Source organism: Zingiber officinale, chromosome 4A (genome assembly GCF_018446385.1).
Source record: "Zingiber officinale cultivar Zhangliang chromosome 4A, Zo_v1.1, whole genome shotgun sequence".
In the NCBI taxonomy this organism is placed as follows: Eukaryota; Viridiplantae; Streptophyta; class Magnoliopsida; order Zingiberales; family Zingiberaceae; genus Zingiber; species Zingiber officinale.
In genome coordinates this window covers 109,405,321-109,477,409 of record NC_055992.1, presented here as the reverse complement: position 1 = coordinate 109,477,409, position 72,089 = coordinate 109,405,321, and the positions used below count along the sequence as shown (strand labels likewise).

Below are 72,089 nucleotides of genomic sequence, written 5' to 3'. Positions count from 1 at the left end.
ATACATGGCAAATAACATATAAAGGTATAGAAAATACCTAATTCTAGCCTTAGTTGCCATTTTTGATAATTTTGATCATTTCGTCATAAAATCCATATTCCTAAGTGTATTAGACCTAAAATCACATACCAAGGATGTTTAGATCACTATGTGCCAATTAAATTGACCTAAGAGAACTCCTCAAATTTGATTGGCACATTCTAATCACCTTAGGAATAATTCTTAATTTCATTTTCAAGGCTTGATTATACCTTGAAAATTCCTAAGGTGTCACCTTTTGCCATGATTAGGTTAACTACCTATTCAAGTAAGGTTGGCACACTCTAACTCATCTAGCGTGATGAGATCACGCTCCTAGGAACCCAATACCTATTGGAGCTCATTGGGTTCACTAAGTATTCACTAGGGATGACTTCCCTAGCAACCCTTCTAATGACCCTCCTAGGCTTTAAAGCCTTAGTCATTTGGGACTCATCAAGATCCACTCTAGGGGTGACTCCCCTTGTGACCTTGGTGATGGTCTTCCTAGCCCTAGATTTTGTTCCATAATCGAATGGAACATTGTGATAAATGGGCTTGACCACTTGGGACTTAGGTTTGTGACCCAAACCTTTCTTGTCCTTGGACTTGGGTTTTTGACCCCTAGACCCTAGAGTCAAATCCTCAAGAGCCTTTTCTAGAGAGTCAAGTCTTGACCTCAAGACTTGATTTTCTTTCTCTAATACCTCAAGCTTTTGTTTATCATTTTTCTTTGAGGCATTCCTAGGCATGTGTCTAGTTGATTTGGGATTCCTATCTAAGTTCTCCTTAGCCTTAGATGGGTTAATTCTAGGGTTGGCTTTCCTAGTGTTATCCTTATCTAGGCTCACATGTTTGGCACCTAAGCATGTGTATCGATTTCTATAATTAACATGCTTATCATTCTTGACAATAGCAATAAGGCTACTAGCATGCATCCTACTAGAATTGCAAGAATGTGCCTTAGAGATTACCTTAGGGTTTGCCCTAGCTCCCCCTATACATGTGCTCGATCTCTTGTCCTTGTGAGATTGCCTCCCCCTCGGACATTGGCTCCGATAATGTCCCCTTCGCTTGCATTGGAAGCACACCACGTGCTCCTTGCCCTTGCGTGTTGAGACTCCGGCTTCCTTGACCTTTGGCACCAGTGGAGTCTTTCTAACCCTCTTTGGACATTTACTCTTGTAATGTCCAAATTCCCTACACTCAAAGCACATTATGTGTAATTTGCTAGAAATTAAAATGCTTGAGTTACCTAGGTTTGAGGATGGATGAAAGCTCTCTTCTTCATCCCTTCCGGAGGTAGAAGCTTCTTCTTCTTCTTGCTCCGAACTTGAAAAGGAGCTCTCCTCCACTTCATCCTTAGATGTTGAGTGGCCCTCAACTTCTAATTCGACACTTCCATGAAGTGAGCTACTTGGCTCACTTGACTCCTCCTCATGGCTTGAATTGGAGCTCTCCTCATGGAACTTCGCCAAGTTGTTCCACAACTCCTTGGCATCATTGTATCCACCTATCCTACACAAAACATCATTAGGTAAAGAAAATTCAAAAATTTTCAATACCTCATCGTTGACTAGGGATTGGTGGACTTGTTCCTTGGTCCACTCCTTCTTCTCTAGGGTTTCTCCTTTCTTGTTCATCGGAGGCTTGAAACCTAGTTGAACACAACTCCAATTTTCAAGGTTAGTCATAAGAAAGTACTTCATTCTTACCTTCCAAAACGTGAAGTCGTCGCGATCGTAGAAGGGTGGAATCGTGACATCTTCTCCGAGTTGATCCATCTCTAGCTTGTGCTCCCTCGGGTGTTAATCCGGCGAAGAGCGACCTTGCTCTGATACCACTTGTTAGGATCGATGGTCGCGGCTAGAGAGGGGGGGTGTGAATAGCCGACCCCAAATCTCGTTCGTTTCGTTCTACAAATCAAGGTTAGCGCAGCGGAAATAAAAACAACGAAACAAAGACAAGAAATCAAACCTCAATACGCGTCGACGTAACAAGGTTCGGAGATGAAACTCCTACTCCTCGGCGTGTCCGTAAGGTGGACGAAGCCTATCAATCCGTCGGTGGATGAGTCCCCGGAAACCCGGCTAATAATCACTCCTTCTGGGTGGAGAAACCTCGCCACAATGTCTTGCAACAGCAAGATGAACAGGAGTACAAGAATACAGCAAGAAACTAAGTACAATACACAAATGTAATAACCCTAGCTTGCCTTCTTGTCGACTGGTTGAAGCAGCAACTTCACGAGACGCCTACAACAGCAGGAACCCAGTCAAAGAAGCTCACACGAAGCTTCGGAACTCAGCAAAGCTCAAGAGCACACCAGCAGCTCAGTAGAAAGAAGAGGAAGAAGAGAGAAGAACAGTAGCTCCTCAATCCCTTTTATAACCTGTGAAGAAGACACAGAAGAAACTAGTCGTTGCTACGCAATGGCTAGGATGTGGACCGATCAGGCTTCATCCTGATCAGTCCACAAGGGTCCTGATCGGTCACAAGACCGATCAGGCCCTTCCCTGATCGGTCATGGACCGATCAGGTCCTTCCCTGATCGGTCCTATGACTGATCAGGCCCTTTCCCTCCTTCTGATCGTCTCCTTCTGATCGATCACTGATCGGTCTGCTGACCGATCAGATAAGCAACAGAATGCTTCTGTTTGGTTACTGATCGGTCACCAGACCGATCAGATAACCCAACGTATCACTGGATCGGTCACCAGACCGATCCAGGTTTAGAGCTCCCAGCCCTAAACCCTACTTGGTCCTGAAAACGAGCTCACAGGCCTCTCCACGTCCGGTCCAGAGAACGAGCTACCGAGCCCTCTCTGACCACAGTCCGGAGAACGAGCTACCGAGCCCTCTCCGACTTTCCGTGCCAAGTCTCCATCTTGGTCTTCTCCGTGCCAAGTCTCCATACTTGGACTTCTCCGTGCCAATTCTCCATACTTGGACTTTTCCCGTGCCAAGCTCCCTACTTGGACTTTTCACCAGATGTCTGGTCAACCTTGGCCCATTTGGATTTCCCTTGCCTGGCTTCACTCACCAGGACTTCCAAACTGCCTAGCTTCACTCACTAGGTCTTTTACCTGGCTTCACTCACCATGGTTTCCCATCTGCCTGGCTTCACTCACCAGGACTTTCTCCAACTGCCTGGCTTCACTCACCAGGACTTTCACTTTCACCTAGCTTCACTCACTAGGATTTTCACCTGGCTTCACTCACCAGGATTTCCCATCTGCATGACTTCACTCACCAGGACTTTCTCCAACTGCCTGGCTTCACTCACCAGGACTTTCACTTTCACCTAGCTTCACTCACTAGGATTTTCACCTGGCTTCACTCACCAGGATTTCCCGAACTGCCTAACATCCCAGTTAGGACTTCCCAGTCAAGTATCCGGTCAACCTTGACCTACTTGACTTTTCTTCATCCAACCTGATCAGACCCTGATCAGTATCTCTCCGCATGGACAACTGCACCTGCATTGTCCATGTCTACATGTCTTTCTGTATTGTCAAACATCGAAACCATGACCAAGGTTTATGCTTGGTCAACTAGGTCAACCTTGACCTAGTGGAAATTGCACCAACATGATGTACTGGATTTTTGGTTAAATTTATTGAACTTATATAATCAATAAAGATTTTTGTATGTTTATAGTTTAAGTTAAAGTCTTGTAGTATGTGCATCATCCATAATAATTGTGCTACATACTCACCCATAGCTATATATTCTGCCTTAGTTGTAGATAAAGTAACATAATGCTATTTTCTATTAAACCAGTTAACAAGTGATGATCTAAGTAATTGACATCCACCATTTGTACTTTTTTTAATCTAATTTAGAGTCAGCATAGTTTGAGTCAGAATATCCTAAAAGGTCAAAGTTAGTTGTCCTAGGATACCACATTCTTATATTTTGTGTATCTTTTAGATATCTAAAAATTCTTTTAACAAGTTTTAAATGGAATTTCTTAGCACAGGTTTGATATCTAGCACGCATACTAATTGCAAATAATATGTTAGGTCAGCTTGCATTTAGGTATAATGGACTACCTATGATACTTCTATAATATTTTAGGTCTACTGGTGTTTCATTAGGATCACTATCGATATTTTCATTTATTACCATGGATGTTTTTATTTCTTTAGCATTATCCATTCTAAATTTTCTAAGTAATTTCTTTGTATATTTTCTTGATAGACATAATTATCTTCATTAGTTTGTTTAATTTGTAAGCCCAAAAAGAAAGTTAACTTACCTACTAGACTCATTTCAAATTCTTATTCCATTAGGTTTATAAATTCTTATAGAAAGTTTGAGTTTGTAGATCTAAAGATTATGTCATCGACATAAACTTGGGCGATAAAAATATCAGATTTAAAGGTTTTTCCAAATAAGTTTGGATCAATTTGACCTTGTTCGAATTCTTTTGAAATCAGATGAGTAGATAATCATTCATACCAAGCTCTAGGTGCTTATTTTTTTCCATATAAGACCCTTTTTAATTTGAAAACATAATCAGGGTGTTTTAAGTTTTCAAATCTAGGTGGTTGACCTACATATACTTTTTATTTTATTAGTCCATTTAAGAAGGTTGATTTGATGTCTATTTGGTAGAGCTTAAATCTTTTATAAGCTACATAGCTTAGTAGCATTTTAATCAACTCAAATTTGGATACTAGGGCATAGGTTTATCATAGTCAAGTCTCTCTACTTGACTAAAACCTTTAGCTACTAGTCTAACTTTATTCCTGACAATTATCCCCTTTTCATTTAACTTATTCCTAAATACTCACTTAGTCTCAATGAATTTCTTATTCTTGGGTAGAGGAACTAAGTCCTAGACTTGTTTTCTTTCAAATTGGGCTAGTTCTTCCCGCATGACAATAACCCAGTCTGGATCAAAAAGGGATTCTTCTAATGTTTTGGGTTCAACCTTAGAAATTAAGGATATTTGACTTAGGTTTCTAAATGATGATCTAGTTTGAACCCTAGTTTCAAGTCACCTATTATTTGGTCAATTTGGTGGTCTGAGTTTACCCTTATTATTTTAGGCTCAATTTGTGTTTGTTCATTTTCTTATGGTTGATTTTGTTTATTTTCATATTCGTCTATTAGATTTTCACTTGCTCCCGCTAGATCAATACTAGCTCTAACGAAATCAATTGGTTGATATTGAGGTTGAGTTAAATTAGATTCTTTAGTAATTTTATCGAATTTTACATTGGTTGTTTTCTCAATTCTTAGAGTAGTTTTATTATAAACTGTAGGGATCTAGCGCGCTAAACACGTTTAAGCGCAACGAAAAATTAACTAGATCCTCTCCAGAAGATCCATGCGAAGGAGAAAACAATCATATACTAAGTTTTACATGAGAGGTATACCTTTGTTGCGTGCCCTTTGCAATCCCGACAACAACTTTTCTTTAGATGCAGATCTCAGCGCGATAAAGTGTCCGCACCTCTACGGTATCCACACGAACACATCCTTTGTTCATCACACGAACGAAACCTTCGAAGAAGAACCACCTTCATGGTGCTAGCCACTCATGGAGGTTCGACCAAGAGAAAAAATCGCCCAAGGAGGAAGAAGGAGGACGAAGAGGGTCGATTAAGAGTCACACTTTTCATCTCTTTCTCAACTAATTCTCATCTAATGAAAAATTTATTCCAAAAACCTATTTATATTCATCCCATGAATACCAAGGGTTTTTGTCTCTTTGTATTCCTCTTAATGGGTTGGATTATTATATTAGATTAACCGTTAATCCAATAACCCAATAAATCTAACCCAATGAGTCTAACCTATTGATCAAATGTGTCTAATTCGGATTGGACTCAATCTAATGAGTGGGTTCATTTGAGTCTAACTCAATGAGTAACTCAAAACGTCTAATCATCTCATGATTGACTCTTAGGAATTACTAACAATCTCTCATTAGCACTAGTGTCAATCACCACTAAGATGACACCAACAATTTAGATTTACCCATTATTCTTAATATCCTTAGTATTTAGTCAAACTAAAATACCCATCTCCAAACTAATATGTTCTTTGTGTGTGACCCAATAGACTCTCATAACATTGGCAATGTATCCAAATCAACATTTACGATACATAAGCAATGAGTGACATCTAGCAATACATCATTGCTACCCAAGTGACGAGAAAGTCGAGATCCGACCTAACCTTTCTGTGGCTATTATCTTATAAGACTCAATCATTCTATCCTTGATATCTAGATTAATCAATGAGGCATAGACCATGTCATCCTCTTATCAATCTTTGTGTTTCTTGATCTCTAAGCAGACACACTAAACAAATAAGCTCAATATCTCATATTGACTCATCTAAATATGATCATACATTCTTGTGTCCTACTAATCAAGGGACCCATAGATATCACTTCCATCATATGGAAGGAATAGATCTCATCTACATCACTCACATCCCTCCGCATAATTTATTGCATACCCAGTGACGTTTGATGATACCAAAGTGCACAACTCTTTATGTAGGGAACTGTAGTGACTTCAGGTCTAAGAACTATTCATACCAATAGTCACATGAGAATGTTTATGACACTCATATAATGATCCATGATGTTAGAGTGTATACTAAAAGCTTAGCTTTTGTAAACATTTATTTTGAAATAAAGAATCACATTGGTAAAAAATGTCTACATTTATATGCTAAGTGTAGTTGTTCAATTAATTTATATTATAGATAACATGATGTATGGTGTCACACACAGAAGATCATTTATCGGTTCTTTATATATTATAAACAGTAGCTCGCGACTAAGATAGAAAGGAACAACCCATTGGAATAGTCGTAGTGTAATTAAGTATAAGTTTATCTTGACTGATAATTACACTAGTACACTCTAAGTGTATTGAGCAAGACCATTTACGGTAAGTTCTTTTTATACTGACTTAATAAAAGAACGAGACCTTAGTTATTATGGAAGTGTGTGCTCTTAATCCTAATATAATAACAAACACATATATTTAGTATTTATTTTTTTGACTTATCAAAGGGTGAGATTTAGCTTGATAAATCAAAAGGCCCGATAAGTTGGGAAATGATATTACTTATAGTGTGTGTTGTTGATTATAGAAGGAAATTGTATCCTAGTAATCTAGGTTGATAATGTCCCCAAGAGGAGTTCATAAGGATTGTCATGTTAAACCCTGCAGGTGGACTTAGTCCGACATGACAATGAGATTGGGTGGTACTACTCTTGGACTAAGATATTAATTAAAGAGAGTTGTCAGTAATTCATTTAATTAGTGGACATTCGACATCTTAAACACAGGGAGACTAACACACTCATAATAAGAAGGAGCCCAAAATATAATTTGGGATTGGTACGGTAGTTCAATAATAATTCTTTAGTGGTATGAATTATTATTGATGAAATTAAGTTGGGTGTTCGGGGCGAACACGGGAAGCTTAATTTCATCGGGAGACCAAAACCAATTCCTCCTCTCGGTCCCTATCGTAGCCTCTTGTATATAGAGAATTATACCCACTTATACCCACCTTCCTATCCACCCTTAGGTGGTCGGCCAAGTTAGCTTGGAGCCCAAGCTAGGGTCGGCCAAGACCAAAAGGTTGAGTCAAGTAGGTGGTCGGCCAATGCTTGAAGCCCAAGCATGGTGTGGCCGGCCCTAATCAAATTAAAAGGATTTTTATTTTAATATCTTTTCTTATGTGGAATAATGGTTTTAAAAGAGAGTTTAAAATTTAAATCTTTCCTTTTATAGTTTTATACAAAAGATTAAGTGAAAGATTTGATATCTTTCCTTATTTGTAGTTGAAAGGAAGATTTTAATTTTTTGCTAAAACTTTCCTTTTTTTGTAACCATGTTCATGATTTAAAAAGAGAGTTTTAAAATTAAATATTTCCTTTTATAAATCTCTACAAAAGATTACAAAAAGATTTGATATCTTTCCTTATTTGTAGATTGAAAGAGAGATTTTAATTTTAGAGAAAACTTTTCTTTTTGGAAATCATCCACATATTTTAAAAAAGAGATTTTAATTTATAAAATATCCTTTTATAACCAACCATTAAGGGAAAAATTATTAGAGAAATTTTTATTAAAAATTTCGGAAGCAAATTAGGAAGTTTTAATTCTTGTGTTATTAAAACTTTCTTTGCTTGGATCTATGAGATGGCCGACCATGTTGTTTAAGAAAAGGAAATTGTTTTTTAATCAATTAAATTTTCCTTTTCATGGCAAAGAAAATAAGGAAGTTTTTATTCAAATTTTCCTTATTTGTCAAGACCAAAGATTATAAAAGAGAGGGAGGGGTGCCTTCATGAAATACAACTCTATTCTATTCTCCTCTCCTCTCTTCCTTGGTGGTGGCCGACCCTTTGTCCCTTGCTCTTCTCCTTTTCTCTTCCTCCTTGGTGGCCGGCGACATCAACATAAGAGGATTCCTTGGTAGCCGGTTCTAGCTTGGAGAAGAAGGAGAGAAAGGAGGCTTTGCTCTTGCATCTCTTTGAGGTCATTGGTTGGTGGCTGAATCTTGCTAGAAGAAAGGAGGCTTGGTGGTTCTCATCTCAGTAGATCGTTGCCCACACAATGTCCGGGATAAGAAGAGGAATATGGTAGAAGATCAAGAGGTTATTGCTTACAAAGAAAGGTATAACTGTTGGAACCCCAAGGTTATTTTGGTGTGATCAACAAGTTAAGTTAGGTCCTATGTGTTTCTAACCTTGTGTCTAAGTGTGCAGGAGCTTAGGAGCACAGGTAGTCGAGCGAAAGACGTAGCTAGTGAGAAGGATGGCACGCGGTGCGTCCGAGGGGCGAGGCGCTGCAGAAGAGTACACCGGCGGACGAGAAGGAAGCGTGTGGTGGTTCCGAGGGACGAAAACCGGAGTGGAAGATTGCTCGGGGAGCAAGAGACACAGCTAATGAGAAGGTCGGCACGGGGTGTGACCGAGGGATGAAGACTGCGGACGAGAAGGAAGCACGCAACGATTCCGAGCGACGAGAAGCTGGAGCGGAAGCTTGCTCGAGAAGACCGGAAGTTGGGTTCGGGTGAGCCCTTTTCTGGATGTCCGAGATCACCCAAGCAAGCGGATCCGGAGTTGAAAACCCAGACCGAGGCGACCAGAGTTGGAGCAGAGGACCCGGACCGAAAAAGTCAACTAAAGTTGACTTTTGGGTCCGGGGCGCCCGAAGCTGACCGGGGCGCCCGGAACGTACCGAGGCGCCCGGAGTTGACTTTTTCACAAGATCGAGCTTTGACTCGATCTGAACATTGGGGATAAAGTTTTATCCCCCTCCTAGGGTGCCCGGAATCCTTCCAGGCGCCCCGACCAAGGCTATAAATATAGCCTTGGTCCAGAAGTTTTACAACGAACTCACGAATTGTAATTCCAACACTTGTGTGCTTTAGTTTAGAATTAAGCTTCTGTTTCTGCGCTTCATTATTGTACGAGGCTTCTCCGCCTGAAGGAGTATTTAGTGCTTCAACTTCCTTGGATTAACAACCACATCAGTTGTAACTAAGTAAATACTTGTGCCTCTTCTTTTAATGTTCTATTTACTTTCTGCTTATTCTTTATACAAGTATTAGTTTAAGAGTTCGAGAAGGGTTGGTTTTGTTTTTGTGTTTGCAGGCTATCCAACCCCCCTTCTAACCGGCCACCAACGGTCTAACAATAACTAGTAATTGTTTTACGCGTCATACTAGTTTTTTTGGTATGAATTCCAAACACAAGAGGCTAGTGATTCTAGATTTTCGGATTAGATATTCGAAGTTGTGTTTCTTTTGTTTTTTTTTTTCAAATTTGTGATTCGATTATTCTTTTAGTTAAACCTTGAGTTATATAAAGAAATTAAATATTATATTTCATTGAAAGACTTTGTCTAGGAAGTGGTGGTTGCTCCCATATCCAAGAAGGCCTAGTGTCTCGCCATGTTTAACCTGGAAGTCGATTTCAGAAATTAATATTTAATTGAATTTATAACATAGGTGGATTTGGATCAATAATGTTAAGCATCGTTTGTGATCCAAATCTAAACCACTAAGAACAGCTAAGTTAAATTTGGAATCAATAATGTTAAGTTCCGTTTGCGATTCTGAATTTAATTTCTAAAGAACACAGTAGGTTGTTAGGAAAGGTTCAACACTTGTACAAAATTTTTGTACAGTGGAATCGGTACGATCTTCCTAAGACCAACCAACAATTAGTATCAGAGCTAGGGTTTGCCTTTATGTGTTTGGTTTTTAGTTTAATTATGCACATGTCATACATAATTTAGGCAGGATAATAGTAGGATATGCTAACTATGTGGTTGCAGGCTCCAACTGTTATGACTTATGATTATTGTGTGTGATTGGACCCTTGGACATGTCAAGGGTATTTTATTGTGTGTGCATGATTATATTTAACTAATATAGCAGGAGCTGTATTAGCCCTAGGATTTTACATTTATGTTCGATCTAGACTTGATGTACATTCTCTTGTGGAATATAGGATCGATGTATGTAAAATTTTATTTTTCTGTCGCAGATCGTATCCTTGCGAGGCGTGGTGCTATTGAAGGACCAGAGGCACAGCGGAAAAGGAACCTCGATTGACCCGACGACATGAACCTTAGGGCTGGCAGCATGCGAAGGACAGTGATGGAAAAAGCCATAATAATTGGAAAATTAATTTCCATATTTATTGCTTTTATTTACTGTGATGTGTGTGATGTGTGCTTGCTAGGTTAAAATTCCTCACCTTAAATAACTAAGTGAGAGAGGGATTTTTAAATAAATTCCACGGTCTCCATTACTGGTTTGTAAGTGATGCAACAAGGTGTTGGCTCTGAGTGCCTCCCTCAACAACGGATGAATTTGTTGCGGATCACTAGATCAAACTTCCTTTATGGATGGTTATAGAAAATTATTTAGGAGCATGTGATCTTCTCCAACTGAAGGGGCACAATCCTATTTAATGGACTAAGTATCAAGTAATGATATACACTTAGACGTATTCAATAGTATCCTCCCCAACGGAGTCACTGCTATTGTTTTGCGTGACCAAAGAAAAACTAACTATTAATTTTATTTGTCATAAAGTTAGGATGACAAGATAATGAAATTAATGGATAAGACCCTCCTCTTACAAATGTTGAATTTGTATACGTCCACACTAACATAGCATGCAAAATTCACGGTGTTTTGAGGTGTTGGCAAATTTAAATAGTATTGTTTGAGGAATCAATATTATTCTAAATTTAGAATCTTGACCACAGTTTATTTTGTGATTCTCAGGATGTCTTTCAACTCACTGGCCATTATACTGAAAGAGAACAAACTTACTGGTCCCAATTACATAGATTGGAAAAGAAATCTGGACATTGTCCCAACTGCTGGAGGCTATAAGTTTGTATTGTTAGAGGTCTTCCCTAATATGCCTAATAGTGATTCTAGTCAAGAGGAGATTGAGGCTCATAATAAATGGGTAAAGGCAGATGAGATGACGCGGTGTTACATTTTGGCTTCAATGTCAAATGTGCTGCAACATTAGCATCAGGATTTATCAACTGCTTATGACATAGTAAACAATCTCAAAGAACTCTTCGGATATCAGAGTCGAGCTGCTAGGCAAGAGACAATGAGAAAGTTAATGACAACCACCATGTCAGAGGGGACACTCGTAACGGATCATATCCTCAAGATGATGGCTTATCTTAACGAAATACAGATCCTTGGAGGTGAAATCGATGGAGAAACCCAGGTCGATATTATTCTCCAAACGCTACCCAAAAGTTTTGAGCAGTTCCGCCTGAACTATAACATGAACAAAAGGGAGTATACATTGGCAGAACTTCTGACAGAACTACAGGCAGCAGAAGGTATATTTCGTCACAGTTCTCAGATTCACTATGCTGAAAATGGTTCTACTTCTAAGTCGAAAGGCAAGAAGAAGAAGAAACAGGCTGTCTCAGCAAAGAAGATGAATAAACCTCTAGGTACAAGACCAAAAGCTGAATGAAAAAATCGAAGGGCAAGTGCTTCATCTACAAGCAGTCAGGACATTGGAAGCCAGACTGTCCTCGTAGGAAAGAGAACAATAAAAGTATATCTCATTCTCTAGTAGTTGAAACATGTTTAGCGGTGTTATCTACCAGCAACTGGTGTGTAGATACGGGAGCCACTGATCATGTCTGCAACTCTTTGCAGGAGTTCCAGGAAACCCGATGACTATTTGAAGGAGAAATAATAGTCTACATGGGCAATGCTACTAAGGTGGTGGCTGTTGCAGTGGGAGACGTCTACTTATCAGACAACGTTGGTCCGACGCCTGGAGCTACTCCAGACACTCAGACAACGTTGGTGCGGAAAGGGTGCCTCGACGCATCGACGTTGCAAATCAGTGTCGACAACGGTCCGAGCACCCAGAGAAGGATAAAACTTTATCCCGTACTCATTGTGTAGCAGTTTGCAGGAAGATGAGATTTGCTACACTGAGGGTGCACGGAGATGGTCCGGGCACCCAGACCGTGTCGCGTTAGCAAACGATCAGTTTTGACTAGTGGACTGTAAATAGAGCCCTAGTTTTCTCGATTCATACAACACTTTCTGTACTTTGAATTACATTTCTATTTTCAAGTTCTGTGCTTCCAACTCTTGTAAGAGGCTTCTCCGCCTATGACGAAAGAAGAATTTAATTGGTGATTTCAATATCTTAGATTAACAACCTCCTCGGTTATAACTAAGTAAAGATCAGTAACTTCTTTTAATTTATGCATTTTAGTTTATTTTAGTAAAGTATTTGTCTTAATCAAGCTGTAAGTTTCGAGAAAGGTATTTGTTTTATTGTGTTGGGCAATTCCACCCTCTCTTGCTGGGCGCAAGGAACCTACAATTAGTATCAGAGTCCAACCATTTTAGAAGGACTAACATTCGAATGAATCACAACAGACAATGGCTAGAACAAGTATCCACCCGCCAAAGTTCGAGGGAGACTTCGCCCACTAGAAAAAAAAAATGAAGGTATATTTCAATACTGATTTTGATATCTTTCTAATCTTAAACAATGGTTTTACAGTACCTACCGACAGCAATGGTGAGTTAAAGAAAGAAGAAAACTAGACAAAGAAAGAACAAGCCAAATTCGTGGCCAACAGAAAAGTAAAATTCCATTTGCTAAGTGCACTGCCACCACAAGAGGTTAACATAAACGGAGTCTACAAATTCGTAAAAGATCTATGGAAAAAATTCTTGGAGCTTCATGAAGGATCCTCCAAAGCCAAGCTCGCAAGAAGAGATCTACTTCGGAACCAACTGATGAATCTTGGATTCAACGAAGGTGAAACAGTCCCTCTACTGCACACCAAGCTAAAGGAATTGATCACCAAATTCATGAATCTCAGAGAAAAGGTAACCAACCGAGATTCGTTAAAATATGCGCTTAACGCTTTTCCTAGAACACCTGAATGGTGAACTCTAGTAGATGCATATTACATCTCTAGAGACTTAGAAGTAATTAATTTAGAAGAATTATTTTTTACTTTTGAAATTCATGAGTCTAGATGTGCAAATCTAAAGAAAGAGTCGAAGCAGAACATTTCCTTAAAGGCAAAAATGGACGAACCAGATTCTGAAACATCTCTTGATGATGACGAAATGACATTTTTGGTAAGAAAGTTTGAAAAGTTTTTTAGAACTAATAAATTCAATCTAGTGCATGCCAAAAGAAAAAAAAGGAGAGTGAATGCTATCATTGCAATGAAGAAGGGGCACATCAAAGGAAACTACCCAAAACTAAAGAACAAGGAAAAGGATAAAAAGCTGACTCAGACAAAGTACAAAAACCTAAAAGTGACGTGGGACGAAACATTGTCAGAGTCGGAGATTAAAGTCCACACTAGATGCACTGATGGCAAGTCATCAAGAAGAAGATGAAGTAAACACATCTGAAATGAGCATTGAAAGCATCTATAGAGCAATGTCAGAGGAAAGCAGCATTACAAGGGGAGCTTCATATAATGAAATCGACAAACTAAGTTAGGTACGATCTCTACCTCTTGACTAGTTATACAAATTTATTAAAATATTATCTAAAAATTGCTGACAACTAGAAAATGATAATAAAAAATTATTAATGGAAAACAAAGAGGTAAAAGGAACTTTAGTAAAATCTTATTGACTAAAAGATTTTGAAAAAATAAAAATAGAAAATTAAAACAGTAAAAGAACAAATAGAAAATTTGAAGAATTCTGCATGTTCGAATATTACTACATTAAATTTTAAAAATTATGAAGGACTAAATTGATATTTTATATATTATAAGGGTCAAATTAGAAAAATTATCATAAAAATATATTTCTAGAAAGTTTTTGATTAATCTAATAGGAAGAAACATATATTGGGTTTCAAAATCATACTTAGATTAAATTTTTATGCATGTCTTACTTTTAATATTTTTTTTAATTGTCTAACATTTTCAAATAAATTGTTTCATATAATTTATATTCGAAATTAATTATATCTTAATTTTTTAGAGAAAGAGGATTTCATTACTTTTCTGTAGAAAAAATTTTAAATTTTTTTGATCGTCGTATTACTTTTTATAGATTTTTTAACAAAAATAAGTATTTTTAATTTAAAATTATTTCACAAAGTTATTCTTGAAAATTTTATTTTTTTTGTGATAAAATATATTGTGATCTATCAAATAAAATATTTTTGAAATTTTTTTAATGTTATTAAATTTTCTATGATTTTTTATAAAAAATACTAATTTTTAATATTAAAATTTCTCAAATGTTTAATTTTTGAAAATTATTTTTTTTCTGTAAAAACACTTGCTATATTACATTCTCAAAATTTTTTTAAAGATTTTCTGAATAAAAACTATTTTTAAGTATTTTTAAAGAAACTATATCTTACTGTGGAAAATAATTTATCACTGCTTAACTTGTTTTTATTTTTTAAGTAAAAATTTTATCACTGCTTTGGATATGTCTATTTAGCCCATATTTTTTTTTTAGAATTTTTTAGTAATTAAAATTATTTTTCCAAAACTACATTATAAATCGTAAAAGTTCATATTTTCAAAATTTAAACTTCATTATTTTTTTCTGAATGTTACTCCTTTTTTCCCCTTAGATAATATTTCATATTTATTTCAAAGATGTTCCCAATTTTCAATGTGATCAAAAAGGGAGAATTAGAGATTAAGTATAGGGGAGGGTATATTTAAATTTTCAAATTATGTACCTGTCATTTAACTGTTGTTTATTTTAGTTTACTCTAACTTAACTTGGGATACTCATATCAAAAAGAGGGAGATTGTAAGTACCCCATGATAGTTTTGATGTGATCAACTAAGTCAAGTTAGGTTCTGTTGTGTTTTGATCCTTGTCTCTAAGTATGCAAGAACTTAGGAACACAAAAAGTTGATCAAAAGATGTAGCTAGCGAGAATGATGATATGGTAAGGAGTCGACAGACTCGGTGCGTCCAAGGGACGAGGTGCCATGGAAGAGTACGATGGCGCACGAGAAGGAAGCTCGTGACGTTTTCGAGGGACAAGAAACCAGAGCAGAAGATTGCTTAAGAAGATTGGAAGATGAGTTCGGTTGAGCCCAATTCTGGATGGCCGAAATTACCCAAGCAAATGGAGCCGGAGTAGAAAGTCGAGCAAAAAGTCAACTCATAGTTGACTCTTGTCTAGGCGCCTGGAGCTATTCCGGGCGCTTGGAGTCCAGGCACCCAGAGTTGCTCCGGGTGTCCAGACCACCTTGGTGCAGAAAGGGCGCTTCAACGTCGTGGATCAGCGTCGGCAACAGTCCGAGCGCCCGAAGAAGGATACAACTTTATCCCTTGCCCGTTGTGTAGCCGTTTGTGAGAAGATGATATTTGCCACTCTAGGGACACTTGGAGAGGGTCAAGGTGCTTGGATCGTGCTATGTCAACAAATTATCAATTTCGACTAGTGAACTATAAATAGAGCTCTGGTCTTCTCCATTTTGTACAACACTTTCTGTCCTTTGAATTACATTTCTGTTTTCAAGTTATGTGCTTCCAAAGCTTATAAGAGGCTTCTCCGCCATAAAAAGAGAATTTGATTAGTGCTTTCAACATCTTGGATTAACAACCTTCCTAGTTATAACTAAGTAAAGATCGGTAATCTCTTTTAATTTATGCATTTTAGTTATTTTAGTAAAGTGTTTGTCTTAATCAAGCTGTAAGTTTCGAAAAAGGTATTTATTTTATTGTGCTGGCAATTCCCCCCCCCCCCCCCCCTCCTCTTGTCGATTGCATGGGACCTACAATATGTTCTTCTATAAATTAATTTACGTCCTTTAGAACTTCTTATTTCTCAATAACATATTGTATCTTAAGGTGCCATATTTTATAATTATCCCTATATAATTTTTCTCTTTTATTGAGTTCAACTATGATGTTTTTAGTTGTCATGATCTAATATAAATAAATATATTATTTAGTAATTCAGTGTAATTCATATATAGATATAATTTATGATTAGCTTAAAGTTAATTTGAGTTAGTTTACAAAATTAAGTGACAACTGTATTTCCAGTCATCATTTGTATAATCTAATATAACAAATATTGATCAATTATGTTACACACATCTCATTGAATGAACTAATCATTAAGTAAACAAATTATGAAATGAACTCATCATTTAAATGAACTAATTATTCTTTTAAGATTGTTTACACATAATATTTTTTTTTTCATAAAATATAGCACTGTTTGTATATAGCAATAGTTTCTACTATATTATTTTCTTAAATTAAATGAGCTAATATTATTCATACATAATGACAGTAACAACAACAAAACTCTAATAAGCTAGATAAGCTAACGCCATTCCCACTAGAAAAAATATTAGTGTAGTGGGTAGTACTATCTCATTCATCCTGGACTCGATTAGGGCAATCTCATGTAAATCAGCTTTAGAATTCTTTATTTGATCCACATTTGAATTCTATTCTGGATCCTTCTCAAAATCTTCAAGATCCTCTTCTAGATCCTGTTGATGCAGGTTGCATTAATAATCTGATTTTGATGTATGACAATAAGTCAAAATTAGATGTGGTGTGTGTCTAACCTTTCTACCAAATGTGCAGAAGTTGACTAGTTTGAAAAACCTGACATCAGGCTGAAATCCAGCTAGGTCCATTGGACCTAATATTTGGCGAGAAGTTTGGTTAGGTTCGCCAGACCTGACAACCGGTTGAAGTCCAGTTGGGTCCGCGAGACCTGACAACTAATGGGAAAACCTGGTGGGTCAAAGGCAAGTCAAACGACTGTAAGTGGTAAGTGAAGATAAGCAACTGAAGGAGAGATCTTGACTAGATCTTGATTTCGGGGAGACAAGATCTAATTACTACTACTATTTTATTGTGTTGTGCTAACTCTATTTTGAAGGGTAAATATATTTTCTGTAACCTGAACTAACCCTTTTCTGCAAGGAAGAAGCTGCTGAAGAAAAGGAGAGTTCGAGTGCCCAGACCAGCTCTCCCAGGTCAGTGCTGTAGGCACCCTGGTGGTCCAGGCACTCGAAGTTAGTCCAGGTGCCCGGACCAGAAAACTTATCCAGGAGTTGAGTTGGAGCACGTCGACTGGTCGAGTCATGTCAGCATGGTCTAGGAGCTTAGAGGGATTCTAGGCGCCCGGAATGGGCTTATATAAGGGCTTTCGACCAACAACTTCAAATCATCAACTGCTACGACTTTCACTTTTGCACAGTGCTCCTTAAAAGCTCCTACGATGCTGTAAAGCTCCTTTGACAACCAGCAATCAAGATCTTCTTATTTTCACTGTTGTCGGTAACATTTTTTTTTATTCTTGTACTTAAATTTTATAATCATTCGAACTGTTAGTGGATTGCTCAATGAAAGCACTCGAGGAGTGCGAGCCTTAGAATAGGAGTCGTCGGAGGCTCCGAACCAAGTAAAACTACTTGTGTTATTGTGTGATTGTCTTTCTTCTTCTAGCTTCTTTCTTTTATTCTTCAGCTGCGTACTTCGCTTTAATTCGCTCTCGATTTTTGAAAAATGTTATTCACCCCCTTCTAGCGTATTCACGGTCCTAGAGATCCTCCTCAGAATTTTGAGAGTTTCCAGAACAATCGATCGAGCCATCCAATATGTCCTTGGAGTCCATAAACCGAGTTATACTCGATCCCCTGAATCTCCTCTCATAGCTCATTCTGTCACACGTCGCGATGAGTCATCATGTATATCATTTTTGGCATCTGGAATTGAAAAATAATATTGTCAGTACAAAATCGGCAAACTAATAACAAAATAGGTTCAGTTCAATTTACACATATGCATAGAACAACCACACATAATCCATAAGCAAATAAGAAAAATAAATTTTCTTCATTTGAAGAGTTTCAGTTGACTGACATACTGGACCAGTTGATTGGAAAATTAGATCCTCAACATTAGCTTAGTCTCTTAACCTCATTAGAATTAATCTAATTGAGATGTCCAATTGTTATTATTTATCCTAAGCCCATTTAATTCAAACATATACCCATTGATTAAACCAATCAGACCGATTCTAGTTTAGATTAAATTGGTTTGGTTAAATAATTAATGGTTTGAATTTGATCAAGGTCTAATTAGACTAAACTTTTTTAGTTAAACTAATTAATGTTTATTTATTTGATTTATTAATACCAATTTTTTCCCCTTAATTTACTGTGTTGATTAAACTCTCAAGTGCTTTTCCGCGGGAAGAAACACGATTGTCAGCCAATCGTTGACGTTGGTCGCCAGCCACCTAGCCGATGCTTGCATCAGTCCCAGCAATGAAGAAAATGCAATACAATCGCTTTTTTCCTGCACTACTACGCGGCCTCTTCCACGATGTGATTGCCGGAGGGATTTCTCCTCTCTCGAGCAATACGCTATGATACCATTGTTGATAGTAAGAAACAATTTGTATGAAACGAAGACTTACAATGATTGTAGAGAAGGAACAATTTGTCATTGAAAGAATGGTCATGAACGGATCAAAAAATTCTTTGAAATTTCACAAATCAAGATTTTCTGTTTGCTCATTATGTTCTCTCTTGATCGCACCTTCAATGAATTGATCATCTTTCGCCGATTGACTTGGACAGCTTTTATACAAAAGACAAGCAACAGTAAAGCAGAGAAAGAGAAAGAGAAAAGGGCATCCTTTCTTTTTTTTTGCAATGAAGGGATACTTTTCACCTATTCCAACATACTCAATAAGTCAGCAAGCAACTGTTTGGATCGTCTTTCACAGCAAGCAACTTTCCGTCTTCTTCCTTCTATGTAGCAAACTAACAAAACAACTTTCTCCATTTCCTTGCTTTTCTAAAGCAAGCAACACTTTCTGCAAAACACATCCTCCTTACGGCAAACAAGAAATTCTATTCGAAGATAGTCCTAATATTTTTTTTATTTAACAAAAAAAGATGCAATGACACAATGTGGCTGTTTGCGCTTCTAGGGATTGCTGCCGCGCCAGGTAATGAATAATAGAGGCATAGTTTGTAGAATTATGATGTTACGTAAAATTAATTTAGGATCAAAATCGGATCATAGAATCTTAAGATTCTATCAAAAATTTTTAAAATCTTATCCTATATAATTAATAATTAGAAAATGTTAGAAATGGAGAGAGTGAGGATGTGGGAACATGACTCATGTTCCCCACTACTCATAATGGAAAATTCCATTATGCCCCTGGTTTATTTCCCTATATAAAGGGGGTGCGTCCAAGGATCTGTATGTGTGAAATTGCTAGTGTGCAATGACGAGAATAAGAGGAGAACATCAAAGGCGGCGGGATTTGGTTTGTGGAATTGCGGAGGGCTTTCCGATCCTGTGATCGCTCTTCCGACAGCGAGTTTTGCCATTGCCGATTACGGATCTGCGGGAGATCGCTGTAAGGTTTTACCGCTTTTATTTTATTCGTCTATCATGCATTTAGAATATAGATCTACATTGGTATCAGAGCTGTGTTAGTTCTAAATGCTTAGAGACGAATTATGAAATCTCTGTTTGGAAATTTTCTGTATCGCTTCGTCATTTCCCGTCACTGTTTTGCACGACTAATGTGTCGTAGCATACACGCTGTGCCAAAATTGTAAAATCGCAACGCTGCATGGATTTGCCGACGACGGCAGTGACTGGTGACCGTCCTAATAGGCCGGAGATTGGCCTTCGTGGCTGACGACTGTATCTGTTACGGTTACATGGAGGCTATGGGCGAGGCGCAGCATCGGCGTGGTCGATCGTGGGCACGGCGTCGGTGGGAAAATCGTGCATTTGTGAAGCACGGTGCAAAAGACGTGGGTGTTTTTTTTTATGTTTATAAAAAAAAAAACTGTGAACAAATAAGTTCCCACATACTCATGCATGTAAATATTTTGCAAAATAGTAGATTTATAAAAAAATTGATAACGTTTATTATAAATTACTGCATGCATTTGAAATTAAGAAACATAATATATTTATGTTTTTTAATTAAAATATAATTTTTGTTTGCCAAATAATGCATACTGTTAGCATTAATTTTATTTACGTGCGATAATTAATTGAATATTGAGTTCAATTAATTCATCATTTATGATAAATAGTCTAGAGTAATTTTGGTCCATTTAGATCTGGTTCAGATTTAAATCATTAGTTGGTTTAATTGAACCAATTTGATCCAAACCCGAAATTAATTTGAGTTGATTAATTGGATTTGGACCAAATATGATCAAATGACCAGATTTGTTCTATTGGGTCAAATTTAATCAAGTGATTAGATTTGTTCTAATCAGTCAGACTTAAACCAATGGACATTGGTATGATCAAACGGACCTGAGTTTGATCAATAAGTCTAAAATTGATAGAAATGGACTTAGAGAAAAAGTAACAGAACATAGGTATAAAAATCTCTGTCCAATTAGATTAGTTCTAATTAAGAACAACGGACTGAGCTTAGGATCTGGATCCCTAATCAACCGATCCAATGGGTTTGACCAATTAGATTAGTTCTAATTGTCGACTTGAACTCCTGAAAATCAAAAAGATTTGTTTTTCTTGATTTATTATGTTGGTACTATGCCTGTATAAATTGAAATAAGCCGGTTTTGTACTGGTTAGTCGGTTTTGTACTGACTTATTTATTTTCAATTTTTCAGATGGCACGAACGATTACCACATTGACTCGTCGCGAAGTGCAACGAAATCAGCCCAGGGAGGAGATTCAGGAGATTCAGGAGATAGAGTATAACTCTGCTTATGGAGTCGACGGACACATTGGACGGCTTGATGATCTGTTTTGGAAACTTGAGTGAGAAGAGTTTCCAGTCCTAGACAGTTATAGGGTTTGGGCTTTGATGCAATCATTGCCAGAAAATCCTAGGATGATAGCAGACTATATTTGGGGGCGTCATCAAGGACGCGTCACATATTCTGTATTATGTGAGGAGCTGCTTCATCATATGACTGAAGAGGATCCAGAAGGGTTCGAAGAGGACTCAGAAATGATCGAGGAGGAACCAGAAGAGGATCCAATTGTGGATCCAATAGAGAACCTTGAAGCTGTCCTGCGTGTGATTATCCCAAATGAGTCCAGGCTGAGAAGGATTATTTTGGCCACTGCACTAGTGTCTGTCCTAGTGGGAGTGGTAGTTGCCTATCTAGTTTATTAGAGTTCTGTTATTTTTATTATCGTTTTGTATGAACAATAGTTAATCCATTTCATTTATGTCAGTTAGTTATATGTTAACAATATGCAGCATAATTTTATGTTAATGATGTGTTCATTTATTTATGCTATTTGCTTGACATGATGCATGATTAGTTCATGATGTATTAAATAATTAGTTCATTTAATTAAAAAAAACATGATATATTAAATGATTAGTTCATTTAATTAAAGAATTCATGATATGATAAATGATTAGTTCATTTGTTGGGATGTATATAATAGAATTGATTAATATTAATTTGATTGGGCATACGAATGATGAGTGAAAACATAGTTGTCACTTGATTTTGTAAACCAACTCAAAGTAATATTAAGTCAATCATAAATTGCATACATATGATATACACTGAATACTAAATAATGTGTTTATTTATGATACATTATGACAACCAAAAACATAATAGCTGAACTCAACAAAGGTGAAAAACTTAATGGGAATAACTACAAGATCTGGCACCTCAGGATACAATATGTACTTGAGGAACAAGAAGTTCTAGAGGCTGTAAATCAGGTTATGGAAGTAGCTGTAGATGGTCCCACTACACAACACAAACGAGATCTTGATGCCTATAAGGCATGGAAGAAAAAAGACTCCACTGCAAAAGGGTATATTGATTAGTTCAATGGTAGACGACCTAGCTTTTGAATATGAGTCATATCTTACAGCTCATGAAGTCTGGGTTGCCCTCAAAGAAAAATATAGTGGAGTAAGTCTGAGCAAGCTTCGCCAGCTGACAATCAAGTTTGACAGCTACAAAAAGCGTCCGAATGTATCAATGGTTCAACACCTCAGGGAGATGTCGAACATGATTCGGGAGCTTAAAACTGCTGGTCATGAGTTGACTGATGAACAACAGGTTCAAGCAGTTATTCGTTCACTTCCAGATTCTTGGGAGACCATGAAGCAGACCTTAACTCACAGTAAGAGTATCAAGACTTTCACTGACGTCTCACGCCATATAGAATTGGAGGCGAAGAGAGTTGAATCCGCAAGGATTTCTGGACAAGTCTATGTGGCTGTAGGTTCTGCAAGATCATATGGATCCAAGAAAAAGAAATGGTTCAAGAAAGGGAAGGGAAAGAAGAAGGAAGTTGCTGTTGTGGGGCAGGGCCCAATCAAGAAGATAGTCAAGAAGACTGGAAAGAAACCTAAAAATAATTTGACTTGTTTTAACTGTGGCAAAAAGGGCCACTTTGCTCGGGAGTGCACTAAGCCAAAAAAGGTAAATCCAAGTGTGTCTTCTTTTCAAGAGCATTTTGTTGCTAGTTCAGTGTTGTTAGCTGATTCTTATCATTTGTGGATTATAGATTCGGGAGCAACCAACCATGTAGCTCGGGAACGAGTTACATTTGTTGAGTACCGTCGGGTACCAGCTGGTAACAAGTGGATCTATGTGGGAAATAATGCAAGAGTTGAAGTCAAAGGAGTCGGCACTTGCAAACTCAACCTAAGTGGTGGTAGAGTTTTATTTCTACATGATGTCCTGTATGCTCCTGAAATTCGACGGAATCTTATTGCCGTTACGTGTCTTCTTAATTTAGGGTATTGTATTAATTTTTACAGTCGGTCTGTTGAACTTAAGATTGACTCAGTGTCAATCGGATATGGTTTTTTAACAAATGGTTTTATGGTTCTTGATGTAGAACCAGATGTTAATTATGCTATTGATGGTTATTTTTCAAACATTGCTTTAACTAGTGATGCAGATATAACTGATGAGGTTTGACATGCTAGATTAGGACACATAGGACAAGAACGTATGAATCGATTAACTAGAGAGGGTCTATTGGGCACTCGAGTTAAGATTCAATTGTCTATATGTGAGCATTGTCTTGCTGGAAAAGCAACTAGGAAACCATTTGGTAAGGCTATTAGATCTGAATCAACATTGCAGTTAATTCATTCGGACATTTGTGGTCCAATGAATGTGAAGGCTAGACATGGAGCTTCCTATTTCATTACATTTATTGATGATTTCTCTAGGTTCGGTCATGTGTATTTGATTTCTCATAAATCTGAAGCATTAGATTGCTTCATTCGTTATATAAATGAAGTTGAGAATCAAATGGAACGTAAAGTTAAGGCTCTACACACTGACCGTGGAGGGGAGTATTTGTCTGATATGTTCAAGACAATATGTAATGATAGAGGGATTATTAGACAGCTGACAATCCCTGGAACTCCACAGCAAAATGAGGTAGCTGAAAGAAGAAATATGACTCTTCTTGAAATGGTTAGGTCTATGATGGCGCAAGCTAATTTTTCAATCTCCTATTGGGGAGATGCATTATTAACTGCAGCATATATACTTAACAAAGTGTCTTCAAAGTCAGTTCCATCTACCCCATATGAACGTTGGACAGGCAGAAAACTAGATTTGAGTAATCTAAGACCATGGGGGTTAGCTGCTTATGTTCATGATAGTTCTCACAAGTATGGAAAACTAGGGCTTAGGGGTAAGAAATGTATCTTTATAAGATATCATGAGACCTCCAAAGGTTATGTTTTTATAGGTGAGCAACTAGATGGAACCATCTCTGAAATAGACTCAAGAGATGCGACTTTTCTCGAAACAGAGTTCCCAATTAGAGGTAATGTTGATAAAAATGTTCCTCTATTTGAGGAGGATGAGATATTATCAACGGGAGAGGTGTCAAAAGGGATACCTAAGTCTAGTCAACCGAGTGGGAGTGATATGCTGAGTCATGAGTTGACTTCTCAACAGCCCAACTTACGGAGAAGTGTTCGTAAGATCAAACCTAAGAAGAGGTTTGATATTGAGAATGAGGCATTGGTAACACTTCCAATTGACGATGACGAACCTCAATCCATTGAGGAAGCATTGGGATGGAGAGTTAGAGAAAAATGGAAAGCTGCAATGGTTGAAGAGATGGAGTCCATGATTCAAAATCATGTTTGGGACTTAGTCGATCTTCCTCCGGACTGAAGGGCTATTGGTAATAAGTGGATTCTCAAAATAAAGAGAAAAGAAGATGGATCGATTAACAGATACAAAGTTCGTTTAGTTGTAAAAGGATATACCCAATTGGAGGGTATTGACTTTAAAGAGACATTTTCTCCCGTAGTGAAATTTGTATCAATAAGAGTTATTTTGGCCTTTGTGACACATTATAACTTGGAATTACATCAAATGGATGTAAAAACCGCTTTCCTTAATGGTGATCTTGACGAAGAAATCTATATGGTTCAACCAGAAGGTTTCATTGCTGAAGGCCAAGAGCAAAAAGTATGTAGACTTAGAAAGTCTATATATGGGCTAAAGCAAGCGTCAAGACAATGGAACATAAGATTTAACGAAGTCGTTTTATCTTATGGTTTCAAGATGATCAATGAGGATCATTGTGTTTTCCTGAAAAGGGAAAAAGGAAAGTATGTCATTTTATCATTATATGTTGATGATATGCTGATAGCTGGAAATGACATAAGATATGTAAATAAAGTCAAGAAGTGGCTGTCATCACAATTTGATACAACAGATATGGGAGAAGCTGAATACATCTTAGGGGTGAAGATTATAAGAGATCGTTCTAAAGGACTTTTGGGTTTGTCACAAGAGTCTTATATAAATAAGATGTTACATCATTTCAGCATGTCTAATTGCAACATAGAACATACACCTATTGTGAAAGGTACTGTGTTGAGCAAGAGTATGTGCCCTAAAACTCCAGAGGAAATAGCTGAGATGAATAAAAAACCATATGCCAGTGCTACTGGTAGTTTGATGTATACTATGTTGTGTACACGTCCCGATATCAGCTATGTTGTGGACTTGGTCAGTCGCTTCCAGTCAAACCCAGGACCGAGACACTGGAAGGCAGTAAAAAGGATATTCAGATATCTGAAGGTGACAACAGATTATTGTCTCTGTTTTTAAGGATCAGATATGAGTCTGAAAGGTTATTCAGATGCAGATTGGGCTGGAGACCTGGATGATAGAAAATCCACATCAGGCTATGCATTCTTGCTGAATGGTGGCGCCATCTCCTGGAACAGCAAGAAACAAGCTTGTGTAGCTTTGTCGACTATGGAAGCTGAATATGTGGCATGTTCAGCAGCTATGCAAGAAGCAGTCTGGTTGAGAAGGTTTCTGAAGCATCTGAAAATTGCTGAGGATAGTGGGAGTCCAGTAACTGTCTACTGTGACAGTCAAGCTGCAATAGCTTTTTCCAAGGATCCCAAATATCATAGCAAAGGCAAGCATATAGAAATTAAATATAATTTTGTAAGGGATATTGTGGCTAAGAGAAAAGTCATCCTTGAGTATGTCCCTACACGTGTTATGCTTGCAGATCCTTTTACTAAGCCAATGACTAAAGAGTCATTTAAAGAACATGTAAAGTCTTTGGGACTTCGTAGAATGTAACAATATTGAAATAACAATCAGACTTTGTGTTATGATTGTGTAATTTGCCATAATTTATTCAGTGTATATGTTGTATTTGTTACATTCATATAAGATCTCGGTGAGCATGTTGGCAGGTGGAGATTGGTCCACTCACATGGTCAATCATCTCTGTTTGTTAAGTACAAATAGGGGTAAGACTGTTACTTGTGGAACAGCTTACGTAGCTGAAATTATAAAATTAGAGACAGATCCATAAGTTAAGGTCGCCTTGATAATTGAGTCAAGATGAGATCATTTATGTGTTAATAATGATCGAAGTAAATGAACCCACCATTTACTGACCTGTTGAAAGCCAGATTAGAATTCATATGTTGAATTCAGGATTAGACATTAGGTATGTCTAGATCAAAATCTGTACGATGTTAAATTTGAAGACAACATGCGTTCTTTTTAGTAAAGAGAATAACATCGTAGCATGTGATTCATACCACATGTGCAAATGCGACAATAGAGGTAGTAGGAGAATGAATCCCAGTTTCTCTACTATGTGAGACCTTTGAGATTATATGTTAATCTCGATTTTTTGCCTTAGTGACTATTTAGCTGTTTACTTGAAATTTTAATCAGTGTCTGCTACTTTAGTATGTATCCTATGGCTATGGATGATTCGGTCTATGGAGCATAACTAGGAAAGCGACTTATTAAAATGAATTGATTCTAGCTAAAAAAGAAGATTAAATATATTTACATCTTTTTGTTAGCTAGAGCCCTAGAGCCAATCATTTGATGATTATATTTTTGGACTTGTTGTATCATATTCTATATAAATAAATGCATTTGGTTTTTGGTTATTATACTTGCTTGTATTGATGCCAAATAAACTAAGTATAATAACGTCCTTGAGTAGAAGGTTCTTACCTATATCAATCGATTGGTTGAATCGATAGTGAGATGATATAGGGAACACTACTCTTAATCATTCCTAGTCGAGTATTAACATTCAGGGACAATGTTAATGCAATAAGACTAGCATGTAGGTCAACTCGATGGCTTGATCTCACAAGTCATGGATATAGAGATATCAAGTTGACACATGGGTATGCATTAGAGAATGTATACTGAATGACCCACCATGAGAAAGTATCATGGATCGTTATATGAGTGTCATATACTTTCTCATGTGGCTATTAGTATGACTACTAGTCCTTAGACCTGAAGTCACCATGGTTCTCTACATAAGAAGTTATGTACTTTGGTTTCGTTAAACGTCACCCGTAACTGGGTGGACTATAAAGGCGATTACTAGATATGTAACAAATTATGCGGAGGGATATGAGTGATGTAGATGAGATCTATCCCTCCTATATGACGGGAGAGACATTGGTATTCTTGATAGAGTAAGACCATGAAGTGCATGGCCATGCCCAAATGAGTCAATATGAGATATTGAGCTCATTTGATTTAGTGAGTCTACTTGGAGTTCAGGATTTAGATAGATCAGAGGATGACATGGTCTATGCCTCACATTAATCAATCTAGATGTCTAGGATAGAAGGACACTTGTCATATTTTGTGAGGAGTCACAATTAGTAGTCACAAAGGTGATGTTGGATCTCAACATTCTTATAACATTGGGTAGTAATGATGTGTTGCTAGATACCGCTCATTACTTATGCTCCTAAATGGGTTTAGGGGCATTGTCAACGTTACAAGAACCTATAGGGTCACACACTAAGGACAATTAGATGGAGATTAGGTTCATATGATGAACCAAGAGGATTAGATTCATTTGATGAATCAAATTGGATTAAGAGTAATCCTAATTGGGCTAATTGAGTTAGACTCAAGTTGATTCATGTGTTTAATGAGTCTAATTTGGATTATGACTCGTTGAATCAATTTAATTAAATGAATTAGATTCATTATATTAAATTGGCTTGAATTAAATGGTTGGATTAGATCAACTATGAGAGAGATTAAGTCAAGTTTGACTTGACTTGAGAGGAAGATGAAGAGTCGAGTTTGACTTGACTTTATGCCACCTCATTGGTGAGTTGACATTGAGTGGGCCAATGATGATGCTCCACATCATCATGGTTGCTTAAGTGGGATGCCACCTCATGGGAGTTACCAAGAGTTGTGACTCTTGGCATTCCATGGGAGTTACACACTCTCTTAATGTGGCCGGCCACATGAATGGGTTGATTAGTTTTCATTTTGGGAATTAATCTCATTCATTCCTTCATCTTCTTCCTTGCTCCAATTTTGCTCTCTTCTCCTCTCTTGCCGTGACCTATCAAGGTGCTAGCACACCTTCGTTTAGGTCTTTCTCCACCTAATTAGTTCGTGTGGATACTTCTAGAGGAGTATCTATTTTGATACTCTTGAGATCCGACACCGTTTGGACGAGCGGGAACGCGAAGGGCTTCGCTTCAAAGGTATAACCCTTTTTCATGTAGATCTAGGAGTAGATCTCGGGTAGAAACTCGTATTCGTAGTTTTCAAAATTTTTCTTTGCACGGATCCGTTGGCTTTGGGGCTTTCGGGGTTTTCGCGGCCCGAAAAACCCAACAGTGGTATCAGAGCCACGTGCGAAGATGAATACGAGTTTATTTTTGATTTTATGAAAAATAAACATTCTGTGAATTTATGTAATTTCATGATTTTTATAGTTTTAAAGGGTATTTTTCTCGTAGAAGCGAAGCACAAGTGTTTAGACACTTGTAGGCTTCGACTACCGAGAAGATTTTTCCGTTACGGCAATGTTTCGACCAAAAACCTTTTGGGACAGCGGGCTAAGGCACTGTAGGATCGCTTAGGAGCAACTCGTGATGGTTAGATCACGGGTAGGGGTACTGTCCCTAACCCCGCAAGGGAATTTGTTCCGCGATTGCGCTCGAAATCGCTAATCTGGACCGCCGGGAAAATTTTACTCATAAAATTGTAAAAAATTATGAAAATTTATAGAAAAATATGAAAAATATATAATTTAGAATTATATATTATTTTTGTGATAGTCATGGCCCAAAAAGACCCAATATGATTGGATTTGTGTTGTAATTTATAATACGACCTGCGTGTCGTCATGTGTTTGTGTGTGCTGTATTTGATACGCGACCTGCGGGTCGTGCCTCCCTATTTATATTCTGGTTGTAAATTAGATTTAGACTTAAATGTAACTCGAGTTTCAAAATTGTAATGTAAATTTTGAAGCGGTGGAAGGTCCACTCAAGACGGAGTTACGAGGCAGGCGCGAGCAACACAAGGTGGTCAAAAGGAAGGCGCTTGAGAAGCTGTTGACCTTAGGTTGACCATCCGATCTTCTCATTGGCTTGAGAAGATCGTAGTAGGACCATGACATAATCACAAAATTATTTAATTAATTGCTTATGTGTGTATGTGATGCATGCTAGTAAAATAGTAATTAATTAGTGCCTAACGATTAGATTAGATCTAAATCGTGCATAAGATGCACCCTTACGATTAGATTAGATCTACATCGTGTACAAGATGCACCCCACGATTAGATTAGATCTATCAAGTATACGATACGCATCATCGATTAGATTAGATCTAAATCACGTCGACTCTAATGCCTACCGTGCTGTGATACCTATCACTACCTCGATCACATGTGTTGTTGAATCTGCCAAAGCAGAGCAACACATATTATCTTGGTAGGGTACGGAGGGACAATCTTGGTCCCGCTAATCAACGCATGGGTGAGTACAAACTCAATTAGATTGAGTATTCCTAGTTTACTCGGTTGGATCGAGTACAACTATAGGCATTCTTCCAACGGTTGGAAAGGTAAGACAAAATCACGTTTATATTAATTCTCGGGCGTATTAGCCAAAGCTAACTCGAGTTTTAATATCAAAGCGGATCTTGATCCTATAAACAAGAGTTGCATAGAGATGTAATTGGTAATCGTTACCTACCGATCATACTAAAACTTGGGCGTATTAGCCAAAGCTAACTCAAGGGTTAGTATGATGTAGATCTTGTCCCACATGAATTATAGAATTCAGTGGGAGCATCATTTATTTAAAGGCCTAATTAAATGATTTAAAAGAAATATGATATTTATTTCTGCATTTATTTCTATTGTAGAATTACCATGACGTCAAACACGAACAATTTCTCCCTGCGTTCTGTCCTTAAGAAGGACAAGCTCAACGGAGCAAATTTCCTGGATTGGTACAGGAATCTGAGAATAGTTCTCACTCAAGAACGTAAACTGTACGTTCTGGAGCAGCCCATTCCGGAGGCACCTCCTGCCACTGCCACGCGAGCTGACCAAGATACTTATAAGAAGCATCAAGAAGACGCATTAGATGTGTCCTGTCTCATGCTCGCGACCATGAACTCTGAGCTTCAGAAGCAACATGAGTTGATGAGTGCTTACGATATGGTTGAACATCTTTGTCACCTATATTAAGGATAAGCAAGGCACTGGAAGAGGAACTCCAAAGAATACTTGGAAGATCTTAAGAAGAAGAGAAATAAGATTTCTACTTCAGGTATACATGTTATAGAAGTCAACCTCTCTATTTCTTCATCGTGGGTATTAGATACCAGATGTGCTTCGCACATTTGTACTAATGTACAAGCGCTGAGAAATAACAGGGCATTGACGAAGGGTGAGATAGACCTACGAGTAGGCAATGGAGCACGGGTTACTGTTATTGCTGTAGGAACTTACTATCTATCTCTACCCTCTGGGCTTGTACTAGAATTAGATGATTATTGTTATGTGCCAGCCTTGACTAAGAACATAATTTCAATTTCTTGTTTGGACAAGAAAGGATTTTCGTTTACAATAAAGAACAAATGTTGTTCCGTCTATTTAAACGATATATTCTATTGTAGTGCACCTCTGATGAACGGACTCCATATTCTAGACCTTGAGAGCCCTATCTATAACATAAATACCAAGAGGTTCAAGTCAAATGACGTGAACCAAACCTATCTCTGGCACTGTCGCTTAGGTCATATAAATGACAAACGCTTATCCCAGCTCCATAAGGATGGTTTGCTGGACTCATTTGATTTTGAATCTTATGAGACGTGCGAGTCATGCCTACTAGGCAAGATGACCAAGACTCCCTTTAGTGGGCACAGCAAAAGAGCGACTGATTTGTTAGGACTCATACATAGTGATGTATGTGGCACTTTCAATGTCGCTGCTAGAGGCGGTTATAGGTACTTCATCACATTTACTGATGACTTCAGTAGATATGGTTATGTGTACTTGATGATACATAAGTCAGAATCCTTTGAAAAGTTCAAAGAATTCAAGAATGAAGTACAGAACCAGCTTGGCAAGAGTATTAAGATACTTCGATCAGATCAAGGTGGAGAATACCTTAGCCATGAGTTTCGTGACTATCTAGCTGAGTGTGGGATCCTATCCCAACTCACTCCTCCTGGAACATCACAGTGGAATAGTGTATCCGAAAGGAGTAATCGTACCTTATTAGATATGGTACGATCTATGATGAGTCACACAGATCTTCCGACATACCTTTAGGGTTATGCTCTAGACACGACAGCTTTTATACTTAACCGAGTTCCATCCAAGGCCGTGATAAAGACACCATATAGGATATGGACTGGGAGAGATGCCCAAGTGTCTTTCATGAGGATTTGGGGATGTGAGACTTATGTTAGACGTCAAGTCTTAGATAAATTAGGACCCGAATCCGATAAGTGCTATTTCATTGGATATCCCAAGGAAACTAAGGGATATTACTTCTACATTCCCAGTCAGCACAAGATAGTTGTAGCAAAGACTGGAGTCTTTCTAGAAAGGGACTTTGTTTCTAGAAAGACTAGTGGGAGTACATTCGATCTTGAAGAAGTTCAAGATGCGGATCCTAGCACTGAAGCCTCGATGGAAGTTGAACTGTAACCACAAAGTGTTGTGGATGATGTTGTTCCACAAAGAGTTGAGGAACAACAACCAGTTCAAGTAGACTTACCTCTTCGTAGGTCTGATAGGGTACGTCGTCAGCCTGAGAGATACTCATTTCTCTTGTCTGACCATGATGACGTTGTGCTCATAGAGGATGAGCCTACCACCTATCAGGAAGCTATGATGAGACCAGATTCTGAGAAATGGCTAGAAGCCATGAGATCCGAGATGGAATCCATGTACACCAACCAAGTATGGACTTTGGTTGATCCACCTGAAGGGGTAAAACCCATTGGGTGTAAGTGGGTCTTTAAGAGAAAGACTGACATGGATGGACTTATCTATAAGGGTCGCTTGGTAGATAAAGGTTTCAAGCAGATTCATGGTATTGACTATGATGAAACCTTTTCTCCAGTAGCGATGTTTAAGTCCATTCGGATCATGCTTGCTATTGTAGCCTACCATGACTATGAGATATGGCAGATGGATGTCAAAATCACGTTTCTGAATGGATACCTACTCGAGGATGTGTACATAACACAACCTGAGGATTTTGTAGATCCAAAGCATATTAGCAGAGTATGCAAGCTGCATAGGTCTATTTATGAACTAAAGCAAGCTTCTCGGAGCTGGAATCTTCGATTCGATGATGCAATCAAACAGTTTGGTTTCATCAAGAACGAAGATGAGCCTTGTGTCTACAAGAAGGTTGTAGGGGATATAGTTGTCTTCCTCATATTATATGTGGATGACATACTACTCATTGGGAAGGACATCCCTATGCTTCAGTCTGTCAAGACCTGGCCAGGGAGTTGCTTCTCAATGAAGGACTTAGGTGAGGCATCCCGCATTCTAGGGATACAGATCTGTAGAGATAGATCTAAGAGATTGCTTGGCCTAAGTCAGAGTACATACATTGACAAGGTACTCCTACGGTTTGTTATGCAGAACTCCAAGAAGGGATTTCTGCCGATGTCACATGACGTGAGTCTTTCGAAGACTCAAGGTCCCTCTTCTAGAGAGGAGAGAGACCGAATGGATCAGATCCCTTATGTCTCAGCCATAGGATCGATCATGTACGTCATGCTATGTACTCGACCTGATGTCTCGTATGCTTTGAGCATGACGAGCAGATACCAGTCAGATCCAGGTGAAAGTCACTGGATAGCGGTCAAGAATATTCTTAAGTACTTAAGAAGGACTAAAGAATATTTCTTGATATATGAAGGCAATGATGAGCTAGCTGTAAAGGGTTACAGTGATGTCAGCTTCCAGACCGATCAGGATGATTACCGATCGCAGTTAGGATTCGTATTTTGCATTAATGGTGGTGCTGTCAGCTGGAAGAGTTCGAAGCAGGACACAGTAGCTTATTCTACAACAGAGGCCGAGTACATTGCTGCATCAGAGGCAGCAAAGGAGGCAGTTTGGATTCGCAAGTTCATCACTGAACTTGGGGTGGTTCCTAGCATTGCTGACCCTATTAAGCTCTATTGTGACAACAATGGAGTTATAGCACAAGCGAAGGAACCTCGCTCACACCAGCGGACCAAACACATACTATGGCGCTTCCATCTCATTCGAGAGATCATCGAGAGAAGAGATGTGAAGATTTGCAGAGTACCTACAGAGGCTAACATCGCAGATTCCTTGACCAAGGCTTTGGCACAGAGGAAGCATGATGGTCACACTAGGTCATTGGGGCTTAGAGCCTACACTGATTGGCACTAATGCTAGTGGGAGATTGTTAGCTAGAGCCCTAGAGCCAATCATTTGATGATTGTATTTTTGGACTTGTTGTATCATATTCTATATAAATAAATGCATTTGGTTTTTGGTTATTATACTTGCTTGTATTGATGCCAAATAAATTAAGTATAATAACGTCCTTGAGTAGAAGGTTCTTACCTATATCAATCGATTGGTTGAATCGATAGTGAGATGATATAGGGAACACTACTCTTAATCATTCCTAGTCGAGTATTAACATTCAAGGACAATGTTAATGCAATAAGACTAGCATGTAGGTCAACTCGATGACTTGATCTCACAAGTTATGGATATAGAGATATCAAGTTGATACATGGGTATGCATTAGAGAATGTATACTGAATAACCCGCCATGAAAAAGTATCATGGATCGTTATATGAGTGTCATATACTTTCTCATGTGGCTATTAGTATGACTACTAGTCCTTAGACCTGAAGTCACCATGGTTCCCTACATAAGGAGTTATGTATTTTGGTTTCGTCAAACATCACCCGTAACTGGGTGGACTATAAAGGCGATTACTGGGTATGTAACAAATTATGCGGAGGGATGTGAGTGATGTAGATGGGATCTATCCCTCCTATATGACGGGAGAGACATCGGTATTCTTGATAGAGTGAGACCACGAAGTGCATGGTCATGTCCAAATGAGTCAATATGAGATATTGAGCTCATTTGATTTAGTGAGTCTACTTGGAGTTCAGGATTTAGATTGATCAGAGGATGACACGGTCTATGCCTCACATTGATCAATCTAGATGTCTAGGATAGAAGGACACTTGTCATATTTTGTGAGGAGTCACAATTAGTAATCACAAAGGTGATGTTGGATCTCAACATTCTTGTAACATTGGGTAGTAATGATGTGTTGCTAGATACCGTTCATTACTTATGCTCCTAAATGGGTTTAGGAGCATTGTCAACGTTACAAGAACCTATAGGGTCACACACTAAGGACAATTAGATGGAGATTAGGTTCATATGATGAACCAAGAGGATTAGATTCATTTGATGAATCAAATTGGATTAAGAGTAATCCTAATTGGGCTAATTGAGTTAGACTCAAGTTGATTCATGTGTTTAATGAGTCTAATTTGGATTATGACTCGTTGAATCAATTTAATTAAATGAATTAGATTCATTATATTAAATTGACTTGAATTAAATGGTTGAATTAGATCAACCATGAGAGAGATTAAATCAAGTTTGACTTGACTTGAGAGGAAGATGAAGAGTCAAGTTTGACTTGACTTTATCCCACCTCATTGGTGAGTTGGCATTGAGTGGGCCAATGATGATGCTCCACATCATCATGGTTGCTTAAGTGGGATGCCACCTCATGGGAGTTACCAAGAGTTGTGACTCTTGGCATTCCATGGGAGTTACACACCCTCTTAATGTGGCCGGCCACATGAATGGGTTGATTAGTTTTCATTTTGGGAATTAATCTCATTCATTCCTTCATCTTCTTCCTTGCTCCAATTTTGCTCTCTTCTCCTCTCTTGCCGTGACCTATCAAGGTGCTAGCACACCTTCGTTTAGGTCTTTCTCCACCTAATTAGTTCGTGTGGATACTTCTAGAGGAGTATCTATTTTGATACTCTTGAGATCCGACACCGTTTGGACGAGCGGGAACGCGAAGGGCTTCGCTTCAAAGGTATAACCCTTTTTCATGTAGATCTAGGAGTAGATCTCGGGTAGAAACTCGTATTCGTAGTTTTCGAAATTTTTCTTTACACAGATCCGTTGGCTTTGGGGCTTTCGGGGTTTCCGCGACGCGAAAACGCGGTTTTCTCGGCCCGAAAAACCCAACACTTTTGTTGTTATTCACTGGTCGACCCATTTCTGTTATGTATAGAAATGAATGTGAATATTGGATATGGAACATGCTCTTGACATAATAGTCATTATAAGGGATTAGAGATGTTCATATCGATGTAAATGAAAATTATTTCATCTGGGTAAATAGCAAGACATAGATATCTTCAAGATAATGGTTGTGTGTCACTTGAAGATTGGATGAATCCTGGATAAAGGCTATGTGCCACCAGGAAAGTGACTATGTGTCATAAAGAGTGTGTCTCTAATTTATTTGAGCAGCTAAGTAAAGTGCAACAACTTTATTAGTATTGATTGCTCAAAGAGCGGCTAAGTCAAGGTGTAACAATCTTCTTAGCAACTATCGCTCAGTGTGCTTGCTGTCGCACGAACCATTTTCTCTAAGTATGGATTGGATGTTCTCATATGGTCTATGCGACCAAACTCTCTAATAGTCTATGTGACTTATTAAGTCTTTGTGACTTACCTGAATGAACAAGTCTTAGTGACTTACCTTGGACGAGTGGGAGATGTTGGAAATGGGGAGAGTGGGGATGTGGGAACATGGCTCATGTTCCCCACTACTCATAATGGAAAAGTCCATTATGCCCCTGGTTTATTTCTCTATATAAAGGGGGTGCGTCCAAAGATCTATGTGTGTGAAATTGCTAGTGTGCAACGACGAGAGTAAGAGGAGAACATCCAAGGCGGTGAGATTTGGTTTGTGGAATTGCGGAGGGCTTTCCGATCCCGTGATCGCTCTTCCAATAACGAGTTTCGCTATTGTCGATTGCGGATCTACGGGAGATCACTGTAAATTTTTACCGCTTTTATTTTATTTGTCTATCATGCATTTAGAATATAGATCTACAGAAAAAATATCTAAAAAATTCATTTATATATAAATAAATAATTATATATATATATATATATGCAATCATTTACACTTAACACCTTAAATTACATTACTACATGCGATCCTATTACAAAAAGTGATTCTACACGGTCTTGAATCGATTTTGAATTTCTGGATCGTACGATCCTATGATTCGAATTGTGATTTTATATACTATGATTGATAGAGAATGATGACCCCATGTATAAAATAAGTGAAGATCACTCTCCACCAATGATAAAAAATGATCTATTTTTGATCCGTATTTTACACACTAAAACATCCATGCTCGCCGCTTGCGGCACGGTCACTCGCTAAGCCGCCTTAGTGGGTCAGCAGATGCTCTCAAGACTACCGTATCACTTATTAATTATATTATATTATCTGCATTAATATCCTAATTATATCTGACCATTCAACTAATTAATCGCATCAAGTGACAATATAGCAGTTTCTAACTTCCACGGGACTATAACGTCGGATAGAGTTACATCTAGATATTTTTTAAATGAAAAATACAATTAAAATTTGTTAGATTTTTGGACAGATCGTTATGTATATTTTAATTTATCGATAAAAAATTTTCATAGAATTAAATTGATTATATTAAAATAATTAATAAAATTAATTGTATTTACAAATATAGCAATTTCTAAAACCCAAATCAAGAATAATCAAGTAAGAATCCGTTTAGTTTGTGAGATAAAATTAATGATGTAGGTGGAATAGGGATTACTGATGTGATAAATAATTCTTTTAGAGAGTCAATAATTATTTATTATACCATTAATCCTTATACTATTAATCATATCCCAGCTATCAAACACTCTTTATCACACAATAACCTTTAACACAATTAATTCCATCCCACAAACCCGAGCATAATGGAACAAATAATAGTTAATCTGCTCGCCATCAAGTGGCGATATCCTTTGAAATATTCTAAAAGTCGTTGATTAAATAATTCCGATTGAGTGGGCGAGGATGGTGACGACAACTTTTTCACTAAAAGATAAAAGAATATTCTAAAATAATATCTTGCAAAAAAATTTAAAAATAATTCTTTGAAATAGTAATTTAATTATTATCTAATACTTTGTCATGCTATATTATTTGTAAAATAAATAAATAAATTTAGTTTTTAATATTTATAAATTGAATTTTTTAATTAAATTCTATTGAAGAAATTAGAAATATCGTCCCAATTATAAAATATTTTTAGAGACAGCAATTTCTAAATATATGTGGGAGGGATCTGACTTGACCAAATTATTGTACAATATCCCATAGAAACTTCAAAATTATAAAATAAGGACGTGGACATGGTTATTTTAATTGGATGTGCTTTGCCAAGCCATAAAATAATGATGGATGTGCTTTGCCATTTGGCACGATTACATGGTTATTTTAATTGGTCCTAAAATTCCAAGTAAAATATCTGGTCTAATCTCTTTGGTATAAAAAAAAAATATTATATTAGGATAAAATATTTTCATGCGGAACTAATAATAATAATAATAATAATTCAGGATTATTATTATTATTATTTTCAATTATACATTTTGTTGAACGAAAACGCTCCACTCTAAACTGCCGCAGTGGCCGATTCGCGATCACGGTTGGGTTGGGTGTTTCCATGGCGTGAGGCGGACTACTTCGACGGCCTTCGCTTGCGAACCCGACGGTCAGCGTTCGATTCAAGTGGCGGCGCGATCGACCCCATCGATTGCTTTCGGGTCAAATAGGCCGAAGCTTCGGCGCAGGGAAAGCCAATAAAAAAAATGGAAGATGGAGACCTCTTCTATGGTCGCGTCTGCTACTGCTACTTTGTTGTACTCCGTTGCCCGCATCTGAGACACTTTGAGGGCGGCTAGAGAGACGAACGATGACGGTGGATCCACGTCGGAGCTATTTGACACCGGTGGCGGCGGCGGAGAAGGCCGTCGCAGCGATCGGATGTGGGTACGATCTATGCTGCGACTCCTCCTTCTCCTACGTGAAGCCCGGCCTCGATGGCTCCCGCTTGATCGAGCTGGACCAAACCCTCGTTCAAGATCTCGTTCTGCCGGGCGGTGTCGTCGTCCCTAATGTTCCCAAGGCCATCAAGTGCGATAGAGGGGGGAGGATGAGGTACCGGAGCGATGTCCTCTCATTTAACCAGGTTCTCAATTGACAACGCTTTATTACTCCTTTTTGGTATTTCTGGTCGTGTGACTATCACTGAAATCTGTGTTTTCCTTGCTTGGCATGCCTAGTTAGATCGGTTTTGTTTTTGTTTTTTTTTTTTCCTGCACCAAATTTTATTACTTCAGCGGACAAAAATGCTGCTTATCATCCGATTCTTCTGGGCTTGGTACTGATTTTTGGATTTTGATCAGATGGCAGAGCAATTCAACCAGGTTCTTTCTTCGCCGGGAAAAATTCCCTCTGGTTTGTTCAATTCCATGTTTGGTTTCAGAGGGTGCTGGCAGAAGGACGCATCAACCACCAAGAGTCTTGCCTTCGACGGCTGGTACATAACACTATACAGTGTCGAGCTTGTGAGCTCTCATATTGTGTTGCTCGATAGAATTAAGCAGGAAGTTCCTTCCTCATGGGATCCTGCTGCGCTGGCTGAGTAAGTAACTTCTGATGGTAAACCTAAATGCTTAAATGCTAATTCATTCATCTTACATTTTCAAATATAATCAGACATCTGAAATTGTGTGTAACTTGCTATTACAGTTCTCTTCGCTAATCATATGTTTCTATCATGACCAACATTCGACAATCTATTTGTGCTTGCTACAAGTCTCAACTTTCAGGCAAAACTGTCTGAATTTTCATTTGTGAAATTCCATTTTCTAGGGATGTCTGAAGCTCTAAGCTTTATTTTTAGTTAAAATTAAGGATAGAGGAAATTCAATTTCATTTTGATTGTTTACTTTATCAATAATCAATCTTAGCATTAACCTCAACAAGGAAAGATTAGAAAGTAGAATGACTAGCACAACGTTGTCAAACGACTGGAAAGTTGATCTCAGCAAATTATTTTCATTGTTTAGTGATCCATAACATGAATATTTTTTATTAGAAAAAGAAAAAAGGATAACAAGTTACATCTTCCCTGCAATTACTTAGGGTCATAGACCAACTAGATTAACTCCTTTTTTTGTTTGTGGTTGTCTTCAGTTCCTATATTTCACTATAATCTTTAACAGGATCTGATTCATTGCCATGAATCCAATTTTAGTCACGATCTTCATTCTTTCTAATTCTTTCTATGATTTAATAGTTCACATCTATAAATCCTTTTTTTTTTACTTTTTTTTTTTTGCCGAGGGTGATCACCTTGTGGCAACTCAGTACTAAGATACATCTGACATTTTCTTGGGAAATTTTGTTTTTGTTTTTACTGATATTTGTTTTAGCTTCACCAAGTGTTTAACAATTGCAGCATGGTTGAAAAACGATGTTATTGGATTTAGCCTTTGTGTCATCTCTTGAACCTTACAGTTGTTTCTGTCCTCTAGGTTTATTCAAAAATATGGCACACACATAATTGTTGGTTTGTCAGTGGGCGGTAAAGATGTGATCTACCTGAAGCAGCAGAAGGATTCGCTTCTTCAGGAAAGTGAGGTGCAAAGTTTGCTAAAGAAATTAGTAGACGAGAGATTTTCAGAAACATCAAAAGGAGATAATATCTTGGTTAATGATGAATCTTCTAGAAAGATGAAGGTAATTATAAGAATCATTCAATATGGCATTTAAAGTTAACAAGATTTACATAATGAATCTGGTAGTGGCAACTCAGAAAGCTGTCTGTCAGTATCCTTGAAATCATTTAGGTGATATATGACACTGGGTACTTGTTCAATGTCCGTTGTTAGGCAACATACAGAAGAAGTTTTTTGCCAAGAGTTTTACATTATTTTGGCTGGATATTGACGGGATTTTTTTTTATTTTTATTTTTTTTGCAATTCTAGAGATTCTGTTTGATTTTCTGCTTTGATCACTATTTGAGATTTTGGTTTGTTATTGATCATAATTGATAGCTTCATAAATTCCCTAAACACTATTTTTCTCCTGGTAATTTAGATAATAAAAGAGTAAGAGCTGAACTAAATTATTGTACCACGGTGACACTTCAATCTTTCCTCCTTGCTATTGGACAAGATCACCTTCCACAATCTGCATGTGCTATCTCCTACCGCTGCAAGAGATATTTGAGCTGCCATTTACTGTATTAAAGAACAAATAAATATATTTTCGTTCCCTCAAAGGCACAATAGGAGGATAATATATTACTGACCTATCAATTATGATTTCAATAGACTTCTTGCCTAGACTCATGTTTTCGGCTTAGGTTTACTCATCGTAGATGCTAAAGTAAACATGTAAATTTTATGGAAACTATTGAAAATATTGATATATCTTTGAGTGAAAGTAATATAAAACTCTTGAAAGAGATAATAGTATGGACTGACATACTTATTCATGGTCGCTGGATTTATTCTTACAATGCACTATGTTCCAATTGTTGATAGTATTTCAAGCTTTTCACTGTGCCTTGTGTCTTTTAGGTCAATAACTTTGAGAAGCACTATATGCAGACATCGGTGTCTGTTCAATCAACTATGGTATCACAGACAAAGAATGGTGTAAGCTGCTTTAATTCTTCAAGGGTGTTACTATATACAAAATGTTAATGTATGACAGTTTCGATATGTAGGATATTACAAGTAATTTTGTACGAAGAGGAGGAATTGACAAAGGGCAAAGCCACAACCAATGGCTTGTAACTATACCACAAGCCCCGAATTTGGTGACATTGTTTTTAGTGCCTATAACTTCTCTGTTAAATGGTGTTAAAGGAAGTGGGTTTCTAAGTCATGCGGTGAATCTTTATTGCCGATGTAAGTAATTTCTTCCCTTCCAACCCAAAAAGTAATCCCTCCCCTGCTACAAGCTCCTCTCTCTGCTCCTCTTGTCAAGAGGAACAAGAGGGTGTATGAGAATTCATTAATTTAAACATTTCAAATTAATACCCTTTCCTTCTCATGCACCTAGTTACACAGTACTCAATGATTAGTTATCAAAGTTCAAAGATTCCACATTGATACTCTGTGCAGGTTACAAATCAGCTGAATGTCAAACCTCTTCCTATATTTTAGAAGACAAGTTGTGCAATAGTCTTTAACAGTTGTCAAAGTTTGCTTTAGATGTCTTGTGGTTTCGTCACATGAGTATCCTAGTCTGATATTCTGTAAAAGCAAATATTGATCTCCCATGATTGTCATTCAATTCATAAGCGTTAATGATTGAAAAACTACAAAAACTACCCATTCACTTGGACAATATATGCTATCTGATTCTGACAGTACAATTTATGCTTAGCATACTCGGACTTAGTAATATCGCTTAGTGACTTAGTGAAGCTGCTGACCGCGTCTAGTTGATGACTTAGATAAACCACCGATTGAAGAACTGTGCTATTTTCTGGAATTCCAAATACCTCGTCAATGGGCTCCAGCATTTGGTGAACTCCCTCTTGGTCCGCAACGAAAAAAACAGAGTTTACAGTGGCTCCAGTTTACACTGATGGGTCCCAGGCTATATGTCAACAACATTCAGGTAACCAACAGTCGTTTTATAATCTTTATTTCAATTAATAATAAGTAACCTAGGCAAGTCGACATATAGGATGCAGAAAATAAAATATTATTAATAATACCATGTAATGGTTCATACAGGAAGAGTTTGGACATTTGTCTTCTTTTCATTGATAGATAGTGTGAAGATGAAAGCTCATTCACTGAAGATCATCAGATCACCCATGGCAACTTTTATGCAGTTTTGTCAGCTTGCCTATTTTATTTGAGTCTGTCTGTTTACTTTTTAATTAACTTAATTGCTCATTGCGCACCAATCTTCATTACTTGCTATGATATCTGTGCTAATGCTCTGCAGGTTGATTCTCAGAAATGTCCTGTGACGGGTATTCGATTGTACCTTGAAGGCAAGAGGAACGACCGCTTAGCAATTCATCTTCAGCATCTCTCTACACAACCAAACACAATCAATCTCTCTGATGCCACTGTTTGTGCTGGAGACGACAGCTCGTCGAACCAACGTGCCTATTTTGAACCCGTTAAGTGGGCACTGTTCTCACACATCTGCACGGCTCCAGTGCAATACAACGTGACTTCCTTTGGCGATTCTGCTCACATAGTGACCAAGGCTTGGCTGGAAGTAAAAGAGTTTGGCATGAGGAAGGTGCTTTTTCTCCGGCTCGCATTCTCCAACGTCCCTTCGATGAAAATTCGGCGGTCGGAGTGGGATGCACCGACTACTATCTCTCAAAAGTCAGGCTCCATCTCAGCCTTGATCAGCTCGCGCTTCAGCACAGGTTTGATACCGGAACCGAAGGGCAAGGTGGAAGTGAATTCTGCAATCTATCCAAAAGGCCCACCGATGCCTATCCGAATGCCAAGGATGGCACGGTACGTGGACATTACTGAGGTGTCGAGAGGCCCGGATGATCTGCCAGGGTATTGGGTCGTCACTGGTGCTAAGTTATGCGTAGAAGGTGGAAAGATTTTTCTTCAGGTTAAATATTCCTTGTTGATAGAAATGCTAGAGGATGATTTTTTGAGCTGATGAAATTTAATGGGAACAAGTAAATTTGCTCTTCCAAAATATTTGATGTACTTGAGACGTGGGTATTCATTTTTGAATCTATTACTTATTGGGTGTATCATTGTATTACTAAGATGATTAGTCAAGATGTGCTGTCAAAGGGTTCGGTGAAAATTATCATTTAGTTAATGTTAATCGAGTCAACATTGTGATAATTAAAATTGATAATTGTGGGTTGATTAAAGACGAGCTAAGATCAAACAACACACGCTGATTAGCTAGATTTTTGTCATTTTATTATCATATATTACATTTAATGCAGTTGATACAATCTTTTGAATGACATACCTTTTTTTGTTCAATTAAGTTTACTAATCTTTAACGGCTTTTAAAACCTTTCATCGATTATCTTTTGCATCTCAATCTCCAACACCAACAATAGAATTTCATCTGCCATCTAAATTCATTGTGAGAAATGAAAAGTTTATACTAAAAGCTTAGAAAGAGAAGAAATTGAATAAACTGGGAAACAATGGTCAGAAAACTGGGCAACAAAACAGAATAGAGGCAAACTAAGACAACATAGGAGTTAAAGAGTCATAGTTAACAGGGAAAATGAAACAGTATCTGTACTGGCCTTTGCCTTGCCTGCTCGTCTCTAATCCACAAACCCACTGCGGCCTTAGGCTGAATTCAGACCCAGCATGTGACACTGCACAGCTCAACGCACATACTCGAGATAAAAGCCAAAGGGAGCAGACGATGGTCCCCGGATCTGTACTCTTGTCTTAATGAACCAACTGCTGCTTCAGCTTTAACACACACAGCTCGCCCATAGGTTTGCAATGATTCTCTTCATTAATTTTCATCTCGTTTATTGTATTCGATCATTTATAGCTTGTTTGTGGAAGCTCAAACGTGCGTCTCTACTTTCCTTTCATTACAGAGTTACTGACCCATGATCTTGTTTCCTTTTCAAGCCAATGAGACAGGCATGTCAAAGGCGAGCCTACTATTACAAGTTGTATATTTTTTTCCCTCGCATTTTTGTCGTTATTTTTATTAGATAAGCGTCCAAAATTAGAACAATAGTTGAAAGGAAGCATTAGTTCAATCTGGGTTTTGGCGATGTTAGCCAGCATGATTGAGATGACATTCCTGCAGATTAGGAAGCTGGAATCTTTTACAATGCATGATGAACCGGTTCGAATTAACTGACATTTTTGCTTTAACACTGCGCCAAGACCCAAGACTCCGACAACGAAGTGTAAACAGTATCAAGTAAACAGGATACAGAGGGAGAGAGAAGGACGAGATTAAGAAATGAGGCCAGAACAAACATCACATAACATATAGTTCTCTTATTTTAGCGGTCTCACTGACACACACACACCATTACTCAGTCTGATTCTTCTCGCCGAGTGGCGTACTATCTGACACGGCCCCATCGTCCATCTTCTTCCCAACGTCCTTTCTGTGGTCATAACCTGCTTTTGCTTGGGAGGCCGTTCTTTCACGGCTGCCCGATGGCTGTGTCGGTGGGGATATTCAACCGGCCGTTTTCCTGTAGTGCGCGCAGCAACTGGGCCCCCTTCCGCCTCCCCCGCGCGCTGCATTCCCCCTGCATGGCCGCCACCACCGCTCTCCCCACCTCCGGTGGAACATCCCTTGCATCTGCCCCGCCGTAGATCGCGGCCATCACCCCGATGGCGCACTCCCTCCCCCTCCCGGACATTCCTTCCACTGCTCCTGCTAGCGCCGCAGCGGCAGCCGAGTGCCCTCGCACCTCCTCGGCGCCGTCTGGGACCGTGCAAAGGAGCTCCAGCGCCGCCAGCGCTCGCTCCGCGGTCACACCCGCTGGTCCCGACGCTGCCACGGCCTCCACTGCGGCGGACGACGCCCCTGCGTCCACCGCGGCCCTCCGGTTGTGCTCCGACAGAAGCAGCGCGAGAAGCACCTTGGCCGCAGGCCGCGCGGAGGTCTGATCGCGCAGGGCAGCTACCACACCGGACATTACTGCAGGAGGGCAGGTTATCGGCGTCGGCGAAGCGTCCGGCGCCAGGAACTTCTCCAGCAGGCGCAGAGCTGGTAGGCGGGCGCCGGAGGCGAACTGGAGCTCCGCGGCTCGGAATGCCTCGGCGAGGTTGAAGGACGCGGCGGCGTACGGGTCCAGGGCCGGCGAGATCCGCTCCGGCTCCGGTGCCGCCTGCTGTTGGTGATGGTGCTGGAGTGGGAATCTCCACTGGGTGAAACTCTGGGAAGTGGACGAGGAGGAAGAGGACGAGGAGGAACCGGGAGGCCGTTCGGATTCAGTGCGCCGCGGCGGGTTGGCGCTCCCGAACGACTGAGGATGCGGCGGCGGAGAGGAAGTCGGAGGCGGAGGATTGTCAGATGGAGGAGGCGAGGAGGTGGAGGGGACGAAGGCAGTGGGGGAGCCGGGAGAGGCGGTCGGGCTGAGGATGGACTGCGTGCAGTTCCGGAACATCCCGCAGGAGAAGAGGCCCCGAGGCGGAGTCTTCAGCTTCGTTTGGTGGCTACTCCGACTCATTGCGTCGGCCGGCAACGGCGGCGGCGGCGGCGGCGGCGAAATGAAATCTGAACAGATCCAATAGATTAGATTTGGGATAGAAACCGGTGACCGAAACTTATATCCACCGTGCGTAATATAATAATGACAGTTGTAGTGTGAGCCCCGCGCACCATACCCAGCACTTACTGTACAGTGCAAGAAAGGTACTCACGGGGTAACAGGTCCAGCTGGTCTCACCTGATTGCGTAACAAAAGTGGGGCCCCCAACGCAAGCTAGAGATTCGGGTCTGAACTCTGAAAAAAAAAAATCTATCTGATCCTGTAAAAATATTTCATCGGCCGCTGGAAGTCTCGGCCTTTCACGCGTTTTATTTGAAAAAAAAAATCTATAAATACATTATAATCATTGATTAGAGCAAATGGAAAGTTATCATTTTAGGGATCCTCATAATGATTTGTTTTAGGGATCTTTCGCACGAAGAAGAGATCAGACACCAAAATATTTTATATCTATTAATTTCAAAATCTAAGTAATTATCCATATAACTATCAACTATACCAATGTCTTTGTTAATTTGGATTCCTCTAAATGATGCCGGACAATGGATTCCTCTAATGATGTGGGGTAGTCATGAAGATATCGCTAACATGATAATATCATATTTTATCACCTATATGAATCATATATGCGCCAAGAGTTTTTCCCAATTTAAAGTAAAATCCAATGTCCCATTTCAATTTGCACGTATTCTTGTTATAGATTTATTATGGTTTTGTTGTCTTTCTTTTAGGATAGTACGATGGTTAAGATATAGGATACTATCACATGAGAGTTTGAGATTAAAATTTGACACGTTTGAGCATGTCTTCCTATGTATTGGTCATTTATACTAATGATTAGTAGTCGCCTATGATTTAACTCTCCCATATTGACATAAAGACGGGTTAGATAAAAGAAATCTTAAGGTTGCTAGAAACAATTCTTTCCTTGAAAAAAGTAAATAAGCTAATGAAGTATCAAAATTGGCTCCATAATACCCTCAAGAATTCTATATAATTGATAGAGCAATCTATGCTACCATCTTCCAATAAAGATTGTAGAAAACAGCTCTTTTGCTTATGCTCTTAGTTCCTGAAATTTGACTTGTTCTTACCATGAATCCTAGTATGTTGATCACAAACCATAAATCATAATCATCATCTCTAGGTATGGTGATTGATCCGGTGGTAAGGACGGAGGATCCTCATGGGCGGAGGGTCAAAGACACGTGGAGGTCAACCCCAAGTTCACGTCGAACGAAGGATGCCAGGCCGAACGGAAGGATGTCCTGTCGAACGGAGGATGCCGGGCCGAACGGAAGGATACCAGGCTGAACGGAAGCATGCCGGGTTGAACGGAAGATGCAGGGCCGAACGGAAGGATGTCGGGCCGAACGGAAGGATGCCGAGCCGACCTGACATTCGGCCAGGAGCTTCCCGGGCCGGACAGAAGACAACCCGACCATGGGCGGGTTTCCGACGCTCATAGTGAAAAGGGTCACCTGGCCGAGCGGATAGCCCGCTCGGCCGAAGCATAAAGCATCGTTGCTGTGGAACACTCTCAGCCGAGCACCCGGTCGGACCGATACCTACGGCCAAGCGGCCGAATGTCTGCCGAGTGGCTGGCCGCTCGGCGCGGGAACAGAAGAGACAAGGACAAAGGAAACATCGGGGGAACATCTCCTGACAGCGGATATGTTCAACGACCAGACCATACACAAGATCTTACCACAGAGGATCCCGCTGTCCCATCATAGATGTGCTCGGACTGTAGCAGTATGGTGTCAGATAAGCTCTTTTGACAAGCCCATACCGAGGTATGGACAGAGGACACGTATGCACCTCGGTATGTGTGCCCGAGCCTCTTCACAGCTCTATATAAAGGGTCCTCACCCTTCGCCGGAGGTACGCATTCTCCGAGATTGAGAGCCACTTCTTTGTTGTCCGCTTGTCTGACTTGAGCATCGGAGAATCGTCGTCGGGAACCCCTTCCCGGCCCGATTTCTTTGCAGGTTCGCCGGAACACCGTACGACCGGTCGGAGATCCACGTCATCAACAAGGAGAGAGCCACGTGCCCAGCATTCGTTGATTCAGCGATTCGGACAAGATCAGTGGTGAAGGGTGCAGTTGCAAAGCCTAGAGCCTCAAGTTGAGGTAGAAGTTGTTGCACAAAGGTATGAGAATAAATTATCTTTAGGAAAGGAGGCATTCAATTCTTCGGACTGATAAAGCTTAATTAGGATAACTAGCTCAGTCTTACAAAAATTCATACTAATCATCAAGGTGAATCCAAAAGTAATGGCAATCAATGGCTCAGCAGTCCAACATTTTAAATTTGTCATTCCATTCCATTAGAGGAAAAAATCTTTATGCATTGTAATTGAGAATCAAATTATGAATGTTTAAAAGATTTTATAGACACTCTAAAGCTGCATCAAGTCAGGGACAAAAAGTATTGTCTGATTAGATTAAAGGATAATTTGTTCTAGTATATAATTAACTCTAGTGATCAATTAAGTGAGGATAAAGGAAGCTTTTCCTTGTGGAGCTCTGACGTGGTCAAGGGAGTTCCTTCCCTTCTGCAAAAGAGCAGGTATTTTCTGAGTCACTCTTTCTTTTTTCTTAATTAAAATATATATTTTTTAATATTTTTAAAAATATTATTTTTTTAACGAAAGAGCATTTTTATATTAATTTTTTAATTTCAGTTTAAAACAATAAAATGAAAAAAAAAGTTAAAAAAAATAATGAACGTTAATTTTTAGCCGAGAACTTTAAAAATATTTCAAGATTCCATATAAGAATTTTAAGAAGACATTTAGAAACATTATGAGCTATGTGATAATTAATTATATCATTAACTTTAAGCCGATTTAGTGGAGCATATATAAATATACTATGATTGTAATTCATAAAAAAAAATATTAATTGTGATATATTTAATTATCTTATGTTATATTTAAATAATTTATAAAAAAAGTGTGGGATCTGATGCAGGGATAAGAAGGAGCCTACCTGACACCTGTCAATTTCCCCGCTATAGGTCAAAGTTAAGGCGGTCAACATCATGGCTTAAGCAATGCCGACCCAAGCGGGAAGTGATTACAGCAGTCGATCGGAGGAACCACTATCCGATTAACCGTCAGGATGAACCAATGTTCGGTCAGCCCGGTCGGTAGGAGAGTGGGCCGAGCGGGTCACTCGTTCAGCTCGAGGTATGACATTGGCATTGTACATATTAATAATGAATCGATAAAATAATAAAGGAGGAAAAGATAGATACTTAATAAGGGGAATAGAAAACAAAAGAGAATACTCCATCTATCATTGAATGCGAAGAAGCCAAGACAAAGATGCTTTTTATCGGTAATTAATATCATTAAACAGAGAAAAATGAAAGGGTCACTAAGAAAGATATAAAAGAGTATGCTGGGTATGAAGAAAGACAAGATTTATCTCTATCTCTATTATTTTCAAATTTTTTCTTTCTACTATTGTTTCTAACTTGAGAATCGGAGGGCTAACGCCAATGCCCCTTCCCTGGTTTGGTTTGTTTTGTAGAGAAGAGTGAGATCTTCATCCAGTCAGCAGAGCCACCACATCCTCGGCTTTCCAGCTTCACACTTTCGAACAAGATCATTTTAGCGTCGTCTGTGGGAACGTAACCTACATCCGAACAAGAAGATGGAAGACGCTGGATGATTCACAACGGTGACACTGACGCAAGAGGAGCTCGACACACTAATACAGACCCAAGCAACAAAGATAATGGAGCAATAGCAACAACAGGCGCTGGTCGAGTGCCAACATGCACTAGCAAAACGCCAAGCATAAGAACCTGCAGCCTCAGCAGCAGGTCGCCAAGATGAGCGAGGAGACCAAGCGGAATAAATTTCTGTTGGGGTTGCAAGGTTGCAAACATAGTCCCATATTGAAAACACATGGGAAAGATCATGGGTTTATAAGAGAAAAGATATCTCTATTGGCATGAGGCCTTTTGGGGAGAGCCCAAGAGCAAAGCCATGAGGGTCTAAGCCCAAAATGGACAATATCATGCTATTGTGGAGATATCTAAATTTTTTTCGATCCAACAATTGGTATCAGAGCCCGGACTGTCAGAAGGTTTAACCGCCGACTGTGCACAAGAGCTATGGTCTGATTGAGCCATGTGGGTACAATATTAACCTCGAACAAAGAAAGTGGGGGCTCCTATGTTCGGATCAAGAGGACCAGACACCAGGCAAGAAGTCCTAGTTGCGACTAGACAAGGAAGTCCTAGTAGGTCGGGTGGACCGAGGGGCAGGAAGACTTGGTGGGTCGAGGATCGGACGTGGGAAGCCTATGGTCCTTTGTTTGAGGGGAGATTGTTGGGGTTGCAAGGTTGCAAACATAGTCCCATATTGGAAACACATGGGAAAGATCATGGGTTTATAAGAGAAAAGGTATCTCCATTGGCATGAGGCCTTTTGGGGAAAGCCCAAGAGCAAAGCCATGAGGGTCTAGGCCCAAAGTGGACAATATCATGCTATTATGGAGATATCTAAATTCTTTTCGATCCAACAATTTCCACTCGGGAACCGAACAAAAAGCCGATCGGCACCTATGGGGAAGTCCCTAATGCGCCAGTCTCATACCATCGAGCACTGTTATGGGCTCCAGCAAAAGAAAGGGGCCGAGCGGATAGAGATCGGGGATCTTTATCGGATGAGGCACCCTCTCGAGACACAAGGAAAAGGAAGACACCCAGAGAGGATGATTCGCCTGAACAGGTCAATCAGCAGTTTAGAAGGGGATTCTAAATAACCCTCTGCCGAAGCATTACATGTTGGAATGTATACTAAAAGCCTAGCTTTTTGTATAAACATTTACATAGAAATAAGAATCATATTGACCAAATATCTACATTTATTAGTTAAGTATAGTTGTTCGATTGATTTATATTGTAGATAACATGGTGTGTGGTGTCACACACAGAAGATCATGTTATCAATTCCTTATAAATTATAAACAGTAGCTCACGACTGAGATGGAAAGGAACAAACCATTGGAATAGTCGTAGTGTAATTAGGTATTAGTTTATCTTAACTCATAAATTACATTAGTACACTCTGAGTGTATTGAGCAGGACCATTTAAGGTAAGTTCTTTTTATACTAACTTAATAAAAGAACAAAACCTTAGTTATTATAGAAGTGAGTTCTCTTAATCCTAATATAATAACAAACACATATATTTAATATTTATTTCTTTGACTTATCAAAGGGTGAGATTTAGCTCAATAAATCAATAGGCCCGATAAGTTAGGAAACGATATTACTTATAGCGTGTGTTGTTGATTATAGAAGGAAACTGTGTTCTAGTAATCTAAGTTGATAATGTCCCCAAGAGGGCTCATAAGGATTGTCATGTTAAACCCTGCAGGTGGACTTAGTCCGACACGACAATAAGGTTGAGTGGTACTACTCTTGTACTAAGATATTAATTAAAGTGAGTTGTCAGTAACTCAATTAATTAGTGGACATCCGACATCTTAAACACAGGGAGATTAACACACTCATGATAAGAAGGAACCCAAAATATAATTTGGGATTGGTGCGGTAGTTCAATAATAATTCTTTAATGGAATAAATTATTATTGATGAAATTAAGTTGGGTGTTCAGGGCAAACACGGGAAGCTTAATTTCATCGAGAGCCAAAATCAATTCCTCCTCTCGGTTCCTATCATAGCCTCTTATTAATAAAGTATTATACCCACCTATACCCATCCTAAGGTGGCTGGCCAAGCAAGCTTGGGTCGGCCAAGCAAATAGGATGAGCCAAGTTGTGTGGCCGGCCCTAGCTTGAATCCAAGCTTGGTGTGGCCGGTCACATTAAATTAAAAAGAATTTTATTTTTTAAATCTTTCTTATGTGGATATCATGGTTTTAAAAGAGAGTTTAAAATTTAAATCTTTCCTTTTATAGCTTTCTACAAAAGATTAAGTGAAACGTTTAATATCTTTCCTTATTAGTAGTTAAAAGGAAGATTTTAATTTTTGATAAAACTTTCCTTTTATGAAACCATCTTCATGATTTTAAAAGAGAGTTTTAAAATTAAATCTTTTCTTTTATAGTTTCTATAAAAGATTAAGAAAAGATTTGATATCTTTCCTTATTTGTAGATTGAAAGGAAGATTTTAATTTTTGATCAAACTTTCCTTTTATGAAACCATGTTCATGATTTTAAAAGCGAGTTTTAAAATTAATTTTTTTCTATTATAGTTTCTACAAAAGATTAAGAAAAGATTTGATATCTTTCCTTATTTGTAGATTGAGAGGAAAATTTTAATTTTAAAGATAACTTTTCTTTTTGGAAATCATCTACATGTTTTAATAGAGAGATTTTAATTTATAAAATTTCCTTTTATAACCAACCATGAAAGGAAAAATTAATAGAAAAATTTTTATTTTAAAAATTTTTGGAAACAAATTAGGAAGTTTTAATTCTTGTGATTAAAACTTTCCTTGCTTGAAGAATTAGAGGTGGTCGGTCACTTTAATAAAAAAAAAAAGGAAATTATTTTTTATCAATTAAAATTGTCTTTTCATGGCAAAGAAAATAAGGAAGTTTTTATTAAAACTTTCCTTATTTGCCAAGACCAAGGATTATAAAAGAGAGGGAGGGGGTGCCTTCACAAAGAGAACTCTCTTCTATTCCTCTCCTCTCTTCCTTGGTGTGGCCGACCCTCTTATTCTCCCTTTTCCTTTTTCTTTCTTCTCCTTGGCCGAACCTCATCATCTCTCGGAGCTTGGAAGGTGGCCGGATCTTGCTAGGAGAAGAAGGAGGAAAAGGAGGCTTTGTTTTTAGCATCCCTTGGAGCTTGGTGGTGGTGGCCGAGACTTGCTATCTCTTGGAGAAATTTGCTTGGCCGAAACTTGGAAGAAGGAAGAAGAGCTTGGGTGGTTCTCATCTTGGAAGATCGTCGCTCACACGACGTCCGAGATAAGAAGAGGAATACGGTAGAAGATCAAGAGGTTGTTACTTACAAAGAAAGGTATAACTAGTAATTATTTTCCGCATCATACTAGTTTTTCTTTGTATGCATTCCAAACACAAGAGGCATATAATTCTAGGTTTTGAATTTATGATTCAAGTTTGTGTTTTTTTTTTGTTTTTTGAATTTGTGATTCGATTGTTCCTTTTGGTTAAACCTAGGGTTATATAAGGAAATTAAATATTAGATTTCATTGAAAGGCTTTGTCTAGGAAGTGGTGGTTGCTCCCATATCCAAGAAGGCCTAGTGTCTCACCATGTTTAACCTGGAACATGATTTCTGAAATTAATATTTAATTGAATTTGTAACATAGGTGGATTTGGATCAATAATGTTAAGCATCGTTTGCGATCGAAGTCTAAACCACTAAGAACAGATAAGTTAAATTTGGAATCAATAATGTTAAGTTCCGTTTGCGATTCCGAATTTAATTTCTAAAGAACACAATAGGTTGTTAGGAAAGGTTCGACACTTGTACAAAATTTTTGTACAGTGGAACCGGTACGATATTCCTATGATCAACCAACAATTGGTATCAGAGCTAGGGTTTGCCTCTGTGTGTTTGGTTTTCAGTTTAATTATGCACATGTCATACATAATTTAGGTAGGATAATAGTAGGATATGCTAACTCTGTGGTTGCAGGCTCCAACTATTATGGCTTATGGTTATTGTGTGTGATTGGACCCTTGGACATGTCAAGAGCATTTTATTGTGTGTGCATGATTGTATTAACTAATACAGCAAGAGTTGTATTAGCCCTAGGATTTTACATTTATGTTCGATCTAGACTTGATGTACATTCCCTTGTGGAATATAGGATCGATGTATGTAAAATTTTATTTTTTCTGTCGCGGATCGTCTCCTTGCGATGCGTGGTGCTATTGGAGGACCAGAGGCGCAGCAGAAAAGGCAGCTCGATGGACCCGACGACATGAATCCTAGGGCTGGTAGCACGCGAAGGACAGTGATGGAAAAGACTATAATAGTTGGAAAATTAATTTCCATATTTATTGCTTTTATATACTGTGATGTGTGCTTGTTAGGTTAAAATTCCTCACCTTAAATAACTAAGTGGGAGAGGGATTTTTATATAAATTTCACGGTCTCCATTACTGGTTTGTAAGTGATGCAACAAGCTTGCGTGTTGGCTCTGAGTGTCTCCCTCCACAACGAATGAGGTTGTTGCGGATCACTAGATCAAACTTCCTTTTTGGATAGTTATAGGAAATTATTTAGGAGTGTGTGATCTTCTCCAACTGAAGGGGCATAATCATATTTAATGGACTAAATATCAAGTAATGGTATACACTTAGACGCATTCAATAGTATCCTCCACAACGGAGTCAATACTATTGTTTTGTGTGACCAAAGGAATACGAACTATTATTTGTCATGAAGCTAGGTGAAACCCCCTCTTACAAATGTCTGAATTTGTATACGTCCACACTAACGTGGCATATATAATTCACGGTGTTTGAGGTAATTTTATTTGTCATAAAGTTAGGTTGACAAGATAATAAAATGGATAAAACCTCCTCTTACAAATATTTGAATTTGTATACGTCCACACTAACGTGGCATACAAAATTCATGGTGTTTGAGGTAATTTGAGGTTGACAAGATAATTAATGGGTAAGACCCTCCTTTTACAAATGTTTGATTTTGCATACGTCCACACTAACGTGGCATACAAAATTCATGGTGTTTGAGGTGTTGGTGAATTTAAATAATATTGTTTTGAGGAATCAATATTATTTTAAATTTAAAGTTTTGACCAAATATTTGATCAAAGATAGACCAACTATTAATTTTATTTGTCATAAAGTCAAGTTGACGAGATAATAAAATTAATGGATAAAATCTCCTCTTAAAGATTGAATTTGTATACGCCCACACTAACGTGACATACAAAATTCACGGGGATTTTGAGGTGTTGGTCTTGACCAAATATTTTTGTGATTCTTAGGATTTAAAATGTTAGTCAATCCCCTAGCTGTTATACTATAGAATAAACTTAGTAGTCCTAATTATAATTGGAAACAAAACTTGGACTCTAAAGTGAACTGTCCTCTCAGAAATGAAAACAATAAAAGTGTATTTTATTCATTAGTTGTTGAAACATGTTTAGTGGTGTTATCTATCATTACCTGGTGTGTAGATATGAAGAGCCACTGATCATGTCTGCAATTCATTGCAGGGTTCTAGGAAACCCGATAACTATATGAAAGGGAAAACACTGTCTACATTGGCACTACTACAAAAGTAACAGCTGTTGTAGTGGGAGGTGTTTATCCTCTGATAAGAATAAAATATGGATTGTAAGAAATTGTCTTTACGTACCAAGTTTAGAAAGAATTTGATTTCGGTTTCTAAACTATCAAAGAACTTGATATTCTGTCTCTTTTGATAACAAAGTTGTTATCAAGAAAAAGAGAAAAGTTATCTGTTCTGGTACGTTAGTTGGCAATTTATATAAATCTAATAAATTTCATGATGCAATAAATGAAAATTAATAACACATCTTCTAACTCTAATAAGAGAAAGCAACATTCGGAAATGAACTAATCATATCTTTGGCATCTAAGGCTAGGTTATATTAACTTGAGTAGGATTCAAAGGATAATAGCCGATGAACTTTTAGGTTCATTGGTGGTGAAAAACTTTCCAACCTGTGAATCTTACTTGGAAGGAAAAATGACCGAGAGACCTTTTAAGTCTAAGGGGTATAGAACCAAAGACGTGTTGGAAATGGTTCATTCTGATTTGTCAGACCCTATGACTATCAAGGCAAGAGGTGATTTCGAATATTTCGTCTCTTTTATAGACGACTATTCGAGATACGGGTACATTTACTTGATGCGCCACAAGTCTAAGTACTTTGATAAGTTCAAAGAGTACAGGGTTGATGTGGAGAAACACCAAGGTAAAAGTATCAAGACATTACATTGAGATCGTAGTGGCGAGTACCTCTAGGAGAGTTTAGGAGACACTTATCAGAAGTCGGGATTAAATCCTAACTGACTGCACCAAGTACACCCCAACAGAATGGTGTGGCAGAAAGAAGATATAGGACTCTTATGGAAATAATTAGATCGATGATGAGTTATTCAGAATTACCAAATTCGTTTTGAGGATATACTCTGGAAATGAAAGTGAACATAGTACCTTTTAAATTAGAACCCTCTACTCCCATAGAATTGTAGAATGGGCGTAAGCATAGTCTAAAGAATATTCGAATTTGGGGTAGTCCAGCACATGTGCTGAAGGGAGACACTGATAAGTTGGAATTAAGAACAAGAGTTCACTTGTTTATGAGTTATCCTAGAGAAACGAAAGGAGGTTTATAGTCCTAAAAATCAAAAGGTCATTAATGCCCGATTTTTAGAAGAGGACTATGTTATGAAACCACAAGCCCATGAGTTCTTAAGGAAATTAGAGAAGACACGTTTAAACTAGTACCAACTGTACAAGATGTGATACCACAAGAAACTGCAACACGTGTCACAAATGATGCACAATACAGACAGTGTCTCGTCGTAGTGGGAGTGTTGTGAGGCAACCTGAGAGATTCATATTTTTGGGAGAGTCCTCGGACTTGATCCCGGGTAAACATGAACCTGATTCCCGAATATATGACGAAGCACTCGAAGATAAAGATGCAGCATCTTTGCAAAGAGCAATGAATACAGAATTAGAATATATGTATTTTAATAAAATCTGGGAGCTTGTAGAATCACCAAATGGTGTAAAAGTCATTACATCTACAATAGAAAAAGGACAGATGGGAAGGTCGGAGCTTTCAAAGCAAGGCTTGTTGAAAAAAGGTATCGATTATGAGGATACTTTTTCATCAGTAGTCATGCTTAAGTCTATCCAGATTCTTTTTTTCTTTTGCTACTCATATGGATTATGAGGTTTGGCAAGTGGATGTCAAGATAGCTTTCCTTAATGGAAGTCTTGAAGAAAGCATCCATATAAAGCAACCAAAGGGGTTCATTGCAAAGGACAAAGAGCATCTAGTATGTAAGCTCAATCGGTCTATGGACTAAAGCAAAGCTTCAAGGTCTTGGAACACCCGGATTAATGAAGTATTCCATACCTATGGATTTATTGAGTGTCTGGATGAGTCTTGTGTATACAAGAAATGTGATGGAAACGTGGTGGTATTTCTTGTACTATACGTAGATGACATTTTTGGTAGTTGGAAACAATATCAAAGTGTTGTCGGAAGTAAGGGTATGGTTGTCCAAGCAATTCGATATGAAGGACTTAGGAGAATGCACACATATTCTTGGGATCAAAGTAATAAGGGATCACAAGAAAAGAATGTTGTGCTTATCTCGAGCTTCATATATCGATACTATCCTAACTTGTTTTAGCATGCAAGACTCCAAGAAAGGTTTTTCTACCTTTTTGGTATGGAGTATCTTTATCTAAAGAGATGTCTTCGAAGACATCAAAAGAGATAGAAGAGATGAAGGCAGTTCCTTATGCTTCTGCTGTATGAAACCTAATATATGCTATGCACGAGATAGGATATCTGTTTTGCCATGGGCATGGTTAGCAGATATCAAAGTAATCCAAGACCGGGACACTGGACTGTCGTAAAGCATATATTAAAGTACCTTAGAGGGACTAGAAATTATATGCTAGTTTACAAGGCAGATGATTTGCTCCCTGTGGGTTACACGGATTCAGACTTCCAATCAGATAGGGACAATAGTAAGTCAACATCGGGATTTTGTGTTTACTTTAGGAGATGAAGCCATAACAAAGGAGGAGTATTAAGCATAAGTGCTTTTCCGAACTCCACTATAGAAGCTGAGTATGTGGCAGCTTCTGAGACGGCCATAGAAGTTATATGGCTTAGAAACTTCATAATGGACTTAGACATGATTTCTGGTTTACCAAAAAATTATTATAATTTATTATAATAATATTGGTGCAGTAGCAAACTCGAAGAAACCATAAGTCCATAAGGCAAGTAAACACAATAGAGCGCAAGTACTACCCAATACGAGACATCGTATAACGAGGAGAAGTTGTTGCCGCCTAGATTGCATCAGGTGATAACCTGGGAGATTCTTTCACTAAGACCCTTAAGGCAAAAGCTTTTGATGGATATGTTGAAGGGATGAGAATCAGATGTATGGCAAGATATATGACAGCATAGTCTTTTAGTATAAGTGGGAGATTGTTGAAATGTATGCTAAAAGTCTAGCTTTTTGTATAAACATTTACTTAGAAATAAGAATCATATTGGTCAAATATCTACATTTATGAGTTAAGTGTAGTTGTTCGATTGATTTATATTGTAGATAACATAGTGTGTGGTGTCGCACACAGAAGATCATGTTATCAATTCCTTATAAATTATAAACAGTAGGTCATGACTGAGATGGAAAGGAACAAACCATTGGAATAGTCGTAGTGTAATTAGGTATTAGTTTATCTTGACTGATAAATCACACTAGTACACTCTGAGTGTATTGAGTAAGATCATTTAAGGTAAGTTCTTTTTATACTAACTTAATAAAGAACAAGACCTTAGTTATTATGGAAGTGTGTGCTCTTAATCCTAATATAATAGCAAACACATATATTTAGTATTTATTTCTTTGACTTATCAAAAGATGAGATTTAGCTCGATAAATCAATAGGCCCGATAAGTTAGGAAACGATATTACTTATAGCGTGTGTTGTTGATTATAGAAGGAAACTGTGTTCTAGTAATCTAGGTTGATAATGTCCCCAAGAGGAGCTCATAAGGATTGTCATATTAAACCCTGCAGGTGGACTTAGTCCGACACGACAATAAGGTTGAGTGGTACTACTCTTGGACTAAGATATTAATTAAAATGAATTGTCAGTAACTCAATTAATTAGTGAGCATTTGACATCTTAAACACAGGGAGATTAACACACTCATGATAAGAAGGAGCCCAAAATGTAATTTGGGATTGGTGCGGTAGTTCAATAATAATTCTTTAGTGGAATGAATTATTATTGATGAAATTAAGTTGGGTGTTCGGGGCGAACACGGGAAGCTTAATTTCATCGGGAGACCAAAATCAATTCTTCCTCTCAGTCCCTATCGTAACCTCTTATTAATAAAGTATTATACCCACCTATACCCACCTTTATACTCATCCTAAGGTGGTCGGCCAAGCAAGCTTGGAACCCAAGCTTGAGCCGGCCAAGCAAATAGGATGAGCCAAGTTGTGTGGCCGGCCCTAGCTTGAATCCAAGCTTGGTGTGGTCGGCCACATTAAATTAAAAAGGATTTTATTTTTTAAATCTTCCTTATGTGGATACCATGGTTTTAAAAAAGAGTTTAAAATTTAAATATTTCCTTTTATAGCTTTCTACAAAAGATTAAGTGAAAGGTTTGATATCTTTCCTTATTTGTAGTTAAAAGGAAGATTTTAATTTTTGATAAAACTTTCCTTTTATGAAACCATCCTCATGATTTTAAAAAAGAGTTTTAAAATTAAATCTTTCCTTTTATAGTTTCTACAAAAGATTAAGAAAAGATTTGATATCTTTCCTTATTTATAGATTGAAAGGAAGATTTTAATTTTTGATCAAACTTTCCTTTTATGAAACCATGTTCATGATTTTAAAAGAGAGTTTTAAAATTAAATTTTTACTATTATAGTTTCTATAAAAGATTAAGAAAAGATTTGATATCTTTCCTTATTTGTAGATTGAGAGGAAGATTTTAATTTTAAAGATAACTTTCCTTTTTGGAAATCATCCACATGTTTTAATAGAGAGATTTTAATTTATAAAATTTCCTTTTATAACCAACCATGAAGGGAAAAATTAATAGAGAAATTTTTATTTTAAAAATTTTCGGAAATAAATTAGGAAGTTTTAATTCTTGTGATTAAAACTTTCCTTGCTTGGAGAATTAGAGGTGGCCGACCACTTTGATAAAAAAAAAAGGAAATTATTTTTTATCAATTAAATTTTCCTTTTCATGGCAAAAAAAATAAGGAAGTTTTTATTAAAACTTTCCTTATTTGCCAAGACCAAGGATTATAAAAAAGAGGGAGGGGGTGCCTTCACAAAGAGAAGAAGGAGGAAAATGAGGCTTTGTTTCTAGCATCCCTTGGAGCTTGGTGGTGGTGGTCGAGACTTGCTATCTCTTGGAGAAATTTGCTTAGCTGAAACTTGGAAGAAGGAAGAAGAAGGGCTTGGGTGGTTCTCGTCTTGGAAGATCGTCGCCCACACGACGTCCGAGATAAGAAGAGGAATACGGCAGAAGATCAAGAGGTTGTTGCTTACAAAGAAAGGTATAACTAGTAATTAGTTTTCGCATCATACTAGTTTTTCTTTGTATGCATTCCAAACACAAGAGGCATATAATTCTAGATTTCAAATTTATGATTCAAGTTTGTGTTTTTTTTTTTATTTTTTGAATTTGTGATTCGATTGCTCCTTTTGGTTAAACCTAGGGTTATATAAGGAAATTAAATATTAGATTTTATTGAAAGGCTTTGTCTAGGAAGTGGTGGTTGTTCTCATATCCAAGAAGGCCTAGTATCTCGCCATGTTTAACCTGGAAGCCGATTTCTGAAATTAATATTTAATTGAATTTGTAACATGGGTAGATTTGGATCAATAATGTTAAGCATCGTTTGCGATCGAAGTCTAAACCACTAAGAACAGATAAGTTAAATTTTGGAATCAATAATGTTAAGTTCCGTTTGCGATTCTGAATTTAATTTCTAAAAAACACAATAGGTTGTTAGGAAAGGTTCGACACTTGTATAAAATTTTTTTACAATGGGACCGGTACGATATTCCTAGGATCAACCAACATTACATTCCATTGACGATCGGGGAATATAATGAATCGACTGACCCCGACGACCACTTGACCAAATTTAATAACACGGCCACACTTCACCAGTATACGGATAGGGTAAAATGTTGAGTCTTCCTCACCATGCTAGCTGGATCAGCGCAATGTTTGTTTAAACAATTACCGAGCAACTTGATTCACAGCTTCAAAGACTTTCGGGCGGCCTTCCTGCATCACTTCGCTAGCAGTCGCCACCACCGGAAGACGAGTGTGAATCTATTCTCGCTAAAGTAGGGGCCCCAAGAGGCATTGAGGGTCTATATCCATCACTTCAATAAAGTGGCGATGGACATCCCGGCGATCTCCTAGGATGTGTTGGTGAACGCCTTCACCCAAGGGCTCAGCGAAGGAAAGTTCTTCCGGTCGCTCATTCGGAGGTCGCTGAGGGACTTTAGCCACCAACAAAAGAAGGCCAACGAATACATCAACGTGGAAGAAGCCCAAGCGACAAGGAATAAGGAGACTCCCACCGACCCCGCAGGAGCGCCTGAACGACGGCTGCCGAGAAGTCATCGACCCCCCAAGGGGCCTCGATCAGGAGGAGTCCCACCACACAAGCCTAAGGCACATGTCGTGCAGCATGTGGTGGTTGCTCGTCCAAAGGTTGCAAAAGGCAAGATATAGACATCGATGTTTTGCTCCTTTCACCAGTCGACGACGCACAACACCTAGACTGCTATAACCTAGCAGCTAGCAGGCCGACCCTACTAGGATATTGTCATCGATCCCCATCACCTGATCGGCGACAAAGGCGCCAATCAACCATCCAAAGGGAGAAAGAAAGGATAACAGCCGAACCACGCCACTATCGGCCTCAGCATGGGAGCAATCAAAGTCCCGCCCGAGTCTTTGCCGAGCGGAACAAACCGTCGACACAGGAGGAAGAGAACCGTAGTAACACCGCTCAAGGAGAGATAGAAATGATCACCGGCGGGCCGATCGGAAGAGATTCTAATCGAGCAAGGAAGTCGCATGCTCGACGACTCGAGATCCACACTGTTGGCTACAACAAGGAGAGAGCTGAAGGACCTGAGATCAGTTTCGACTCTAGGGATTTAGAGGGAGTGGAAATTCCTCACGACGATGCACTGATCATCCGAGCGGTAATTGCCAATTATACAATCCATCGAACTTTTATTGATACAGGGAGCTCAGTGAACATCATATGCAAGAATGTATTCGATCAGTTCCAAATCGACCGGAGTGAACTGCTGTTGATGACGACCCCACTTTACGATTTCACGGGCAACAAAATGTTGTCGATCGGCCAAACCAAGTTGGTCATCTCACTCGGCGAGGAGCCCCTGAAGAGGACAAGGACCACAAACTTAATTGTGGTAGACACACCGTTAGCCTACAACGTTATATTAGGCCGACCGACCCTCAACGAGTTCCGAGCGGTAGTGTCCACCTACTGCCAGAAGATTAAGTTCCCGGCGGACGACAAGGTGAAAGAAGTAAAAGGTGACCAATTGGTCACTTTACAATGCTATGTCGAGATGGTCAGATCAGAAGTAAGGACCGCTTGAAAAAACCCGCGCTTGGAGGTGAACGCCATCATTGAGAAGCTCCCCGTAATGTTTTATGAAGAAAAAGAAGAGATCCAAATTCATCCGAGCTAGTCGGAAGCGATCACCTTCATTGTCGCCAATTTGGAGAACGAGAGAAAGGCTGAGTTGTCTCTTTCCTTAGGCTGAATCATGACATGTTCACCTAGTCAACCCACAAGCTCCTCGGAATCTCACCAAGCGTCTCCCAGCATGAGCTTCATATCCGACCAGATGCTCGGCCCGTGAAGCAGAGGAAAATGGATTTCAACGCAGAGTAGAACTTGATCATCAGGGTAGAAATAGAAAAATTACTAGAGGTCGACCACATCCGAGAAGTCCAGTTCCCGAGCTGACTCGCTAATGTCGTGCTGGTCTCCAAGCCAGGCAACAAATGGCAGGTGTGCATCGACTTCTGCAACTTGAATAAGGTGTGCCCGAAAGATTTCTATCCATTGCTCCGGATAGACCATATGGTGGACTCTACAACGGGCTGCGAGCTAATCTGCATGCTCAACGCGTATCAAAGCTACCACCAAGTGTCGTTCGCTAAAGAGGATCAGGAAAATGTTAGCTTTATCACGACCGATGGAACGTTCTGCTACAACGTCATGCCATTCAGACTGAAGAATGTTGGCACCACCTACCAGAGGCTAATAAACAAGGTGTTTCGAAAGCATATCAGCCACAACTTGGAGGTATACGTCGATGATGTTGGAGTGTATACTAAAAGTCTAGCTTTTGTAAACATTTATTTTTGAAATAAAAGAATCACATTGGTCAATATCTACATTTATTTGTTAAATGTAATTGTTCAATTAATTTATATAGTAGACAACATGGTGTGTGGTGTCACACACAGAAGATCATGTTGACGGTTCTTTATAAATTATAAAAAGTTGCTTACGACTAAGATGGAAAGGAACAAATTATCGGAATAGTCGTTGTGTAATTAAGTATTAGTTTATCTTGATTAATAAATTACACTGATACACTCTAAGTGTATTGAATAGGACCATTTAGGTAAGTTCTTTTTGCACTGACTTAGTAAAAGAACTAGACATTAATTATTATGGAATTGTGTGCTCTTAATCCTAATATAATAACAAGCACATATATTTAGTGTGTATTGGGAAATGTATTTAGTGTGTATTGGGATATATCAAAGGGTGAGGTTTAGCTCGATAAATCAATATGCCCGATAAGTTGGGAAATGATATTACTTATAGTGTGTATTGTTGATTATAGAAGGAATCTGTGTCCTAGTTATCTAGGTTGAGAATGCCCCCAAGAGGAGCTCATAAGGATTGGCATGTTAAACCCTACAAGTGGACTTAGTCCGACATGACAATGAAATTGAGTGGTACTACTCTTGGAGCTAGATATTAATTAAGTGAGTTGTCAGTAACTTACTTAATTAGTGGACATTCGTTATCTTAAACACAGGGAGACTAACACACTCATGATAAGAAGGAGCCCATAATATAATTTGGAATTTGTGCGGTAGTGCGATAATAACTCTCTAGTGGAATGAGTTATTATTGATGAACTTAAGTTGTGTATTCGGGGCGAACACGGGATACTCAAGCTCATCGGAAGGCCAAAACCAATTTCTCCTCTAGGTCCCTGTCGTAGCCTCATTATAGCCTCAAGTCCATCCAAATATAAGCCCATCTTGGTGTCCAAGAAGGGGGCTAGTCCAATGCTTGGTGACCAAGCAAGGGTCGGCAACATCCTCTTCCAATAGGGGTCGGCCCTATTGTTTGATGAACAATTTAGTAGGGGTCGACCACATTAATCAAACAAGGAGGGCTGTTTTGAATTTTTAAAATCTTCTCTTTGTAGAAACTATAAGTTTTAAAAGAGAGATTTTAATTTTAAAAACTTTCCTTATTTGAATTAGGCCACATGTTTTAATAGAGAGTTTTAAAAGTTTTAAATTTTCCTTTTTTAACCATCCTCATGGTTTAAGAAAAAAAAAGGAAGATAAGTTTTAAAAATTTAAATTTTCTATCATCATGTTAAAAAGAGAATAATTTAATAAGAGAAGTTTTAAATTTTAAAACATGGTTTTAATTTTTAGAACTTTCCTTTTTTAACTCCTACTTTAGGAAAGAGAGCTTGTAAAATTTTATAAGAGTTTTTCTTCTTATAAAATTTTATAAAAAAATTATTTTCTTCCTCTTATAGGGGTCGGTCACCCTTGCTTGGTGCCTAAGCAATGTGGCCGGCCAAAACAAAAAATAAAATCATCATTCAAATTGATTTGGTGATTGATTCAATCAAGAGGAAATAAAAGGGAAAAGGGAAAACTCTTAGAAGATTTTAATTTTTGTAAAAATTCTTCCCTTATTTGCCTTGAGCAAGTATTATAAAAGAAGAGGTGAGGAGGCTTCATGAGACACAACTCTTATTCTCTTGCTTGGAGATCTCTTGGTGGTCGGCCCTCTCTTTTCTCCCTTTCCCTTTGCTCTCTTCTCCTTGGTGTTGGTGGTGGCCGGATTTTAGAGGAAGAGGAAGAAAGCTTTTGGGTGGTGTTCATCTTGGAGGATCGTTGCCCACACAAAGTCCAAGGCGAGGCGAGGAATACGGCAGAAGATCTCGAGGTCATTAGTTTACAAAGAGAAGGTATAATTAGCAATTGTTTTCCGGATCATGCTAGTTATTTCTTTTTGTAAGAATTCCAAACACAAAAGGCATTAGATCTAGTTTTTTGAATTAGTTTTTCGAGCTTGTGTTTTCTTCTTTTTCGAATTTGTGATTCGATTCTTCTTTTTGGTTAACCTAGAGTTATTTAAGGAAATTAAATATTAGCTTTCCTTAAAAGGCTTTGTCTTGGCGGTGGTGGTTGCTCCCATATCCAAGAAGGCCATGTAGCTCGCCATGCAGTCCTGAAAGTCAATTTTAGAAATTAATATTTAATGAAATTAATAACATAGGTGGATTTGAATCAATAGTGTTAAGTTCCGCTTGTGATTCAAATATAAACCATTAAGAACAGATAAGTTAAATTTGGAATCAATGATGTTAAGTTCCGTCTGCGATTCCTAATTTAACTTCTAAAGAATACAATAGGTTATTTAAGGAAAGGTTCGACACTTGTATAAAAAAATTTTGTACAGTGGAACCGGTACGTTTTCCTAGGACTAACCATCAAATGACATATTAATAAAGTTAGTCTGAGCTGTTGATCTATGTACAGATATCGAAGAAACATGTCAAACCTTGAGGACATATAGGATGAACCTGAACCCGAGCGTGTTTGTTCAGCGCTAAGAGTGAATGATTCCTTAGATATATCGTCACTGAACGGGGTATCGAGGTGAATTCGAGCAAACTGAAGGCACTATAAGACATGCCACCACCTCGCAGCTTGAAGGAGGTCCAACGACTAATCGTACGGATCACCGCACTATCTAGATTCATATCTAAGTCATCCAACCGGAGCCTAACGTTCTTCAAGGTGTTGCGCTGAGCGACAAAATTCCAGTGGGACGCAGAGTGCGACTAGGCATTGGAAGAGCTCAAGGAGTATCTTAACTCCTTGCCTGTGTTAGCTACGCCAAGCGCTGGGGAGCTGCTATGGATCTATCTGTCAGCTATCGAGTATGTGGTCGACTCGACATTAGTTAAGTAGAACAGCCTTGAATAGCAGCCCGTGTATTTTCTAAGCCATATATTGAAAGATGCAGAATCCCGCTACACCTGTCTTGAAAAATTGGATTATGTGCTGGTGTTATCCGCTCGTACTTCCTTGCCCATTTGATCATCATCATGGCCAACAGTACCCTGGAAAGAGTCCTCCTCAACCCAGAAGTGTTTGGGCAGTTAATTAAATGGACAATCGAACTAAGCGAGTTTGATATTCAATATCAACCTCGAACAGCGATCATAGCTCAGGCCTTGGCTGATTTCGTCACAGAGGTCCAGAACGTCGAACCAGCAGCAACTTGGAGAATATATGTTGATGGTTCACCCACTCTACAAGGAAGCGAGATCAGCATTCTGTTGGTTGCTACTCGGAAAGCCTAGAGGTTCCACTGTATAAAAATTTTATACAAAGGTCTGAACCTTTTCCTAGCTACCATGTGTTCTTTTAAATTAAATTTTGGATCGCCTGCGGAACTTAACACGTTCGACCCAAATCACCTTAAGTTATTAATTCCATTAAATATTAATTTCCATAATTGGTTCCCAGTACTGACGTGGCGATGCACATGACCTTCTTGGATATGGGAGCAACCACCACCGACTAGACAAAACCTTTTATAGAAATCTAATATTTAATTTCCTAAAATAACTTTAGGTTAACCGAAAAGAACAATCAAATCACAAGGAAAAGAAAAACAAAAGAACACTATATCGAAAACAAATTCGAAACTCTAGAATCGTATGCCTCTTGTATTTAGTATTATTTCCAAAAATAACTAGTATGATGCGGAAAAGGAAAAACTACTAGTTATACCTTTTAGAAAGACCTCTTGATCTTCTACCGTATTCCTCTTCTAACCTCGGACGTTGTGTGGGCAACGATCTTCCGAGATGAGAAACCACCAACCACCTTCTTCTCCTCCTAGCTAGGTTCGGCCACAAAAAGCTTTACCAAGGATGAAGAACAAAACACCAACCAAGCTCCAAGAGATGCTAGCTTTCTCTCCTTCTTCTTCTTCTTCTTCTCCAAGTAGTATCCGGCCGCCACAAGAGCTCCAAGCCTTTGAGAGTTTCGGCCACCACAAAGAGGAAGAGAGAAAGAGGATGGCCGGCCCTTCAAGGAATAAAAGAGGAAGAGAAAATAATAGAGGTTGTTCCCTTGAAGGCACCCTCACCCCTTCTTTTATATTCCTTGGCCTAGGCAAATTAGGAAATTTAATTACAATAAAATTTCCTCAATTTCCTTGACATGATTTAATTGAGAAAAATAAAATAAAATTTCCCAATTGAAATCTTATGGTCGGCCACATTAATGAAATCAAATTGGACAAGTTTCAATCAACAATTAAAACTTCCTAATTTGTTTCCGGAAATTTAAAAAAATAAAATTTCTCTTCAAAATCTCTTCATGGTTGATAAAAAGGAAATTTCTATAATTTTAATTTTACAACATGTGAATAATTTTTAAAGAAAAAATAAAATATCTCACCAATCTACAAATAAGGAAAGAGATCTAATCTCTTTCTTTAATCTTTTGTAGATCTTTTACAAGAGAGATATTTTAATTTTAATTCTCTTTAATAAATTATATCTTCCACATAATAAAAATTAAAATTAAATTTCTTTTTTAATTTAATTTGGCCGGCCCCCACTAGCTTGGATTCAAGCTAGGGCCTTATACCTAGGCCGGCCCTAGCTTGGTTCCCAAGCTAGCTTGGTTGGCCCCCTATTGGTGGGTATAGAAGGTGGGTATAGGTGGGTATAGTACTCTATAAATAAGAGACTACGATAGGGACCGAGAGGAGGAATTGGTTTTGGTCTCCCGATAAAATTAAGCATCCCGTGTTCGCCCCGAACACACAACTTAATTTTATCAATAATAATTCATTCTACTAGAGAACTATTATTGAACTACCGCACCAATCCCAAATTACATTTTTGGGCTCCTTCTTATTATGAGTGTGTTAGTCTCCCTGTGTTTAAGATATCGAATGTCCACTAATTAAGTGAGTTACTGACAACTCATTTAATTAATATCTTAGTCCAAGAGTAGTACCACTCAACCTTATCGTCATGTCGGACTAAGTCCACCTGCAGGGTTTAACATGACAATCCTTATGAGCTCCTCTTGGGGACATTATCAACCTAGTATCTCTAGGACACAGTTTCCTTCTATAATCAACAACACACACTATAAGTGATACCATTTCCCAACTTATTGGGCTTATTGATTCATCGAACTAAATCTCACCCATTGATAAATTAAAGAAATAAATATCAAATATATGTGCTTGTTATTATATCAGGATTAAGAGCACACACTTCCATAATAACCGAGGTCTTTGTTTCTTTATAAAATCAGTATAAAAGAAACGACCTCAAATGGTCCTACTCAATACACTCTAAGTGTACTAGTGTAATTATACAGTCAAGATAAACTGATACCTAATTACACTACGACCTTCTAATGGTTTGTTTCTTTCCATTTTGGTCGTGAGCTACTGTTTATAATTTATAAGGTACTGATAACATCATCTTCTGCATGTGACACCACATACTATGTTATCTACAGTACAAATTAATTGAACAACTACAACTAAATGTAGATAAATTGACCAAATGTGATTCTTTATTTAACATAAATATTTACAAAAGCTTAGGCTTTCAGTATACACTCCAACACATTCTACTCATTTCACCACAAGAAGACCGGATGCAACTTTCTATTCGGCTGGATTATCAGGCCACCAACAACGAAGTTGAGTATGAAGCCTTGATAGTCGGCTTACAGGCAGCGCAGCATGTCAGAGCCACAAAAATTCTCATTCACTCGAACTCTCAATTGGCCGCCCAACAGCTATCTGGGACGTTCGAGATTAGCAGCTCTTGACTCAAGTTATATGTAGAAGTTTTCGAGAAGCTGAAAGCAAATTTTCAAGAGGCCACTACACAAAAGATCCCCCAATCGGACAATCAAGCAATGAACGAATTAGCTAAATTAGCCAGTTCATTAGCACCGGTCGTGATTAGCCAGCCGCTTGAACATGTTTCACTGGTGGTGCACATCCATTGGATGGAGGAAGTGGACTTCCCGAGTGACTGGAGAATGCCGCTGATTGAATTCCTCTGATCGGGTAGCACGCTGGTCGACCAGGAGGTAGCACGACTATTAAAGAAGAGGGTCGGGTGATTCACCTTGATCGAAGAGCAGCTTTATAAGAGATCTTTCTCAAGGCCGCAGCTCAAATGTATATGCCCGGAGGACATGAAATATATAGGGTTGTAAACAAGTCGAGCCGAGCCAAGTTTTGGGGTGTTCAAGCTCGTTTGATAAGATAACCGAGCCGAGTCGAGCTTAAAATGAACCAAGCTTTTGAAATGAGTGTTCAAGCTTGACTTGGTTTATTTTTTATGAGCTTGAGCTTGTTTGAAGCTTGGCTTGAGCTTGGTTCATTTAGATGTTATCAAGCTCTCAATTCAATCTTGGCTTGAGCTTGGTTCGAGCTTGGCTTGAGCTTGGTTTGAGTTTGGTTCGTTTAGATGTTATCAAGTTCTCAATTCAAGTTTGTTTGATTATTTGAAACTTTTAATTGTTTGATTGGTTATTAAGATTGATAATTTAAATTTATTTTATTTTATTATTTATTTAGCATATTGAAAAGAGTTTTATTAATAAATATGGTTCGCGAACATTGTTCACGAACATTGTTCGCTAACGTTAATGAGCTGAACACATATGTGTCCAAGCTTGTTTGTTTAGCTTAACGAGTTGTTCAAGCTTGTTTGTTTAATTAATCTTATGTATATTGAATGAACATAAACAAGCTCTTACCAAGCCGAACACCAAGCTTGTTCACGAACGCTTGGTTCATTTACAGCCCTAGAAATATATACTCTAGGAAGTATATCTTGGCTCCTGTAGAAGCCATCCGGGCGGTTGTTCACTGGCTCGAAAGATTCTCTTGACCAGATATTTTTGGCTAACTCTCCAAGAGGATGCCACTTAGACAATAGTCACATGCCTGTCCTGCCAATAGTATCACAACATCTTGCACCGACCGACCGAGAAGATAAAGACATCCACGGTGTCTTGCCCGTTCGACCAATAGGGCATGAACATCATGGGACCGTTTCCCATGACAACTAGTCAACGGAGGTTCTTGCTTATCGCGTGGATTACTTCTCAAAGTAGGTGGAGGCCAAGTCACTGGTAAAGATAATGTTGGGTTTTTCGGGCCGCAAAAATCGCTTTTTGCGTTGCGGAAACCCCGAAACCCATGCCACTGGATCCGTGTGAAGAAAATAATTTCAAAAACTTTACGTGTATGAGTTTCTAAACCTAGATCTACAAGAAGAGGGTTATACCTTTGTAGCGAAGCCCTTCGCTTATCCCGCTCGTCCAAGATTGCCGGATCTCAAGGGAGTCAAGCGAACACCCCTCTATGTGCATCCACACGAACGATTATGTGGAGAAGAAACCTTAGAGTGTGCTAGCACTCAAGCAAGGTTTCGGCAATGGTGAGGAGAGGGAGAAGAAGATGAGAGGAGGAAGAAGATGGAGTTACAAAAACAAAATGAACTCACACAAGCACATAAGTGGTCGACCACTTCCAAGAAAAGCTTTTAAACCTCCATGGGATATCAAGAGTCACAACTCTTGATCTCCCTCATGAGGTGGCACACACATGTGCTAGCCTTGATGAGGTGGCACATCATAATTAGCCCACTTAATGCCAACTCACAAATGAGGTGGCAAATGGTCAAGTCAAACTTGACCCTTCATCTTCCTCTCAAGTCAAGTTAAACTTGACTTAAATTCTCCCATTGGTTGATCAAATCTAACAATTGATCCAAGCCAATTTAATATAATGAATCTCTATTCATTGATTAAATTGATTCAATGAAACATAATCTAAATTAGATCCATTGAACACATGAATCAAATCGAGTCCAACTCAATTAGTTTAATTTGGATTACTCTTAATCCAATTTGGTTCATCATATGAACCTAACCCTCTTGGTTCATTGAATGAACCTAATCTCCATCTAATTTCCCTTTGTGTATGCCCCTATAGGTTCTTGTAACGTTGACAATGCTCCTAAACCCTTTTAGAAGCATAAGTAATGAGCGGTATCTAGCAACACATCATTACTACCCAAGTTACAAGAATGTTGAGATCCAACATCACCTTGTGACTACTAATTGTGACTCTTCACAATATATGACAAGTGTCCTTCTATCCTAGACATCTAGATTGATCAATATGAGGCATAGACCGTGTTATCCTCTAATCAATCTAAATCTTGAATCCCATGTAGACTCACTCAATCAAATGAACTCAACATCTCATATTGACTCATTTGGGTATGACCATGCACTTGTGGTTTCACTCTATTAAGAATAATGATGTCACTCCCGTCATATAGGAGGGATAGATCCCATCTACATCACTCACATCCCTCCGCGCAATTTGTTACATACCCAGTAATCGCCTTTATAGTCCACCAAGTTACGGGTGACGTTTGACAAAGCCAAAATATGTAACTCCTTATGTAGAGAACCATGGTGACTTCAGGTCCAAGGACTAATAGTCATACTAATAGCCACATGAGAAAGCATATGACACTCATATAACGATCCATGATACTTTCTCATGGCGGCTCATTCAGTATACATTCTCCAATGCATACCCATGTGTCAACTTGATATCTCCATATCCATGACTTGTGAGATCAAGTCATCGAGTTGACCTACATGCTAGTCTCGTCGCATTAACATTGTCCCTGAATGTTAATATTTGACTAGGAATGATTAAGAGTAGTGTTCCCTATATCATCTCACTATCGATTCAATCAATCGATTGATATAGGTAAGAACCTTCTACTAAAGGACGCTATTATACTTAGTTATTTGGCACCAATACAAGTAAGCATAATAGCCATAAACAAATGTCTTTGTATACATAAGAAATATGATACAATGAGTCCATACAACAATCATCAAATGATTGGCTCTAGGGCTCTAACTAACAATCTCCCACTAGCACTAGTGCCAATCAGTAAAGGCTCTAAGGCCTAATGACCTAGTGTGACTATCATGCTTTCTCTATGCCAAAGCCTTGGTCAAGGGATCTGCGATGTTAGTCTCAGTGGGTACTCTACAAATCTTCACATCTCCTCTATCGATGATCTCTTGAATGAGATGGAAGCGCCGTAGTATGTGTTTGGTCCGCTAGTGTGAGCGAGGTTCCTTAGCCTGCGCTATTGC

General features: G+C 38.5%; 2 protein-coding genes across 3 annotated transcripts; one reads left to right on the top strand and one right to left on the bottom strand.

Annotated features, from left to right (window-relative positions):
• The first annotated feature begins 38,166 nt into the window (after window positions 1–38,166).
• Window positions 38,167–43,283, top strand: LOC121970538 (MACPF domain-containing protein NSL1-like). 2 transcript variants are annotated; one of them, XM_042521314.1, is made up of 7 exons: window positions 38,167–38,692; window positions 38,910–39,148; window positions 40,044–40,248; window positions 41,095–41,172; window positions 41,244–41,427; window positions 41,979–42,145; window positions 42,482–43,283. In XM_042521314.1, exons 1-7 carry the CDS (start codon window positions 38,417–38,419, stop codon window positions 43,169–43,171), a joined length of 1,839 nt encoding a protein of 612 aa, XP_042377248.1. In that variant the 5' UTR covers window positions 38,167–38,416; the 3' UTR covers window positions 43,172–43,283. The 2 variants fall into 2 exon arrangements, with proteins under 2 accessions (XP_042377248.1, XP_042377249.1); XM_042521315.1 differs by having other exon boundaries at window positions 38,519–38,661.
• Window positions 43,284–44,663: 1,380 nt separating this feature from the next.
• On the bottom strand, window positions 44,664–45,853 carry LOC121972607 (proline-rich receptor-like protein kinase PERK2). Its single transcript, XM_042524261.1, has 2 exons — window positions 45,790–45,853; window positions 44,664–45,745 (listed from the first exon to the last, which is right to left on the bottom strand). The coding sequence occupies exons 1-2, from the start codon at window positions 45,851–45,853 to the stop codon at window positions 44,664–44,666; spliced, it is 1,146 nt and encodes a 381-aa protein (XP_042380195.1).
• Window positions 45,854–72,089: the final 26,236 nt, after the last annotated feature.

Excerpts from the sequence above, each read along its gene's own strand:
- LOC121970538 (XM_042521314.1), top strand. The coding sequence starts at position 38,417 with ATGACGGTGGATCCACGTCGGAGCTATTTGACACCGGTGGCGGCGGCG. Across the intron at positions 41,428-41,978 it reads GGTGAATCTTTATTGCCGAT|ATAAACCACCGATTGAAGAA; the intron begins GTAAGTAATTTC and ends TTGATGACTTAG. Across the intron at positions 42,146-42,481 it reads TATATGTCAACAACATTCAG|GTTGATTCTCAGAAATGTCC; the intron begins GTAACCAACAGT and ends AATGCTCTGCAG.
- LOC121972607 (XM_042524261.1), bottom strand. The coding sequence starts at position 45,853 with ATGGTGCGCGGGGCTCACACTACAACTGTCATTATTATATTACGCACG. Across the intron at positions 45,746-45,789 it reads CACGGTGGATATAAGTTTCG|ATTTCATTTCGCCGCCGCCG; the intron begins GTCACCGGTTTC and ends GGATCTGTTCAG.